At 47.0% G+C, this 71712-nt stretch overlaps 1 protein-coding gene and 1 long non-coding RNA gene across 8 annotated transcripts; one reads left to right on the forward strand and one right to left on the reverse strand.

Moving 5' to 3' along the window:
- Window positions 1–1577: 1577 nt before the first annotated feature.
- Window positions 1578–37431, reverse strand: MSI1 (musashi RNA binding protein 1). 7 transcript variants are annotated; one of them, XM_073312377.1, is made up of 15 exons: window positions 37384–37431; window positions 36384–36424; window positions 35900–35981; window positions 35697–35781; window positions 30611–30652; window positions 28695–28787; window positions 15710–15758; window positions 12217–12299; window positions 11488–11605; window positions 9581–9661; window positions 8212–8268; window positions 5087–5155; window positions 4810–4982; window positions 4065–4130; window positions 1578–2793 (listed from the first exon to the last, which is right to left on the reverse strand). In XM_073312377.1, exons 2-14 carry the CDS (start codon window positions 36418–36420, stop codon window positions 4089–4091), a joined length of 1011 nt encoding a protein of 336 aa, XP_073168478.1. In that variant the 5' UTR covers window positions 36421–36424; window positions 37384–37431; the 3' UTR covers window positions 1578–2793; window positions 4065–4088. The 7 variants fall into 7 exon arrangements, with proteins under 7 accessions (XP_073168478.1, XP_073168476.1, XP_073168475.1 ...); XM_073312375.1 differs by lacking the exon at window positions 37384–37431 and adding an exon at window positions 36895–36953 and having other exon boundaries at window positions 4810–4964; XM_073312374.1 differs by lacking the exon at window positions 37384–37431 and adding an exon at window positions 36895–36953.
- LOC140898514 (uncharacterized) lies at window positions 36620–38103 on the forward strand. Its single transcript, XR_012155004.1, has 2 exons — window positions 36620–37238; window positions 37847–38103. It is a non-coding gene; the product is annotated as an uncharacterized lncRNA (long non-coding RNA).
- The last annotated feature ends 33609 nt before the right edge of the window (window positions 38104–71712 follow it).

Consider the following 71712-nt stretch of genomic DNA (forward strand, 5'->3'; position numbering starts at 1 on the left):
ATTAAATGCAGACTCCATCAGGACTCTTGGGGTTACTTTCACCAGCAGATCTTTGAACAGTGTTTCATGAAACTATACTAGCTGCTGCTTGTTATTTGCATTCTTCTCTCAGCAACATTGTTGTGTATTAATTAGAGTGCTTTTTAGGATTCCCCAACTTTCTTGTACACTAGCAGATTTTAATATTTCCTCCCAGTGCTCTTTATTCACTAGATTTCTTCATTCTCCACAATTTGCTTTCTTGCAATCTAACTCCTGTGTTCAGCAAATCCAAAGAATACTTCCAGGCTTTCTGATTTCCTGGTGTGTTTCTCCCTTTCTGGAATCCACAGACAGCCATGCATGACCCCTGTGAGGTGGAGAAAAATCATCATCTCTGTCTTACAGATGGGAAACAGATGTTCAGAAGAGAGTTAAGGGATGTACCAGAGCTGGGAGTTGAATGCCAGGACTGTGGATCCCAGGCTTGTGTGCCAACCACAGGGCAAGATTCCCAGCATCCCCAAACCTGGGTGAAGCCTTCCCCAATTCAGAGCCACTCATACATATAACACAACTGTGAAGGACCATTTTCAAATAATTTATTAGGAATTTAAAACTGAAATCTGGAAAAAGGGTTACAGGTGTGGAGAGAACAAACATTGGAGTGTAATAACTTACTGGCTTCAAAACATAGTTTTATTTCGTTTTAAAAAATGCCCACCCTCAAACTGGAGCCCCAGCCTCTGGGCAGCAGCAGCACTGGCTGGAGAGCGAATCACAGCCCAGTGGCAATACAGTGGGGCTGGGAGGTACATGGAAGGGGGCACAGAAGCAGCTCAGCGCATGTACCAAGAGGGAAGAAAGCACTGTCTGCAGACCCAAATTTGAAGTATACAGAATAAAAATAAACCCCATACAATGCAGCTCTTCTTTAATTAGGAAATATTAAAAAAACCCAGACATAGACTCTTGTCTCAGTAACAAAAATTATTGCTTTGTGTTTTCAGTACTAACCCATTAAGTACCTCTTACTAAACAGAACTCTCCAGATGTATTGCTTGGTCAGGCACGGCCCATGCTGCTCGGTCTCAAGACTAGCCACAATGCAGCAAGGGAAGTGGAAGGGAAGAAGGGGTCCATTTGGGCCCTGTGGCCTCCCTCCAATCCTCTCACTTACTGGGGCTCATTTTGGGAGAAGAGCAGGAATGATTTTTAAAACTTAAGATGAAGCTGCATTATTTCCCTGGGGAAAGCATTGGGCTGCATCTTAATAAAAGGCTTAATCACCCCCTCCCCCCCCAACAAGGTCTTTGGTTCACTTAAATCCAGACCCAAACCTGCCCCTTAAATCCCTGCTTGAGGCAACCTCACAGCAGAGGCCACTTGTTAAGAAGGGCTTGGGCAGCCTCAGGAGAAGGGACCATATAATCAAATTACAGGACAGAGGATGAACTCCCACAGATTTCAGGACACAGAGGAAAGCAAATGGGAAGCTGTGATTCTAGAATTCATATGATCCCTGAGAAGCCCTTTACTCACCCTTCCCCCATACATTACCACCCCCAGTTAATGACTTCCCCCACCCAATGCCCTGCCCTTCAGAGAATGACCACCCCCACATCTCACCCCTGACAATGAGCCCTTCCCAATACCCTGCCCCCTAAAGGAGGATGCCCTTCCCCAGACCATCTTGACACAAGTGATACTATTTGGAGAGTCAATTCCTTTCAAAATAACAAAAACAAGCAGAGACAGTAAAGCCCTTTGCCTAGCCAAACCAGATGATGTACTTAGGGAGCCCATACATCAGGCGACTGGAAGCCGCTTTAACCCGCTCAGCAAAATAGCCGATAGCCGGTAAGTTTCATTCCCCTCTCTCCCCCCTTCATCTCAGAGGTCTTAAAATCTTACAGTAAAAGGTGTACAAAAAAGAAAGGAGTCCTGTCAGGATTCTGCTGGAGAATATTGCTCACACTGAGGTGCCAGGTTCAGGAACCTTGAGTCAGGCTGCAGCCAGGTTCACCTCGCGATATTTACATATTATACACTAGGAAAAAGCAAACCCCACGTAAAACTAAATCTAGGAAAACAAAAATACTTTCAGCTGTAAGGGTAGTGTTTTTACTTAGCAAAATATACATTTTGTTTTGTTCCATAGCGATGTCCCACCGTTTCAGATCCTTGGAGCTTCACACATTTCAAAACCTCACATTTACAAAACAGAAACAATTAAAAACAGTTTCTTTAAAAAAAAAAGAAGAAGAAATGCATCAGTTCTGCTCAGCCTTCTCTCTCTCTGCATCTCTCTTCCCTTCAGAACTGCGTTCACATCACAGACTGTCCTTTAAAAATGTTGACAACAGAGTTGAAAAAATTCAAAACAATTTCAAAGCCAAATAAAAATACTCCTCATTAAAAACTACCTAACACGATCACAAAGCCAATTCATAAAATATGTCTACTAGCTCAGGAAAGAGCAAACAATGAAAAAGAGGGTCACCCCCCAAAAAATAAAGATAAAAAAATAAAATAAAAAATAAAACTACCAGCTAATAAAATAAATAAAGAAGAATCGGGGGGTTGGGGGAGGGAGAAGCGTAAACCATCGGTGGTTAGTAAGAAAGCGAGATGATCTCCTTGGGTTCAGTCCAGTGTGGTCTGTTCAATGGGAGAGATCAGGGCAGGTCAGCAGGAGCCTGGCAGCCAGCCGGCAGTGTGCAGTTTTATTCAATAAAAAGGAAACCTTGGCTCATCCCCCAAGGCTCACCAGATCCTCCAGCCCGCTGTCCTTGGTTAGGTCACTGGGGAAATCTGCAGGAGACCAGCAGAGGTGGGGGGTACGGGGGGTAGAGGAGACAGAAACAAACAAAAGAAAAACTAACATCCTTTCAGTTTTTTGTCTTGTCTGACACAGGAACAGGGGGTGTCCAAACTTCCCACAATGCAGGATTGTGCTGGCACCTTGGTAGTGGCATGAAGATTGCACCTGATTGGCAAAGAAGCGGGGCAGAATGCAACTCCCCTATCTTTAACATGAAGGTGTGGGCTAAAGGGACAAGCCCCAGCATGCAGTGCAGCCTGACTTCTTGGATCAAGGAGTACTGCATGCCAAGATCTGCAGGCTCCCTGGGTCAAACTTCTTTAGTAAAGACGAGGCTAGTTATACGCTGCAAACTGCACTCAAGTTATCCCTGGTTGAAGAGAAGCAGCCCAGTCACACCCTTTCCCTGGAAACATCTGCCCTACTCATTTCAGTCACATTTCTCTTTTTAAACTACCAAACTTCTGCCACTTTTGAGGTGTGCACCAAGACCCTCGAACAGCTCCCCCTCACCCCGTTCTCAGGGACACAGCTGCAGCTGCGTGTATGATTTTCCCCATTCCCATCTGGATGTGGAAGCCTCTTTTCTCCCACAGACCACCTCCATGGAGAGGAAACAGCACTCCAGAGATGCAGTGCTCTCAGCAGCAGTGAGATTTGCTGAGTTAGCTGCACTCAGGGTACTGCAAAGTAAAGGGTGGGAGGGGCTTGTGTGCGAGAGCTCACATTGCCTTAGGATTTTGGCCAACTGTGCCTGTCTATTTTCTGTCTCCGTCAACTCCCCTATTTCTACCAGATCTCCATGCTATCCTCTCCATTTCCCTCACTCCACACCCTTCCAACTGTGGGCTTCCGCTTCTCCCTGCTACCACTGGGGCACAGCCACTTATTCTTCTGGCCTCAGAGACCTGGATGAGCTTCCCTTTAGAGCCCAACAGTGACGCTCTAACTGGCCAAAGAGGTTACTCAAGCAAAACACCATTTCCTGTCCCTTCCTGCCCACACTCAATGGAATGCCTCTGCAGCACTTCAAGCTTGGGGAGCAGAAGTCTGGGACAAGGAATTAGAACCTGGGTCACTGGGTGGACAGGACAGAATGCAGCCCCTCGCCTGGCCTCCTTGCTCTCATCTTCAGATGAAGCCCCTGAATGTTGGCCCAACCAATAGGAAACTTTCAGTGTAACTTAATAATAAAATCCCCTCCTGAGCCTAGCTTCACTCCTCTCACACCTTCCCAACCTCTCCTGTTCAAACATCTTACCTCCTGCCTCCTTGGTCGCTAGCTTCAATGGTACCCATTGGTAAAAGCCGTTGCAATCAAGGGACCCTACAGAGGAAGAATTCAAATCCCCCGATTAGACAAACCAAAGGAAAGATATTTGCTCTGCACTCTCCCCATCCCTGTCCAGCCTTGTGTTATTCCTGGGGACCCATGTACGTTCCACCTTTGGAAGGGAGTTCTGTGTTTCATTCTGACAGTGAGAATAGTTGTGGTCTTTCTGAACACTTACAGTGGTGAGCTCAGTCATGGCCCAGCTGCTGGGAAAGCTGTTTCCACTGCTCACGAGTCTCACCGTTGAGGTGCTAGTTCCATGAGCCCAGAGGAAGGTGGCTGTCATGGCAGGCTATGTGGCAGAGTGAGGTAACAGGCCCTTGGGTAGCTTGGGCCAGTTCTGCGGAGGGCTTTGAAGAATGGGACCAAGCCCTAGCACTTAACTTGGTATTCAATGGGGACCAGTGTAGAGCAGAGTTTGGGGTGACATGCACTCAGCAGCCTGTTCTGTAAGCTAAGTAGGCTGCTGCATTAGGAACGAATTGGGGCCTTAAGCTCAGTGTTTTTATGCCTAGGAACTGTATATTGCAGTAACCAAGCCTCGAGGTTGCCTGCAGCGGTTGTCAGTTGGGTATTCATAGTTGTAGAAATCACCATCCCAAAAGGTTTAATGATTTATACACCCCACCTCCTTCTACCCCCCAACCTCAACAGCTGGCTGTGAAACACTCACCCCTAGGCTGTGACCAAAGCCAGTACTTGGAGCTGGACTCGCAGCACTGATGTAACTGCTGACCCCTGAATCCTGATTGGCTGCTCCGTAGAGCTCTGCCATTGGCCCAGGACTGGTAGTGCCCAGAAACCCACCAGTGCGGCTCGGAGTAGAACCTAAGGGAGGAAGCAAAACTACATGGTGAAGATCCCAAAATGCAACCCCGTCCCACCCCCCTCTCATGGCCCAGTGCAAACCTCAGCCAGGTTGCTTCCCCGGGTAGGAAAGTGGCAGTTACCTGTCCCTCTCACTACAGCTGCTGCTGCCGCCGCCGCCGCCATCGGCCCATATGCAGTAAGGGGAATTGCTGGAAGAGAAGGAACAGGCCTTTCATAGCGGCACCAAGGGACGCTCCTGAGCAGGCACCTTCCCTTCCCTCCAGGGAACAGCTGCCAAAAAGGTGCATGAGCTTGGCACGTTACCTGCTACACTCAGGATGGATACGCAGGAGGAACACACAGCCCTGCATTTACAGGACAGCTTTCATTTAGAAAAGCCCTCAAGCAACTGAACTGACCAATTCCGGCATAGGAAACTTTTCGTTCAGGACTGAAACACAGTGACATCTGGGGTGACGCTGCCAAACCGCAACGCCACATGCCAACTCAGGACAGGAAGTGACTGAGAATCCCATAGCCAGGTGAACCGGCATGGGGAATTTAGGATGGCTATTGGCATTTGGCTCCAACCCTAAAGGCTAACACCCCAACTCTGGGGATTTTTGGTGGGCACAGAGGGTCAGTAGCTTGGTTTGACATCTCATCCAGAAGACAACTCCAATGCTCGGCATTCTCCAGCCATGCTGGGGCACAGCACCCTTCTCTAGCACCTTCCAACAGTAATGGTTCAATACTCACGCAACCTCCTCCACCCCAGATCTCACATGGCTGCAGACATGCAATCCTCCCTACCTTTCCAGCTCTCCTGCCAACTGCAACCCCCCGGCTGTCCACTCTAGAAGAGTGTGGAGCATGCGCCTGGCAGTGCAGAAGCCGGAAAAGGCACAATTAACACTGGAAGCCTTAACTTATATGTATCAAATGTCGTCCATATTTCTACTGCCATGGGTGCCCAGCCCTGAAGCCACAAGGCACCTACGCAGTACTGTTCTCATTTCCCCTAACATGACTGGGTCAGCATTTCATGCTCTACTGCGAAATCCACTGTGATTCTGTTTAGAGCAACGTAAAGAGGTCAGAACAAATCGATTGAGTTAAAGGGCTGAAATCCAGACTAGCTCAGGAGGGAATGTTTAGTTGCAGGCTTTGTCTGGTTTCAGGTGTACATCACACTGGGGGCTTAGATTTGCGTTAGTGGCTTATCATAGGTCTTCAGCAAACATAAGCACAGAGCGGACAGTATTTTTCTCCCAAAGATGCTGTTGTGGTGAGTAAAGGGCCGGTTTTGCTGAGAAAGAATCCAATTTCCTCTGTAGGAAAAATATTTTTGCCTTGTAGTTTATCTAGTTAGAAACCAGACTTCTGCCTTGCCCAGGAAGCTCCCCTCTCATTAGCTCTTTCATACAGGAGCAGCACCCGAGACTTTCAGAGAACCACCCTTCTTGTTTCAATTGTACTCAATACAGCCCCGGCTGATGGTTTACATTTATAGAGCCACATTCAGCCAGAAGGTTCCTGAAGCACTTCACAACCTACTGGCCTGGTCCTGCAATGTCCTCCGTTCCCCCGGATGTCTCAGCAGGAGCTGCGGGAGCACGTACCTCATGGGAGCAAGCCCAAGGCGTGCACATGAATCAGAGCACCCACCACCACAAGCTGCCCGGTGACTGTTTAACAGCCCACAGCAGCAAAGTGAGGAATACCCCCGTCTCCAGCTGAAATTCTGGAGGGAATCTAGGGACAGAGGTTGTAATTACCCAACATGGCAGCTAACCAGGACACCAGCATTAATAGTTCACTGCTGGCAAAAGTACCAGTCTCTAATGAGCTTCAGTGAGCAGGACTTCTGTTTTATGCTCCTCCAGCAGCAAGGTGCCTCTTCACACCCTGCAGGGGCACTAGTCCCACGTGGACTTAGAGGGAAGAGCACCTTTTACTGAGTTATCCACACTACTCTTGCAACACCCATTTTTTTCTGGGAAGCCCCCTATTCAAATACAGACGCAGTCCAACCCTACTCTGTTTGGGAACTATCAGAATCACAGCCACAGGTGGAATTTCAGAGGCTTATTCAACTATATATGAGGCTCCCGGGGATGGCTTTATTAACTTAATACACCCCACTTCCCTCTGAGTAATTTGTTTTACCAACCTCAGCGTTCTTTGACGTGCACACTCTAGGAGGATCAGCACTATTCTGAGCCATTGGAAAACTCCCCTTCCAATCCTCCCCAAACCCACTGCGGCTAGCAAAGCTTCCAAAGAATAAGCTCCCTGCAGAAGTCTGTATCCTCACTGCAGGAAAATCCAGTCCTTGAAAAAACAGATGGCGTCAAGGAAGTGTCAGAGTGAAAGGATGTTATGGAAGATGGGATGGTGTATAGGGAGGAGGAGGCCAGCCCACTGCTAGACATAGCTGCTTTTCTAAGACAAATACCATGCATGCTACAGAGCTTGGGAAAATGTGGCCATGGAACAAAGATCCTATGGAAAGAGCAGCACCAAGAATACATGCTACACAAACTCAGAGGTCTGAGGAGCTGGGGGAAGAAGCAGGTGTGTTTATACTTTGCGGAAATACTCAAGACTCCTGACTAGTCTTTGCAAAACTTCATCACCCCCCCTTCTATTACACCATGCTCAACCACCACCACTGATGAGTACAGCTGGGAGCTCCACCACACTCAATGTTCCTCTACCATTCTCTGCCTAGCGAGCCTGGGGCTTAGGTAGCAGTGAGCTTCACCATACCCAGTGCTGAAATATCGTTCCCTACACTAACTCCCAGGCGGGATCAAAGTAGCTGCAAGCTCTCCCAGGTCCAGTGCCCTGCACTACAGCAGCTCAGGCTGGGACTGGAGTAGTGGATTTCTTAGAATTCACATTACTAGCAACAAGGTTTTCACAAATGATTCAGAGGCTAACTGCTGGATAAGGAGCGAAAACAGAGCAGGGAACAGCAGCAGTTCAGAAGCTAGAGAATCTGGGGATTCAAGCCCACTTGCCCTCATCATGTAAGACCTGCATCTCTCATCTCCTCCAATGTGATATGCATGGTTCAGTTCCCCTCTCCACCCCTCGCCCCCAGCCCCTGTTCTTGATGTAGCTAGTGCAGATGGAAGAGGAAATGAGGAACGTTTCCAGTCTCACTGCGCCAAGCTATGGGGCAGCGACATCACTGGAATAACCCAAAGCCCCTTCTCCCCTTCCAGCTTGTGAGTTTTAGGAAATCAGCGGGACTGACCTGTGAGCTCGGGGAGGACGGGGGCACTCGGGAGAGGGGTCCGCTCTACACGGAATTCTAAAAACGAAATGTAAGACAACTTAGGAACTTGTAAAACGCCCCCGAGGGGGATCTGGTAGAGAGACAGCAGCATTGGGCCTTTCTGGATAGAACACAAGGCCAGACAGAGAGGGATGAAGTCACTGCAGCATCCAGCCTTTGACTCTTTATTTTAAATGAATTTTGAGCTGGACTGACAGCACGCGAGACTGAAAGCCTCTGCTTACCCCCAGAACAGGTACAGCCCAGGCAAGGGCAGTGGAAGCCGCCCAGACAGTGCGCCTCAGGGTTGAAAGGGGAGTTCAGTCTCTTTGGCCCAGCCAATCCTTGGCCTCGCAGCTAGGACTGCCAACAAGTGCCAGTTGAGCTGGAGGTGGCTTTGTGATATGAACACCTGGTTCGCTAGGACTGAGACCCAGCAACTGGATTCGCACAGACTACCAGACAGCAACTTTCAGTCGCCGCCAACGCAGGGGGGGTTCCGACTAGCAGCTTAGAGGTGAAAGCTGCCAGAGCCCATTGCCAATCGCCTAATGTCAGGCCTTCTACACAGTCTATTGGGGATGGGGGGCAGAGGAGGGCAGGGGACACTCAGAGTTGCCACTTGTCCCGAGAACAGCAGGGCAGTCTTTTATAGGGTGGCCCTGCATCCCACTCTTTGCTTGTGCAGGCAGGGGAGGGAGAGGAGGCCAGCAGAAAGCTCAGAGCAGCTACAGTGCATTCATCAGGGATCAGGCAGTGATGGTCACATCTGGGCTTCAAGACAAGGAATGGGACAGCTAGGGGAATTTACTAATATGCAGTGTTGTGAAGAGGGGTTTGCTGGGCCTCTAAGAGATCCAGGATACAGCTCACTGCAACTTAGACTCTCACATTTAGGAGGCCTAGGGAACTTCAGGCCCATTTAAAGCTAGCAGGGGTCAAAGTCCTGCACTCTGTTTTCAGAAAGGTGGCGACTCTGGCGGAGAGACAGATGCACACACACACACACACAGAGGCAGCAAGACCAGCAGAGCTGCAAGGCCCCTTCTGTGTAATAGCAGCCCCCACAGAGGAACCTAGCCGAGAGGGGGGCGCATGAACCTAGGACATTTCCTGTCACTGGAGTGAGAGGATAACAACAGCAGACACTCACATGGCTACAGCCTCCTTCCTAACTAGCCAGTAGGCGGTTCCCACCTATTCCAGGCCTCCGTCCCCTCCCACCTTCACAGTTTTAAAGAAAGCCCAAACTAGGGCAAGGGTAAAACAGGCAGAGATTCGGTCACATGCCACAGGCTTCCCTTAGTGTGAGGACAAACTGGATGACTGGGCAGGAAGAGGCACTTACCAGGAAACTGGTAAGTGTAGCCAGGCGCAAGGCCCGTGTAACTCCGACTGGCATAAGTGGCAGCTTGGAAACCTGGATAACCTGCCAGCAGAGAAGAGGGGATTGTTACACAAACGCACACAATGCCACTTTCCAGTCCCAGCTCTGCCTGCCTCCCCATAGCCTGAACAATGAACACACACTATGAAAGGACCAAGTAACATAGCAGTTGAACAACACACGCGTGCGCACACAGTGCATACCGTGCAGGAATTTGGGGAAGAATTTTAATGGAATTTTAATACATTGCCCCTTCGTGGTTCCAGACATTGTTACCCTGCAAAGACATGTAGATTTCCCGGTCAGAAAGCTCAAGGTCCCACAAACTAAAGCACTAGCTGGTTTTGTGAAAAGGGGATCTAGAGACAGTGGGAGCATATGGATGACTGACTGGTACTAAATCACCCATCATCTACTTTCGTAATAGAGCTGCTGACTAACATTCTGAAGTAGATACAAAAAAAACAGGTGGCTGAAAACATGCAGGCAGATAGCCTGTTCCTGGCACAGATCACTATTACAAGTCTTCCCATTTCCTGAGAAGCTGTCATAGCTAATCACCTACTTTAAACAGTCCCATGAGAAAGCCAGCAGCTGACTAAGAACTGAATGTTTGATTTGAGTTCTCCCATGACAAGTGTACATGGATTTCCCACTGACTCATTTGAGTCTGCTGGTTTAAAATTACAGTTCTACTCAAAAAACACAAAAACTAAAATCTGAAGTGGCTTTGTGGGGTTCCAGATCTATTTTATCTCAGCAACTCCAGTGAGAACGTGATGAGTGCAAATGCAAAAAAGAGGTGTTTTTCCTCTGCCTGCCAGCCCAGCCAACCCAAGCTGGGATCCAAGTGCTAGGTTGAATGTTCCTCCTCCAGCACCACCCACAGGGGCCCTGACCCAAAGGACACTTGTGTTTGTTCACCTTAACCACACCTACAGGTTGGATGGGCTCGGGTTGCTGGTGATGCTCAAGCAAGAAAGAACCAAGTTTGACTCTCAGACCCTAAAAGGAGCTAATTGGGCTGGAAGTCAGAGGGGACGATTCACACCTTTTCCTTTGTAACCTGAACACATTTGCTCTGAAGTCACAGAGAAAAGGTCCCCACAGTGCCACACACAGACACTCCTTTGTCAGAATGGCCCGTTTGATTTCCCTAAAGGAGGGAAGTCAGTGGTATACAGGCTCCACTGGATTCTCAAGAACATTTTTATCCCCCTTGAAAACAAGGAGACTGTTTATTAGGATGCTACACAGAGAACATGCTCTGCCTGTGTATCTGAAGTGATACTCTCCCCTTTGCCCAACAGAAGAAGGGTGACTAATACTACTGGGGGCTCCTGAAGCAAACATTCATTGTAAAGTCTGGCCTAGCATGGCAGGAATATACCTGGATGTGGAAAACTCTGCTTTTGGCTCAGTTGTGTTGCCAGGGCATATACAGCCCTTTTTTTGTGCCGAAGCATAGTGTATATCCTGTTCTATAGGTATTATATTGGACAGGAATTCCAATTACGCCTTAAAATTCCTCCCAACACAACTGCATTCCTGTTTTTTGTGTGACCCCACCTCTAGAACTGTGCATACGAGGTACATCTACAGTTCTTCCATGCTGCCACCAGAGGGCGATTTGTGATCATACATTGATCCCAGCCCTCCTCCTCCTAGCTTCAGTGTTGCTTTTCAAAATGGGGTCTGATGTCATAGATCCAATTTCTTCTTGAACAGCCTGAGCCACCTCCCCCATTGTCTTACACCTAGAAACGCAGTCCCAGAATAAAGCCTTCTGCCCCAAGCAGAGCCCCCTGCTGCTGCCGCCAATTATGATGTGGGGGCTAGAGAGAAGGGTTCTCTTTTGCAGCGCTTACCCAGCATGCCAATCCCAAGCATGAAGGCATCCATCCCATAAGGCATCACTCGGGACCGCCCTCTCGCAGAGCCAGTGGGGGACATCACTTCCTTTGGCTGAGCTTTTTTACATTCCACCTGCCACAAGAAAAAAAAAAAAAGTGTTGGACCTCGGCCTTGACTTGCACTGCACATTTGCTCGGAGCACATACCGTACTGCGGGCCACGGGCCAGAAGGGCTGCCTTATTGCATTGGAACCACTATGCCTGCTCTGTCCCACGCACCACTCCCCAACCCTGCCTCCCATTCTGCAGCCACTAACACTGCCTGCAGCCTCCCCCGCCCTGTTACTCTGCTAGAGAAGCAGCATTATTGAGTAGTTAAAACAGGTGACTAAAATTCTACCCATGGTTCTGTCCTTGACTGTCTCTGTGACTTTCGGCAAGACAACCTTGGAGCCTCAGTATCCTCATTTGTTAAAAGAAGATACCTGCCTCGCAGGGCTGGGGAGAAGTTTTGCTAACGCTTGTACAGCACTCGGGGTCACAAAGTTACAATTCCAAGTTATGGTTAGACTGCATTGCCTTTTGGGCTCCAAATACCAGCAGTCATTCCCCTCCTTGTTGAGTATCTCCTCCCTAGATCTGGGGCAGTGATTTCAGGGGTCCCATCTGCTTCCTACCTGCAGTCCCAGAGCCCTAGTGCTTTGCCCCATCCTTCCACTGCCGGCTTTGCAGTTCACACTCACCATTTTGTTATTGATCTCATGGAAGTGGATCTCACACACCTTCTCCACAATATCTTCACTCTCAAATGTGACGAATCCAAACCCTGAAGAAAGGGCAACACTTCCTGGTCAGGGCAGAACGCTGTGTGATCAGTACCTGCCAGTCCCACATGCCCAGGAGAGAAGGCAACCCAGAGGTTCCTGGGGTGGACCAGTTGGGTCATGGCAGTACTTCCACTCCCCTCTGGTCTCCAGTAAGTCCTGCATGCATGCAGCACTCATATGAGGAGCAGGGAAATCACTGACCTCTCCCAGATTTCCCTCTCATCTCCATTTCTGCACCTTCCCGCTTCATTAAAGCCCATGGCACTTAGATGGCTTAATGACGGATACCACAATAGAGGGTTCCAATCCAGCAGAGGTCCATATGAACAAAACTGTTTCCTGCCAATGCTGTTCAGCATGTGAAATGAGTTTGGTGGGTCCCAGTCCAGTCCCCAACAGACAGGCGCCCACATCACAAATATCACCATCCCAAATAGTGATACTCAGCACATTTCATCTTCAAAGCCCTGCCTGTACACAAATTAGTCCTTACAGCCTGTGTGTGACAGGAAAGTATCAGCATCACTATTTCTGGAGCAAAACCAAGGCATGGAAAGGTTAAGTGATTTGCTCAAGTTCACACCATCTATAAGTATCTGAGGTGGGAACAGAACTTGGAAGTTCTTGCCTCCCAGCCCTATGCTCAGAGCACATCTCTAATGGACCCCTTTGCTAACAGTCTTGGCAAAGGACTGACTGGGCTCTGGAGTCCAAACTTCCTTTTCACAGCTAGGGGTGGCCCTTTCGGGGAAGAGCTGAGGCATGGCAGTGAGGGACTTTGAGTGAGCTTGCATTGCAGCTGTGGCTAAATGGAGCTTTCAGCCTCCAGGGCTTCTGAGTCAACTTCACCAGTGCTAAAAATCACTTTTACACACACACACTTTTCCATTTTTCAGTATTTTCCAAGCTGGACTGGACTCTTTCTATGAGCTTCTCCTTTCTCTCCAGGTAGGCATTTATTTTGCCCCTATCATGATCTGATATCTGGGTGCCTTGGGAACTCAAGATAAGTACCCTACACTGAAGCCAAGAAGTTGCCAATACCAAACCAGATGACTGGTCTATCTGGTCTAGTATCCTGCCTCAGGCAGGGGCCAATACCTGATGGCTCAGAGGAAGGCAGTCCTCCCTACCCCTTCTGTAATGCTCTGCATAAGAATGGCCATACTAGGTCAGACCAGTGGCAGATGCTTCATAGGGAATGAACAGCACAGGGCAATTGCTGAGTGATCTGTCCCCAGTCATTAAATCCCAGCCTCTGGCAGTTGGAGGTTTAGGGACATGTGGAACATGGGGTTGCATCCCTAACCATCTTGGCTAATAGCCATTGATGGACCTATTCTTTATGAACATACCTAATTCTTTTTTGAACCCCATTATGTTTTTGGCTTTCACAACTTCCCCTGGCAATGAGTTCCACAGGTTGACTGCACATTGTGTGAATTATTTCCTTATGTTCATTTTAAACCTGCTGCCTATTAATTTCAGTGGGTGACCCCTGCTTCTTGCATTATGTGAAGGGGTAAATAACACTTCCTTATTCACTTTCTCCACGCCAGTCATGATTGTATAGACCTCGATCATGTCCCCCATTAATCATCTCTTCTCTAGTCTGAACAGACCCTTTCTTGTTAATCTCTCCTAGTCTGTTTTTGTTGCCCTTCACTGTATCTTTTCCAATTCTAACACATCTTTTTAAGATGGGGCATGCAGTACTCCAGGTGTGAGCATACCATGGATTTATATAGTGGCATGACTATATTTTTTGTCTTATTATTTATCCCTTTCCTAATCGTTCCTAACATTTGGTTAGCTTTTTTGACTGCCACTGCACACTGAGATGTTTTAACTAACCACAATGACTCCAAGATACCTTTCTTGCGGGGTAATAACTAATATAGATCCCATCATTTTGTATATATAGTTGGGATTACGCTTCCCAGTGTGCATTACTTTGCATTTATCGACACTGAATTTCATTGGCCATTTTGTTACCTAATCACCCAGTTTTGTGAGAACCCTTTGTAACTCTCTGCAGCCAGTTTGGGAGGTCACTATTAGTTAGTCTCTAAGGTGCCACAAATACTCCTTTTCTTTTTGCAAATACAGACTAACACAGCTGCTACTCGGAAAACTATAGGGAGTAATTCTGTATCATCTGCAAATGTTGGCACTTCACTGTTTACCTCTTTTCTAGATCATTTGTGAATATGTTGAACAGCATTGGGCCCAGCACAGAGCCTTGGGAGACCCTGCTGTTTACCTCTTTTCTAGATCATTTGTGAATATGCTGAACAGCATTGGACTCAGCACAGAGCCTTGGGAGACCCTGCTGTTTACCTCTCTCCATTGTGAAAACTGACCATCTATTACCACCCTTTGTTTCCTATCTTTTAATCAGTTACTGGTCCATGTGAGGACCCTCCCTCTTTTTTCATGACTGCTTACTTCGCTCTAGCCAATTCCTGTAGAGGGCAGAGGTGCCGGATCTGATAATTTATTATGGGCTAGCCATTTCCCCCCCCCACCATCAGGCTAGCTGGAATGGTACGTGTATAAAATCAGGCAACCAGAATCACCTAAACAGTAACAAAATGGGATGCACTGAAGGGCACCCTGGGCAGCAAGAGTGAATACGCAAGGATAGCTGGGAGAGAGAGCCACAAGCAGAAAGTGCTTCCTGTGTGAGTCTGAAGCAGACAGACACACCATGTAAGCGCTTAGTGCTGCATGTGAACATGGCCGTGGCCTAGGAAAGGGCTGCCACCATCATAGCGTAGCTGTGTCCTCAGTATGGTGCACACCATTGTGGTGTCCACCTAAGAGTCGTAGCCAGTTAGAGGGCACATGTACAAGAGAATCAGGCACCTCCAAAACTAAGGCTCAAACTCAATGCTCTCCTGCCTGATCCGAAGAGCCTGAATACCAAAGCCAGGCTCCCACTCTGTAACCAGATACCACAAATGGGATTTGATTAAAAGGTGACTTGGGAGCCCTGGGCTGAGGAAGGGGTCAGAGGCAGGCACTCTTCTGGGTCTTGCGTCAGCTTCCCCAGGGTTCGGATTGCTCAGGACAAGGTAAGACACACACAGACAACTGGAGCCACGTAGGTAGCTGGGGAGGGGAGGAGGCTGCCTCCTCTCACATATCAGCCATTCGGCAAGTTTACAGCACAGGAAACGGTCTGGACAAAAGCTCTCTGTGCTGCGAGGGACTCTGTTAAAGGATGTGGATGCGAAGGGATGGGGTGATGGAAGGTGAGATAAAGAGCAGCTGTGACCTGCATGCCCTGCTGCTGGCCACAGGATACTACCTCCGCCCCATCACCACAAACATACATCTGCTCCTGTCATTACGCAATCCCCTGCCAACTCTACACACACACACAGCGCCAGGGTGCTGCCCTCACCTCGGTGTCGATTGGTTGTCTTGTCAAACATCAGCATAGCATCATCCACCTGCAAGGAGCACAAAGGAGGAAAGGGCTCAGATCAGGTTATTACTGAGAAAGACCTCTGCCGGCCCCATGCCAGAGAGAAACAAGACACCCACCTGCCCCCAAAGCAGAACATGACACAAAAAAATCAACCATTCACTTACCCTTGGGAGGCCCCCAAGTCCCAGGGCCCTGACCCAACAAGGGAACAGGATTTCCCCCCACATTAAAGCTTTCCCACTATACTGCAGGCAGGGGCTCCCAGCATGAACCAAACAGGTCCATCTCCATCCAAAACTTAGGGTGCTGGAACAGGTTCCCACCTAGCCATGCTCCTGGGGAAGGCAGGCACTTTCCTTCCCACTGAACCAGGAAGCAGCCCTGGACAATTTGCCTACAGCTCCACAGATGGGGGGTGGGGAGAGAGAGAAAGAGAGAGACTGACTGACTGTCTCGGTGTCCGTGTGCACACACCAAAGCCTGAGGAGGGGAGAAGGAATAAGGGGCCTCATAGAGATGGAAAATGGAGGCCTCAGACAACAGAGACTCTGCTTGGGGACTCTGGGAAGCCACCCCCACCCCAGAGGAGCTTTCATCTAAGAGAGGTTTCCTACTGCTGGAGGGTGTAATTAGAGCAAATTTACTACAAGGACTGAACTAGTGCTGCCTACTGAATGGGGGGAGTGGAGGCGGACACCAACCATCCCCCTCCCCCAACCCTGGGGCCACTCACCCCCTCCACCCCCTGCCCCCACCAGTGCCTGGTGCAACTTTCCTTCCCCTGCCTGTGCTCTGCTGGGTAGTTCCTTGTAGAGAAGCAAATCTGTGCAGCTCCAAGTCTGGCCAAGCAGAGTTAAAAACGCACTCCAATCCTCTCAGCGTAAACCACCATGTAAACCTGTCCCACTGACCCATGCTCCTTGCTAAAGCACTGCCTTAATCTGATTATGAAACTGGATGTGCAAGTGCTCAAGGGAGGGGCAACAGGATCTGTACAGCAGCTAGCCAGGGCCTTCCTCCGCCTCAGTCAACGACAGCCGGGAGGGACCAATGCAGCCTACGTTGCTTGGGATAAGCTATTTCTCCCTCCCCCACTTACAATTCCCTGTTTTCCTCCTTCCAAGCCTTGCTCAGTGAAGGAGTCTGAGATGCTGCCTCCCGAGAAAGGACTTGGGGTGGAACCCATCTCCACCAACCAGCACTGTCAGATGGCCAAGCCCCAGGCTTCCTTCAAAAGAGAGCTTGCAGCTGGAATGAGATGGGAAAGGGGGTTTACCAACATCCCCCTGACAAGGGGGCTCCATCCACCTCAGCTGCCAGTGAGATAAACAGGCACCTTTCTCCCATAGGTGAGATGGGAGGATGAAAGGAGGCCATTACTAAATACCCTCCACAATGTCACATGGAAAAGGGTTGTGTGGTCACTTGGGTCCCCCGAAGAACAGGGGTCACCACCCACATCTGCCAGCTCCAAAGAGCAGAATGACATACAGAGGACTCAGCTACCATCCCACGCCACACTACAGCCAGGGAACTGGGACTTGAACTTTCCCATCTAGGCCCAAGATCCATGCGGTTAGTGAGGCCAAGACCCGAGAAACTCACTAGTGATCCAAGCTGAGTGGAAGGAGTCCGAACAGTTTAGATGGAAGATAGGACAACCAACGCTTTGTCTGACACTCCATGCTACCTGCTTCTCTCCACTGAGGCAGGTGGGAGGGGGAGTTGCCCAATGGGTGGAAATATGCTCCAGCTGCTCGCTTACACTATCTTGTCAGCCATACCCACTTTTTACAATGGTCTTTATTACTTCAGAGCTTGGAAAGGGAGGGAGCTTTCACGACTGGTGGATCCCATGGGTTAATTAAGGTTATGTGGGCCTGAGTGGGATGGAGCACAAATACCATGCCCCTCTCAGTAACACCCTGAAGTCAGCAGCTGCCCCTTTGCAGTGCTTGAACCCCAATCATAGCAGTTACCATCCCAAACTAAGCCTCATGTCCTGATGGAGCTAGCAGTAGTCCCCTAAAAATCAGCCAATCCCCTCCTTTGAAATCTAGTCCTCCAAAGTCAGATTGCCCACTCTGTACTCTAAAATAAGCCCCACCGGACTAGTAAATGTAAAGACATTTACAGTCTCAAAACAACTATCCCCTACATGAACGCTATAGCAGTGCCCCAAAACTCAGCCAACTCCTGCACCCTTTCAATATCTTGAGCCTCCCATCCAGGAACTCTAGGATCAAACAAAATCCCGTTAGGACCTGGACCATTTTATATACCAGCACAAATGCACTTTTAGAGTATCAATAGAAGTGTACACAGATAAATAACAGTTCAAAACACAGCAAAATGGATTCCTCAGACTTTCACCTCTCGAGACCCTGCGTCACATCGTTCCAACATAATAGGCTAAATAAGTTTGGTGAGCTCAGACTAGTTTGGAAATTGACTCACAGTTCAGCACAGCTGGTGAATTTCTTTTAGGAGAGGTCCAAACTAGAACACGAGCGGGTTAGAATTAAGGTGCCTCAGCAGCCCGAGAGGCTCAGGTCTGGCTCAGCCAGGGTTACAAATCGTCAGGATTGAGGTGCATTGTCAGAGCAGCGTGAGTGGTCCACGACTGTCCGCATGGGGTGGCCACTTGCAATTCCCCATCCCACTGGTCAAACTCCCTTGTAATTGCCCTGCTGTGTCACACAACAGTATCACGAGGAGTTATCAGGCTAGCATTGCCACAGTAACTCCCAGGACACTTCAATAAGCTGAGCTGGCCCTGGTTCATCCTAAGAGCCTCATGCTGTCCTGGGGACAAAGTACACTAAAACACTCCAAAACCCACACAACACAACACAAGTGGAGCTCATTGCAGGATACCCTTCGCTCCAGCAGCTCAGAGCGGACACAGTGCAAGGAGGCACTTTGCATCTCAAACACCACCCTGACAGGTTTCTCAAACTACACAACACAGGACTCAAACAGCGCCACCCTGTGGAGAGCAAAGTAGATGATGGAAGATAAACAAGAACAAAGAAACTTCCAGTAGAAGAGCAGAAAGAGCAAGAATTCAACCACAGAGCAAAAAACTAAGCAATCCAAACAATACGGCAGAACTGCAGGGAAACCTGGGAAGTGCCTAACTGTGAGCTCAGCTGCCGCTGCCTGCTGTCACTAGGCAAGGCCAGGGGGTTCAGACAGGGGGCTCACTCTGCCAGGGAGACGCCCCTAGGAATGCCAAGCATGGGTGCTTTACAGACATGAACCAATAAAGCCCACAGCCTCCCTGTGAGGTGGGTCAGGGTTATTTGTCCCATTTCACAGATGGTGAAACTGAGGCACAGAGCAGCAAAGTGACTTGTCCAAGATCAGTGGCAGGAACGGAAGCCAGGGGATGCGGAGCTTGCAGCTCCTGGAGAGCAGAAGGCCAGGCTCCCCTTCAGCCCTCAGCACATTCCCAGCGGCTCAGGCCTTTCCGAGCACCGCACCGGGTGCACATTCAACTCGCAAACTGCTAATGTGTGTCCTCAACAGGCTTCTGTGTCCATGGAAACCCAGGGCAGGGGAGGCGGGATTAGTGGGGCCGGCTGGCCCCAGCAGCCAAGTTCATGTGGCCAAGCACTAAGTGTGAGTGGCAGCCCTTGGCGGGCGGCTATTGTTGTGGCTGGCTGTTGGGTGCCTCTCTGGGCAGAGCCCCCGCTGGGATCCCTGCCACTCCCTGGCCCATTCTCCTGAGCCTTTCTTCTCCGGTCCGCGCTGGCTTTGCCAACGCCGAGTTAGGCCTGAACAAAAGAGGCTGCTGGGGACAGCTTCTCTTGGGGCCTGATTACCATGGTAACCCTGGCCCCTCCAATCCCAGCTGCTGGATCAGATTAGTGCGAGCTCTAATGCTCTTCGGCAAAGCGCTCAGCACAGACACAAAGACACCCTGCTGCGGCGAGTCTCACCAGGAGCTGGCCTCGCAGGCCTGTGTGAGAGAGGGCCGCCCGCACCCCCCCGCCCCGGACACACACACAAAACGGCCTTTCAGTGCCACCTCGCTCCCCCTGCAGTGCCACCTGGGCGCACAGCGCTGGTGCAACGCTACACCTCATACCACGGCATACCCAGCACAGCAGCCCCCATCTATGACCAGACCCCACGACCGGCCTCCAAATGCCCCAGCCCCCCAGATGGGGGGCTGCCCAACACCCCCACCCACCCATATTCCAACATAAGCTTGCCCAAAGAGGGAAGTAGCAATGAGCCACCCCCCTCTCTTCTCATCAAAGGGGAGGGATGCACAAATCTCCCCCAATCTCACAAAAATAAGTGGAGGAGGAGGAGGAGGAAGGGGAGCACAGAACCTCCCCAGAGCTCCCCCCCCCAACGGGGTCATTTAGAGGACAGAGCCACCCCGATTTCTGCCAATTTCACAGAGAGAGTGTTGGGCTGAACAGGAGCAGAGTTACCCCAGATTTCCCTCGCTCATGCACACAACCAGCAAAACTAAAACAAACAAGCACAGCCCAAAGAGGGCTTTGCTGCCTTATTTTCTGTAAAACAAAATCCTGTTGAAATTCAAACCCCCTCCGCCCCAACAAAAGGCATTGCAGTGCACAAATGAGGCTGCGAATGTATTCTACTCCCTTCACAAAAACTACCCATTATAAAAATATTATAGTTAAGAATTTCAAGTCTGGCAGCAAATTCCCAGTTAAGGCTCCAACACCAACTTGAATCCTGTCCCTGCCCCCACTCCATACACAGGCCAGAGACCACACCCCCACCACCCTATTGCCATATAAACTCTCCCCACCCTCTTGTGCATCTGCATTAGGATAAATTATTTCATTCTGTAATCCTGCCCATGGACCACATGGCTGGGCGGGACCCATCTTGGGCAGGGGTCTCAACTCCCTATTGAGGAGATGTGAGAAAGGGTTGGAGAGGGGGGTGTTTCAGTGTACACATGGGGGAGAGAAAGGATCTCCACTCTGTATGCTGAGGATAGGTAGGGATGTGAAGAGGGGACTGGGGACAGGGTGGTGTGGGGGATGGCACAGAATACGTTGGCCACGAAGAAAGGGACAGAGTTAAAAGTGGTTTGCAATGGGTATGTGGGGATTCTTTGGTCTGTGCACTGAGAGGTGTGAAGACAGAGAAACATTTTGAGCTTGTACTGAGAAAGGGAGAGGTTGCCCAGTGGGAACAGGAATGCAGGGTGTGATCTCCACCCCACGTCGGGAAGGTGGGCAGGGATACTGGAACATGATGAAAATTAACTTCAGAATGTTCTGATTTTTTAAAATAGCATTTACAGTTCCAACAATATAGTTGCAATGCACTTGTAATGGGGAGTGGACAGAACATACAATAGTAACTGGGCATTAACAAAAGTTTTGCTGGGTGAATTGTCTTGTTTCTCCCTCTTACATAAATAGTTGTTTTAATTGTTGAAACACAGCAGATGAGTGTTTAGCTTAGTGGTCAAGGCTGTAGCTGTCCAACATCTGAGGTTAGAAGTTCAAGGCCTATGTTTCTTCTATAGCTATGAGAGAATGTCTTCCTCCTTGTTCAACCACTAGGCTCAGCCTTGTCCGGGGAAGGAAAAGGTTAACTTATCAACTCCAAATGGATTGCCTCCACAGAGCTCAGCCACAGGAATCACATGGCAATGGGACTTTTTGAGCACTACTTGGTAGTTAGGGGGCGTACGCATGTTCCCCGAGTCCCACATTCTATAGACAGAGGGTATAATGATCCCCCTTCATTAGCAGCCCCCCAGCTCCTTCAGAAACCTTATCTGGAGTTGGGCACCAAATCGATGGGGAGGAGGGAGGAACAATGTGGCTCTGTGGAGGAAATACATTCAGGGACAGGGGCATCATTAGGCATATGTAACATACGCGGCTGCGTAGGGCACCCGAAAAATCTGGGGCCACAGGTACTGACTTCTCATCTTGCTGGGAGGGTGCTTAGTCCTTCATGGCATTGCTACTGCCGAGTCCTACTTTAGGCAGTTTTACTAGCAGTGTCCTCCCTGAGGAAACGGGCTAAGGAGCTCTGTTAGCTGACCAGGAATTGAAGCTCTTCCCTCCCAAAGTCGGCCTTTGATCTTGCTGCAGTACTGAGAGCAACCTACAGATTTCACAGATGGACAAGTGGCACTGAAGCTGCCCTCAGTAGGCCCTGAGACGTTTAGGCAGAGGGATGTTAACCAGTTCACTAGACTGAATGTACAGTATTATCCATGTAGATAGCCTTTGAGCAGATAGGCCTTGGCCTCCAGGTTTTCCCTCAAAAGGCCACAAACAGTCTAACCTTTTCAATTACTTAGTAAACTGAGTTTAAAAAAGAACTGATGGGACTAATACAGTCCTGGGGCTTTGGGGAGGGATGGGCAGACTGATTCAGAGGAAAATCCAGTAAAGTTTTGGAGTGACCTTCTGCAGGTGGACATCTTGATGAAAGTTGCAAATAAGAACTTTGAAGGCAGAAGTGGAGAAGGCTTCCCCATGAACAGCAGATCAGCTGACCCGTGTTCATTTGAAGAGATACTACCGTATCTTTTTAGAAAATAGTAAAAGGAGTGATGGCTGCTAAGAATGAGACCTTCAGGAAGAGACGGAACAGGAAATAGTAAATCATGATGAACTGGAAACCTAACAGCCATGCTATCAGGCGAAATGACATGAAGTCCTGGTGTCCTAACCAACCAAACTGCTGGGACAACACAGCTTGATTTAGGGGAGGAGTAAATGGTTGCTTGATCCATGCCCGGGGACAGAAACTCCCAAAAGTAGATGTGTTGTGCCCATGCCAGTCCTAAGACCACCACCCTGGCTCGGTCCTGCTGAAACTTTCTCACGGCTCTGGGGATGACAAAAGTGAGAACAGGAGTCCCTTTCCCCCAATGTAAATGAAAGGGGGCTGATAGACATGCCTGTGCCTGCCTGCTCTTGAGCAGATCCTTGGACACCTGGCAAATATCAGATGAACCACCAAGAGTCTGAATGACCATTCATACTGATCTGCGCTTTTCTGACTTAGGTCATTGGCTGTAGCATCTTTGGTGCCATGCTTGCCAGATGCAGAGTAAAGGGAATCCCTTTGTTCCAGATGTAGCATTGCCACAAGACAAGTTGCCTGCTGACACAATGGAGGTGATCAAATTCCCCCCCCCCCATCTGTTCAGGATGTAAATTGCAACCATGTTGTGAATAAAAATTTGCATCAGTTGCCCTTTGATCTGTGGAAGAAAGGATTTGAAAGCAAGTCTGACGAGCCTCTGCTGTAGTAAGTTTATGTAGAGTTTTGATCCCTGAAGTGGACTGTGGACAATTAAGGATCCTAATTGTGCTCTCCCAACCTAGGGCAAAGGAAATCATGCCTATCATGAGCAGGGGAGAAGGACATTATTTTTAAGACATTCTCCAGCAGTGTCCACTAGAGTTTTTGATTACGGGAGTGGGGAACACTCATTTCCCAGCTGTGAACTACTAGTTTGTACAGGATTCAACTACCCTTGCAAGGGTCACTTCCCTGGCCTTCTAATGGACGTGCATGTGCGTGTAACACAAAGGTGCAGGCAGTTATCTGGCCCAACACCTAAAGATAAAATCTCACAGGGTCTTCTAGCCTGGACCTGGCTAGGTTCGCTGCCTGGATGAGATCTCAAAACCTGCCCTGTGATGGACAAGCTAGAACCCTTGTAGAATTTAAGGTGGCCACTATGAAGGTGAAAACCCAGGCTGGACCAAGGTAGATTTTTCCTTGTTTACCCTCAGACTGGGAGATATATAGAGGGAACACAAGATATGGGCCACCTCACTGAAAGACCGAGCTCTCATAAGCAAGTCATCTAGCTATGGATACCCCTGCAGGCGCAAGCAACATAGACAAGTCACAGCCACCTCCATGGATCTGGTGAACACTCTGGGGGCTATAACCAGCCTGAAGGGTTGAGTACCTTGTACTAATTGGTAATTGTCTACCACAAACCTCTGAGGTACTTCCTGTACTTTTTCCTTACCAAAATGTGAAAGTAATCATTGTGAAGGTCAAGGGCCTCAAACCAGCCTGGAGGGTTAGGAGTCAGGATTAATCTCTCAGGAGAAAACCTTGCAGAATTGGATTTTCCTTATGTAATTGCTCAGTCATTCCAATTTCTAGAATTGGGTGCAGACCGCCATTCCTTCTTGAGAAAAGGAAACAACACTTCTATGGTTCTAGTTTAACAGGGCCAAGAGCTCATCCTCATCAGAAGGCTCCCTGAAAAAGAAAGGGGGCTTGAGCTTTCTCATTGTCATGAATGGGAAGAAGTACCCCCATACAGTGAGCTTTAGGGCTCAGCAAGCCAAACAAATTACTCAGATGCCTTTAAAAATAAAAAAGGGAGTTGTTCCCAAGGACTGAGGTAAAAGAGGAAGAAGTTGAGGATCTGGGTCCTCCAAAGTTGCTCTGGGGTTCTCTGGGGCACACTCACACTTGCTGAACTAGATGCAGCACCAGCTCCGGCTGAGGTGGAAGATATTTTCCTCCTCTGATGGTTTCTTTTTTTAAATTTCACTTTAAAAAAGACCGTCTAGCCCTATTGCTGGTAGTCTGATTCCAGGAAGGACTGTTGAAATTGTCCCTTGTGAAATCTAAACTATTTCCTGCAAATAAAAGCTGACTCAAGCCCAGAGACATCTCCATGGACTTTGTGACCTTAATCCTTTCCAGAACCTCTGTCCCAGAGCAGAAAGATTGGTTCCTTTAAAAGGCAGGTCCATGACCTTGACTTGCATCTTGGTGGAGAGGAGAGTTTTGGAGCCAAGAGCGTTTCTTAAGGGACCCAAGCATGTTCAAAGTCCTAGTATAGTGCTGTCTGAGACATCAACGGACGCTTTGGGAGTATGCTTAGACACCTGGCCTTCCTTAAACAATACCACACATCCCTGTATCTTCTCATAAAGAGAGCTGGTCAACATTTTTCATTCACAGCATTTTAAAAATAAAAAACAAAAATGGCCTCTCTTTGAAAGGAAAAGCTTTTTTAATACTGATTTTTAATCTTCCAGTTTTTTGTAAAAAACCCCCAAACATTTGAAGTTTCGGGGGGTTGTTTTTACCCTTTCCCTCCATTTTCCCCTTAATTCTTGAGCAATGGCTAGTATTTTCCCTATGTGCACTTTTTCATTTTTTCTTTTCCAAAGGTCAGAGAAGTTTACAAAAACAAAAACAAAACATTCATATACTTGTTCTCCGTGGCAACAATTTTTTTTTTTCAAAGATTTGAAATTAAAAAAAAAATTGTGATCAAAATGGAAAGTGGCTCCATTTCAAACCCAGCAACACAAATTTCAAATTTGCTCATTAAATTGTTTTTCCATTTTTCTGCTCACAAATGTGCTGAACTCAAGATCCTGCCTTTGATTAGGCAGGAAACTTATATCTGGCAATAGCTACCTTGGCAGCTGGCAGTTCATAGATTTTAAGACCAGGGAAACCACTGTGATAATCTAGCCTGACTTTCTGCATAACACAGGCCATAGGATTTCACCTAGTAATTCCTGCATCATGCCCATGTCTTCTGGCTGAATTAGAGCACATCTTTTAGACTGACACTCCATCTTGATTTGAAGATTTAAAGTGACAGAGAATCTACCACATTCCTAGGCTTGTTGTGTCAGGCTTGTCTAGCAGTTAACCTTCCACCTTAACACATTCAGTTGTTTGAGCCTCTGGTCCCCAGAAGTAGATGACAACTTCCCAGCTTTAAATATTTCACTTGCAGCTGAAATCACAATTGAGCTTGGGGTAGGATTCTGGAAAAACAATCCAAATCTTTCCCTGGGAACTGGTAGAAGGATCTAGGAGTCTGACAAATCAAGGCGCAGAGCCCAGATGGTGCCTGCCAAATCCTGGGAGGCTCTGGGGTCACACAGAGGAGGGAAAGGAGTAGTCATGGCAGTCTCATCAGTTGAGAAGGTACCACGGGCACCTTAGAGGATAGTCCTCACCAGTTCCTGCCTCTCAGAGTACCAATGTCCTGTGGATCAGCAGTGCTACTGGATGTGGAGTCAGAGAGAGGTCAGGTAGTCCCTAAGGAGACTGCCTTCTTTGGAGGAGACTTCCTGCAGAAGAGGAGATCTAGGTCTCCTCAATTCCTTACATTAAAGAAATCACAGATGCGGGAGGACCACAGGGCCAGACACAACAAGGGGTAGATACCCCTAAGGAGGAGATCCTGGGTAACTCTTTAACTGGGCTCTCCAAAGTGACAAGGTTCCAAAGATGTCGCTGTATTAAAATGAGGCTCCCTATGAGGAAGAACCATAGCTGACTGGTACAGAACAGTCTTTTCATAGACCTGGATATCATACCATACTGAACTCAGATCTCATGGGAGCAGAGAGCCCCCCAGACCGGAGGGTGACACAGACTTGCCTCAGAACCACAACACCAAGGAGTCATCCACACATGGCTGGAGGAAGACCATTTTGGAGAGAGCCTCTCCGGAAATGATCCCACTGGGGAGAAGCAGCTGGGGCTTGGCACGGAGAATGGGGACATCCCTCGCACCGGAGCTCTGAGGGTGTATATTTCTGTTGGAGTGGCCAGGTGAATCAAAATGATGCTCCGAAGCAGAGGATCATTCCAATCAACCCAGATCTAAGAGGTCCTTCCTTGTGAGAAACTCCTACGATCCAAGCAGGCAAATTACATCAGAGTTAACCTAGATCTAACTGCAGGATGCTTTCTGGAGCACTCCTCCTTTTTGCTATGAGGCTTACTGAACTCTCCTTCCAGGCCTGTCTAAGGAACCTGGAGCCTTAGCTGGGGGAACCAATCTGAGCAGTTCCTTGTGGGGCATCTTTTAATTTTGGACATTCTCTTTCTGCCTGTGTTCTCTCTCTTGGCTTCCACTCTAAGGGAGATTTCAAAGACACATTACACAGCCCTAGACACTCCTCCACAGAAGGTCTCCTAGAATACTGCACCTCCAAAGCCTATGGTAGCAAAAAGTTCTGCTGTTTTCTTTTTGGGTCCTTTTAGAAGGGCCCCTTACAAGCCATCACAGCATTTCCCCCAGGCATGAAAGGCACTTTTCGTGCTTTTATGGAGTAGGAAACATAGGACAAGAGGAGCATTATTTAAAGCCAGTCTTTTTGGTAGCATTCTCTCTCTTGGGCAAACCCTGACAAAACAGTCAAGAAATTAGAAAGGAGAAGTATGCATTCCTAAAACTAATTATAAAAGTACAAATGCTGTGTGTCTTACATGACTGAAGGGAGAGGTTGGTTCTGTGACACTGTTTGGAAAGCAGAGGGACGGTTACTAGATGCAGGGTATTTGTGCTCTATGGAACTTAAGGCTAAGAGAGGAGCGTGCCCCTGACTTTCCACTACCGATCAAAACAGTTCTGTGGCCATTGAGCAGACTCATGACTCCTGCAATTGCGCTCTGGAGACATTACCACGGAACAGGACATACGGATACAGCACATTTACTTTCTGTGGTAGAAGACAGAAAAAATGTAAAGAAGTGACTAACGTGTATATTGATTCCCAGAGCACTGAACACTTCCCCTTTCTCCCAAGATTGATTGGAAGCATTAAGCAGCTGCAAGTTACTGTGATGTATATTTTGTTCATCCCAGGATACACGTATCAATCATTCTACAAGACAAAACACAGATACCAGACAACACCACTCCAAGTAGAACCACCTAACTTTATAGGTGACAAAGAATTCCTGAAAGCTACATTGATATGACACAGCCAATTGGTGAGGATACTCTTTTCCAACCCATTTTCTTCTCTCCAAACGTTAAGGCATTCACACACCATAAAACCATCTTATGCCCTCCTCTGGGCTGCTGCTGGTGCCCTCTTTCAGAAGAGACACAGATACTGAAGTCCTCATCTGTCATGGTCAGCATTTCATGGCACTTTCTGCAAAAATTAGGGTGCTAATCACGGTGTCCTAGCAAGATTCCAACATAGATAATTACATTCTACCTCCCTAAAATCCCCAAGAAGTTCTAATTGGCTATGGTGTCCTTCAAGTCCTGTCCTAAACAACTGTGCAATGGTTTTGTGCACTGATAATTAAACAGTTACTGTGCTCCACCCCAGAAGCGGTGGCATATCAGCAGTAGACCAAAGCAATCCCTATCTGTAATAACTTGCATTATTTCTTAAGTGCATAAAGTGCTTTAAGGATCCATTAAGGTGAAAGTGGTAACATTATACAGCACCTATTACACCACAAAATGCTCACCCTTCCCAGTGCATAACAGGCTAAGATCTTTATCACTTCAAATTCTACCCCACTTGTTTTCCAGCATGTGACAGGCACATGTGCTCATTGAGGACTGACTGAATTGGAGTTAGAGGAGCCCATCTGATTTTGAATGATCAGCTGACATAAAACAGCTATCATAAAATGCAGAACCACCTGGAGCTTTGGGCAGCTTGCTTGCCAGATTTTCTTCCAGCTTCCTAAAAATGTCACTTCTGGCCCAAGACTCAGCAAGAGAAGTTTCAGCCCAAAAGATTTCTTTTTAACCGAAAGTTACAAAGGGGTCAGCCATGAGGCTGAGAATCAAAAACGAGCCACAGCTACACAGTTTGGTTCTTGATCAGAACATCTCCTTAGTTCAGGTGTGTTCAGATCTAGGGTTTGAATGGCTTTCAAACACCTTAACCATGAGACTATGGGACTCCAAAGCCTCAGAGGCATCTCCGGAGAGATTCAGGGGAGGGGGCAGAGCACGCAGTCTCCCCTCTTTCAGGTTCCATCTTCTCCATGAGCAAGCAAGGGGCTTCTGTTCAAAATCATTACAGGCCAGGCACATCTGGCCACAACCCCCTGCATGAAAATTCCAGCCACCCAAACCTTCTGCTGACCTGTGGTTTACCTGATCACCAGGAAGCACCCCTTCCTGCCCAGCAAAGAGATAACCTGATCCATCTTCACCCATCAGACTTACCTTCCCAAACTGCTCAAAATACTGTTTCACATCCTCCACGGTAGTGTTCACAGAGAGACCCCCCACAAATATCTTCTTCGTCCGCGTTACCATCTGGGAAAGGGAAGGACAGGGATTCATAGGAGAAACAGAGTTAGCAGAGAACAAGATCAGCTCACAAATGAGGTTTTGGAGACAGAAGAGCATGTAGCGCACTGTATTCCACTGGGAGACTGCCCGCACCAGTGGAACAGAGTCCCCTAACGAAACACTGTATCTACTGAAGGACATGTTTCAGGCCCCAGAAATTTCATACTGTGAAACTCCATCACTCAAGTGCAATCTCAGACTCACCCAAGCATGCGCCATATTGCTGTCTCCTACCCTTTCCCTCCCTAACCCCCAGCATGCCCAAGCTCACTAACTGCCCGTGGGACTTGCCAGGGCATGGCCACTAATCTCCCATCTAACCCCCTGGGGACGGGTACAGCATATTAAAGTCTTTCCCCCACTAATCGTTCAGTCACCCACTTTCACAAACCTCCTCGCAAACACACAGAGTGCTGCCATCTCCTTCCCTACCCTCCTGTCACTCACATGGGGCACTGCTGTCACCCTGCCAATCCCCAGCTCACCCTCCCACCCTGCAGTTTCCCTGAAATGGGAAAGCAGAGCATGGCTGTGATGCTGCGATGTGAAGCCATCAGGTTTAAGGAGCCAGAGGAAATGTCCAGTTAAGCTTTCTTGTGCATTTGGGAGGAGGCAAAGGAAGAAACCCTCCCCTTTCTCTTCCCCCAGCCACAGCAGACTGAGGAGGAATAACTGAGGGGGGCGATGGCTGCTAGGATGAAGCACACTGGTGTCCTTTGAACTGATGCTCCAGCTGCATCCTCCCCTCAGCCCCTTGGCCACACCCCTGCTCCAGCAGGAACACATGGTCCTAATAACCCCAAGGAGCATGGGGCTAATCCGCAGCAATTCCAGGCTTGGAGAGCAGCCTGTTCTAACACTAAAGCACCTTCTGTCACCAAACTGCTTAATGGAATTAACCCAATTCCTACCATGTGCTTCCTGGCTCGTTACTCAGGATACCTGTTCACTAATTGTTCTCTGCTTCTGATCCCTTGTGCTTTCCTCCCCACATCATTCTCTTCTTCCACTCTGCAATTCTCTCCCTCATCAGCCCATTCTCCCCCTGCAGTACTTGGGGTGAGATTGTAGGCTCTCGTCCTCCAGCCCAGTTAAGTGAGACCCCCCCCCAAATCTGCATTCTACTTTGAAGGCAAATTGCCAATTTGCTCTTCACTCTGCAGTTAAAAGTTTCTCATTGAGCATCTAGTAGAACCTCCACAGCTGCTGGCTTCCATCTAGCGCCCACCTTCCTGGTGCAGGTCAAGCCCAATGTCCTTCTCTCTCTGGCCTTTCTAGTGCTGGTGTGCACCCTGACTTTCCACAAAATGAAGTTCTTTCTCCCACACCTCTCCCCAGTCCATCCTACATGTCTCCTGCCACAGATTGGAACTACTTCATGTTTCTTGCAGGCCCTCAGGTTCCAGATACAGGCTACCAAAGAGCAGAAGGTGCTGTGTTCTTGAGCAGACTTCTGCATTTCATCAGCTCCACTCATGAAGCACACTCTAACCGTAGTGGAGTAGAGCTTGGGCTATTCCAACCCCACACTGACAATCACAAGAGCATCCCAAAGCTCCCTAGTGAGCTAGACCATGCACAACAGAATGCAAGTCTGGAGGTGGAGCACCAAAGGTCATCATTAAGGTAGGAACTAAGCCTGAGTATCAATCATCAAAGCCTTAAGGACCAGTGCTGGCAGGTGCACCAAGATGTCCTTCCAGCATCCTCTGGACAAAGGCACAAAGAGGATTTAAGTTCCTTGAGTTGCACCTTTTCAATTTGTAAAGGCTGCACATGCTACCTACCTTGGGCTGTGCTCGGCGGGGGAATGCTACTTTTGGGTCGATCTGAAAGAGACATGGGAGAGAGAGAGCAGGTGAACATATAATACATGAAATGTAGGCAATTAAAGTAGGCTCTCCACAAACTTTGCTCAAGTGATAGTTTGCCAGACCCAAGGAAGACACCTAATGAGCATAAAGTAGACTGCAGACAACTTTATCTTCTAATAGAGGTGTGATCCCTGGAGACTACAGTTCCCAGCATGCAATGTTCCATCTGAATGTGAGCAGCAGCCATTCAGCACAAGATGGAACACCACAGGCTGGGATTAGCAGTCTCTGTTAGCCAGTCCTCTGTGTTCAGACTCCACCTTGACCACCCTGTACCAACAATGTCATATTAAAGTACTTTATTCTCCCCTTCACTCTGGCTAAGGGTACAGAGCTCACCTGGTTAATAGTGAAGCAGGAAATAGTCTGCACATAAAAAGCTAAGAACTTCAGCCCCAAAAGCATGGATTCACATGAGAAGGGAAGATGTGAACTAAACTGAAGAGTCCCAAGGACAGAAAGTTGCAATACAGACTCCTGTCATCAAATCACACAGTATACTGCTGCCCCTTCTGCAGGTTGTATGCTGGGCAATAAAAAGAATCAGTTCCAATCATCCTACTGTGCTAGATACGCCTATCTGTTTGGTGTATTACTAAACCTGCTGTCCACTAGAGTGCCTTTATCTCAGCACCAATATTCAGATGGTGCACATTCTGCTGGGGTCAGCAATGGATGAACGCATGGCTGCACTATTCTTACCACCACCACAACTTAAACTAGGAAAATACTAATGCACTGAAAACGAAACACCCACTATAATGCACACACAGCAACTCTTGTGATGTCACCTTTACATTAGAAATGATCCAAATCTACAAATGACCTTAGAGAGCCCTGTACTAAAGGAGAGTCTGTTCAGCCCACAGCTGGAAAGTCTGTAGCTAGGAGAGGAGCTGAGAAGTTTGTCCCATTAGCCCAGCAGCTCAAACAGCCCGCAAGGAAACTGCACCTCTCCAGCTCCTCTCACTGCTATTGTTCTACTTTCCAGCCTGGCTTTTCTCCCTTCGTTCATCCTTTCAATTGTCAGACAGAACCCAAAGCTCAGTACCTCTTCAGATCACTCCCCTCTGCCTTCCCACCTCCATCCTGATTCACAACCTAGAACATAAATAAACTCAGCGTATAAGTAAACAGAGGCAAAAGTGAAGAACATAAATAAACCTCCCCTTATGACCGCCAAACACAGCAACATACCCTCTTGGTGCCTCATAGGGACATCTGAGCACCTTTCCTTCTCCTCCCCCTTCCTCCCAATCCAATCCTCTGGCTTTCTGGCAAGTGCAGAAATCCTCAGTGAATTCTGAGGACAGAGGACGGCAGGAGACCAAGAGGCCGATGGCAGATAATAAGCAAAAACAATAATCTACTGTCTTTTAGTTCTCAGCCAGTGTCATTCAGCTCCTGCCAAGAAGATGCTTTCATACACAGCAAAGTTAAGCCCAGGCCTCATTTTTTCATTACCCTGAGCGTGATAAACTGGGTAGAGATAACGTATCCACCTGGCTAGAGGGGGCAGGCAGTAATTTCACAAATTCTTCTGCACAACTATCTACTGTTGCTGGTAAACTGAGGCCTAACCAACCAACTGCAGACACGTAACTGAAGGTGCACAGAGGAGAGAGCGTTCAATACAAGACTCAAGGTACTAAAAGGGGGCTATTCCTCAAGTACAGGAATTTTCATAATTAAAGGAGAAGTGGTGGTAATCACTTCCTGTATCCCTGGTATTAAAGTCAATAATCTGGTTGAGTTTTACTTCACTGTCAGTCATAGATGTGATAAAGATTTGTACACAAGGAATTCAGAGTTCCTCAGATAACGTCCTAAAAAATGTAACCAGTATCTGATAGTGGTTAGGGGTGTTATTTAAATACTTGTCACTTTCATTTCAAGTTACTAACCTTTAGGGACAAATTGTGCCCATGGTTATATCCATGGAATCCCACCGACCTCAAGTGTAAACAAGGGCACAACTGGGCCCTTCATTACCACTTTTCAGGCCACGTAACACTGTTTAATTCCCATGTAAGCTCATATAACGACATTTAACTTGCTGACATCATTATCTGTGTTATCTATATCCATTAGCTGGGATCTGAAGCGATTCAAAAAAGCACAATTGTCATATCTCTAGTGCAAGCTTTGTTACATTTGTTAATAGTGAATCTGAACATGCCTACAGTACCCCTTTCACACACACACAAATAAAAACAGCAAAAGCAAAAAAAACCCAAGCAAGAAAACCTCTAACACATCAATGTTTCTAGGGCACATAGAGAAACTGAAGGCAGCAGTCGTCTACAGCTTTACAAAGGCACGCAAATCTTTTACCTTGAGACGGCAAAGCCAACTCTCATATCAAGCATTTCCATAAATAACCCCTGTAGGCTGCTATCTAGCTTACAAACAAAGAGAAGTCTGAAAGGCACAAGGTTTCCTCCAGAGAATCAGGCCAACAACATTAATTACAATAGAAAGAATCAGAAAACAATGAAGCAACAAGTTGGGCAGACATTATCTACCAAGTGCTGTTTACCGGGAGACACCAAAAACAGAGAATGGGGTGTAGTTTCAGGACGCTGGGCCTTTTCCCACAAAGTTTTATAAAAGCCTAAGTTAGGATTCAGATGAGTTGGTGACATTTAGTCCATGACTAACAGCAGAGACTTTCAACTAAAGAGGGGGAAAAAAACAAAACAAAAAACCCCACACACATCTAAGGCTCCAAACAGGACTACAAAATCAGCATGTTTTAGGGGAATTGAGAGCCACTGAACTGCACATATAGATCAGTCTTAGATCCTAATCCAGCAATTACCAGGCAACATACCCCAAAACATTCAGCCCAGATTTAAACTTTAAAAAAAGAGAGAAAAAAAGAAAAAAAAATCCAAGTTCCTGACAAAGAAAGGACTTTAGAGAAACTGCCACCATTCTTCCTGCTTCCTCAGCATACAATCAACAAGCCAGATGCATCAGAGAATTTCAATGGCTGGCCAGCCCCACATGTTCTTTACGCCACAAGTCCCTTCTCTTTTCCTTCAGCACACTTACCCATTCCACATCCCCTCCCTTTCCTGGGCCCACCCAGTGGATTGCAGAATTGCTTTAAGACCAGAAGCAACATTAGTTTAGACAGGTAGGAATGGAGACCATAGATTGCATCTCACTTCTGTCCCAGAAATGCTCTTGGGATTGCTGCCACCATCAACATCCATCACTCACCTTTTCAAGAGTGAGCTAGGCCAGTCCCACAGATTCACCATCAGACCCCATGTTTATACGGACTATAAAATAAAACAAGCCTGCCCCCACCCCAAAACATTTAATCAGAATCCTCCCCCAAAGCTAAACTAACTTTACACCACTCTCACAAGAGGATGAGGTTTTTAAGACTCCTGGCAATCTGCACACTGCAGAGGCGGCTGGAATAGGTTTAACCAGGAGCTCCCACGGGGAGGAAGGTCCTGTATACATCAAAGGGAACGATCCATGCAGTTAAACAGGAACAGACATAAATCTTACCGCAGCTCATGCTGTAAGCCTCAAGAAAGGGTCTCTCTCTCTCTCCCGCTCTCTCTATTCAACTCAGATAAAGAATTTGATGCCTGAACTGCCTCACTAGACTTCAAGTTACACATGTGGACTTTTAATTAGTTCATGGCTGGAACTGGAACTTATTTTTTTCCCCATGTGCCCCCACCACTTGTATCCCCACCCCTGGGTCAATATTAAGCAAAAGAGGAATTTGACAACACAAAAGTCACTAAAACTACTCAGACAAAAGATCTCTAACACCCACTCCCCAAACACAGATCCTACATATCTCCCTGATGCCAAGGGCTTGCAGTGCAGGAACTGACAGTCTATGCTGAGAAACCCAATGATTCTTTAAAAAACTATCTACAAGTTCACAAAGTGGCTAGAACAGCTTGTAATTGCAAGAATGGATGTACCACCCTGGGGGATGAAGGCACCACTGATATCCCAAAGAGCAGAAGATGGCCCACAGAGGCACCTTCTGAGCACACTAGGAGACAATAAACTTCAGGAATTCATGGCCATTGCAAATTTGTATCCTGGGGAAGCCATAAGAGAGCATGAGGCAACAACTCCTCAACACAAAGGGATATGGGTCTATAACAGGGGTTCTCAAACTGGGGGTCATGACCTATTAGGGAGTTGCAAGGTAATTACATGGGGGGTTGCAAGCTGTCAGCCTCCACCCCAAAACCCTGCTTCACCTCCAGCATTTATAATAGTATTAAATATTTTAAAAAATGCGTTTTTGATTTATAAAGAGGGTTGCACTCAGAGGCTTGCTGTGTGAAGGGGGTCACCAATACAAAAGTTTGAGAACCACTGGTCTATAGCATCACCAGAGAGAACAGGCCTAGCTCTTTGTAAGGGTCAAGCGCCCATCATGGAGGGAAGGAGTACTTGTGGCACCTTAGAGACTAACCAATTTATTTGAGCATAAGCTTTCGTGAGCTACAGCCGAAAGCTTATGCTCAAATAAACTGGTTAGTCTCTAAGGTGCCACAAGTCCTCCTTTTCTTTTTACATGAGAGCGTGAGGCTCTGCATGTCCTCCCCACTTAGGGGGCAGTTGCTCCCATAGACACTGTTAGTTTCACATGGACACGCTTTTTCTTGTGCAGTCCTGAATGTATTCAGTCTTTTCAACTCACAAAGTGCCACCATCAGTTTCTCGAAAGGGATTCTTGCAATCAGTAGGCAGAATGAAAAATCATAACCTGGGATTCATAATCAATATTCAAACATTCACAAACCAATCTATACTTGGTCATCCACAGCTCAGAAGAGCAGCCAGTTAGCAAACCATCACCAGGATGCAGAAGGGCAGGATAATTCTTTATCAATAATCAATAGTCTATAACCCCTCATTGGGAATCAAACACCACAATCAATCAGTGTTCTAAGCACTGAGGCTCAGTTGACAAATGAACCCCCTTAGATGGGAGAAGAAACCTCACCGTCTTGGAGTCCAGTTCATGTCTGGATTGGGCCAGAACCTTGTCCACACCGGCCTGGTCCATGAACGTGACGAACCCGAACCCCCTGCACCCCAAATCCCAGGCAGGAGATGGGGGGAGGAGCAAAGAAGAGAGAAAGTTGGTTAAAGTCGGGCCCCAGCTCTGGCGAGGAGCAAAGGAGGAGCAGGGGCTGGTCTTCTCACCTGGATCTCTTTGTCAGCGGGTCCCGCATCACCAGACACTCCTTCACCTCCCCGAACTGGCTGAAGTATTCCCGCAAGCCCTCTGCAACCAAAACACAAGGCCATGGGCCCCTGCCTAGCGCCGGCCCCTCGGGGCTCCCTCCCTCCCCACCGCACCGCGCCGCGCCGCCCCGCCCGGCCCACGGAGAAAGCGCCCCAGGCCCGGAGCCGACCCCTGGTGGCGAAGAGCGACGCGCCCCCCACACGCGCGTTCGGGGGCGGCCGCGGCTCCCCCCCCTTCCCCGGGAAGAGGCATCCAGGGAGCCCTACAGAGCGGATTCCCCCCCCGGAATAACAGCCCGGGCCGGGCGGAGCAGAGCCCCGACCCCGCTCCGCCCGGGGAGTTGGGAAAGTTTGGGTGGCAGGTGCCCGGTCCGGAGCTCGGCCGGGGCCCGCGGGGGAGTGGGAGCGCCGCGGGGAGCGGCCCCTGCCCGGCGGGCCTCACCTTGCGTGGTTTGCCAGCTCAGTCCCCCGATGAACATTTTGCTGCGGGAGACACAAAAAGAGCCGTGAATGGAGCGCGGCGGGCCGGGGGGCGGCCGGCGGGCCGGGGCGGGCCGCCCGGCGGCGGGAGGGGAGCAGCGCGGGGGCAGCAGGCGGGGCGGGCTGCCCGGCTCCAGCGGGGGAGCGGACCCGGCGCGCCGCGGATGCGGGACGAGCTGCCCAGGCTGGGCGGGGGGGGGGACCCTGCGCGGCCCCCGGGGGGGCGGGGCGGGCTGCCGGGTGCCGGGGTCAGCGTGGCCTTGTGCCCGGCTCGGGGCGGGGGGGCTCGGGTCCGGACTCCGGCGGCGGCCGGCGGCAGGGCGAGCTCGCAGGGATCGGCCATGTTGGCAGCGGCCGCCGCCACCGCCGAGCCTGTCCGGGCCACGAGCTCGCGGGGAGCTGGCTGGAGCCGGCGGGAGAGGCGCGCTGCCGGCCCCGGCTCCCGCCCCCCGCCGCGCCGGGCGGAGCGGTACCAGGGATCGTGCGGGGAGTCCGGGGAGGCGAGGCCGGGCTGGCTGGCTTCTGTCTCCATTCGGACCTCTTCTCCCTGCGAGGCGCAGAGCCGCACTCCCGGGGCAGATGAGCGCTGGAAAAGGGGCCGGACGGACAGGCCATGCTGCCCCCTCCCCCGACCCCTCTCAGCCAGGCGGGGAGGGAGGGAGGAGGGCCCGGCGGGGACAACCTGCCCGGCTCCTCCCACCCCCGGCGGGCGGGCAGCCGGCGTGCGCATAAAACCCGGCCGGCTGCTGCCTGCCTGGCCGCCTGCACCGGGGGGACGGCAGCGAGCGGGGCTCGGGCAGAGCCGCGCCCAGGCCAGGCAAGTACAGCGGAGTCGACCCGTCCGCGGCTGGTACCGCCCAGGAGAAGAGCAGGGACGGGAGCCGCGGTGTGCGCGCCCCACCTGGCCCCCGTCTCCAGCCCAGGGGGAGGGAGCCTGTAGCCGGCGCCCGGAGGATTCTCACCTGGCTCGCCATGGAGGGGCTGCTGGGGCTCACGCAGCGTGGTGCGCGCAGCTAGAAACAAAGGGGGCCTGGAGCTGGCCCCGGGAAGCTTGTGCTGCTGAGTCGCGTCTGGCTTTGGCGTGCTACCGTGCGGGTCTCCGCTGCTCTGGGGGACCGGGCAGCGCGTCCTAGAGCGGTGGAGCGGAGCTATTTCTGCCAAGAAAGCCGCGTAACAAGCTCCCAAGTGCTGGCTGCAGTTGGGGCTGTTCAAACGTGCGGGCTTAAAACGGGGCTGGAGCGGCCTAACTTTAGGCACTCACGTTTGAAAACATGGCACCGTGCGGCACAAAAGGCAAGCGCGCTGTGAAAGCCCCCGAGAGGCTGCTGTGGAGAGCCCTGCAGCCCCGCTGGCTCAGATGCGTGTCCGGGTTTAGCTTTGTTAGTCTGCCTAAAACTTGGCTTTGCGCTTCTTTCACTTACCCAGAATGGAGGCCAAATGCCCCCGTGAGCTTGAGTGGGGCAGGAATGTGAGCCATGCTCCTCTCCAGGGCTGCCTTCCACACCTGGGACATCACCTCCAGCCTGATCCACCAGGGCACAGAGGAGAAGTTTGGTCTGAGAGGGTTAAATCAAGTTGACAACAATAACAGGTATCCCAGACCTGAAGAAAAGCCCCCTGTAAGCTCAAAAGCTGGTTTCTTGCACCTACAGAAGTTGATCCAATAAAAGATATTTCCTCAACTACCTTGTCTCTTTAATATCATGGGACTAACACTGCATACAGTAACATGTGACACAAACATAGCCTGAAGCAGGATCTGCGAGTTGTGGCATGTACCATATTTAAACAAGACTGCTTCTCTTCTCCCTCTCTCTCCCCCCCCCCCCCCCGCTGTGGTACTCTTGCATAGCCCCAGTATCACACAAGCATTAGCTAAACCAGGGATTCTCAACGTTTTTCTTACCCCTCCTTCACCCCCCCAACAAGCAATTAAAAACTCCACAGCCCATCTCTGCCACAACAACTGTTTTTCTGCATATAAAAGCTAGGAGGGAGCAAGCAGGGCAATTGCACAGGGCCCCACACCACAGGGGGCCTGCAAAGCTAACTTGTTTAGGATTCAGCCTCAGGTGGCCAGGCTCAGGGCCCTGGGCTTCAGTGCCGTGTGGTGTGGGTTTGGCTTTCTACCATGGGCCTCAGCAAGTGTAATGCTAGCTCAGCTTGGCAGACCCTCTGAAACCTGCTCGTGGCCCCCAGGGGGCCCCAGACCACTGGTTAAGAACCTCTGCACTAAAGGATACCTTATATTGACTCCTCTCAATCCATGGGTAGCATTATCCCCATTTTACAGATAAGGGAATGAGGCACAGATGTGAAGTGACTACCAAGGCCATAGTCAGGTTCAGGCAGAGCTGGTGCATGAACTCAGGAATTCCTCACAGCGGCCTTTGCACAGTCCCTTGACCACACAGTCTCCTTAGTACATGCTTAGTAAGATTGATTAGGGATCTAACCCCCTTTCAATCGCCAGAATGGAGACAGACTAGTGTAACTTTTTCCCCCTCAACATATTTTTTCTGTCTAGATTCATGGAACTTGTGCCCGTCACTGTAGTACTTGTATCCTGATACTTTACTCACCTCTTATCCCTGTCCAACCAGATCCTGAGCGATCACCTCCCTTTGAGAGAGAGAGAGAGAGAGAGAGAGAGCACCTTCACCAGCTCCTATCGCTACCAAGCGACCGTGATTACAGTAGAATCATTTTTTTAATTAGGTGCAGTGGGCCAAGACTGCAACAGCAGGGCTACCTACTACAATGGATCATCAGCTCAACTCCCGTTGATGACAGTGAGTGTTGTATAAAAACTGAGCGTAAAATACAACCGTAGTTTCCTTTTGCAGCTGCCTTTCTCAGAGGCACTGGAGCCTTGTTTCAGCTGCTGTGACAGTAGCCCAAATCACAGTGCAATTTTACATGGATTAAATTGGCATTTCTATCCATGTAAAACTGATCGGCCCATAGGGCACCAGCCTGACACTTATGCCATGTTCCAAATCTTCCTTACTACCAAACTAGTCTGTCCTGCATGTGTCCATGTACAGATACTTGGGGAAGCCAAGGGAGTGCACCCTCTAGTTCAACCCCAAACCGTACCAATGAAGTGCTAGTGTTGGGAGTTGGGAGTAGCTGAACTGCTAGATTATCCACCACGGACCTACAGTCAAAGAACACTTCTTACCTCTTCACAGGCACAGCTCTGTGCATGTCACTTGGAAATGGAACATTCACTCAGATTACATAACGGACATTGGGCCAAAATGCCCAATATATCTGCTATGTCATGCAATATGCAAGTTAAACATTTATTATACTCATTCTTCTCTCCAGCTTATCCAGAATGGGCTTCCCTTTTATTTTCTGATTCCCCATTGTGCCATGCTGCCTGGTTAGGAATGGTAAGATAGATATCAAGAAACTCCCATTCATCCTTGACCTTTTATCAGTTTTATTTCCCAGTCTCCCATCCCCTACAGTAATCTCAATACTGTACCTCAGCTGCAACCAGGAGAATAGACAAGCACTTTTTTCCCCACACACTAAGATTGCTGGGGCAGGCACTATTTCTTACTGCATGTTTGTATAGCACCTAGCACAATATGGCTCAGATCCTGAGTGGGGCCTGTGGGTACAACCACAATACAAATACAAAAGTGTAATTGCTAATATTGCTGCTAGGCCTGGTACAGGTTGCTGCAGTGACCAGGCCTATCCATTACCCTTGGATATTTTTCAGTGCCCATCCTCTTAAATCTGGTGACATGTCCGCAAAATCTGCAGAACTGGGCAAAAATCTCAGCAGAAGTTGCCAGCAGTTTCTTTGGCTATACATTGACCCTAATCATTATGTACAGTAATGTTAAAAAGCAAAGACTTTGTAACCATTTCTTGGGAAATCAGTTACATAGTATGAGCTCAAGCTGCTAAGTATCCTAAACTCCCATGGGTGTCAATGGGAGGTGAATGTGCACACTACCTCACAGGATGAGCTGCTTCTATACAACAACACAATAATTCCAAACTGTGTTCCACACACACAAATAGCAAAATCCTCTGGTTTGTCATCAATGTATATCTGCAAATTACCATTCTTTCCATCCATTAGAATATCTTTTTATTTAAGAGATGGCTAGATAAAGGATGCCACACTGGAAGACCCAGACAGCGTTAAATATTACATTGTGTTATTGTTGTGTTACTCATGTTTTACTCCCTCTTCCCCATCAAAATAATGTGGGAGAAGGGAAAGAGGGTATTTGATTAATGTGACAGTTAATGTCACTGTCAGAGAAGGAGTGAGTGCTTAGGAGAACATAATGGCCATAATGGGTTTGACCAATGGTCCATCTAGCCCAGTATCCTGTCTTCTGACAGTGGCCAATGCCAGGTGCTTCAGAGGAAATGACCAGAACAGGCAATCATCAAGTGATCCACTCCCAACTTCTGGCAAGGGCTAGGGACACCCAGAGTATAGGGTTGCATTCCTACCTATCTTGGCTAATAGCCATTTATGGACCTTTCCTTTATGAACTCTGAAGCACAGGCAGATAGATATTTGAGTTATTCACAAAGGGACGCAGGACCCAGAAATTGAAGGATGAGGGAGGAATAGAGTAGCAGAGACTTTTTTCCTCCTCCATCATTGCAGGAAGCTGAGAGAGACAGCGTTTTGGAGATCCATCTCTTCACAGGAGGTGAGAGGCTCCAGCAGAGGGGTAAAGGGAAGAGCCCTTGCTTTAAATTTCATTTGGCCAGTTAATAAAAAAGCTTGAATGTGAATCCAAATAATTTTTGTAATATTTGTTTTAAGATAGTGAACATGTAAACCTGGAAAATATTAACCGCGGCTTTTTAGCCAGCCTGGGGGCAATACCAGTCTGCTGACAGTGGCTTCCAGTTATGCTCACGCCTGCTTTGGAAATGATGCTTGCTCTCTGGAGAGAATGATGGTAGACACTCCCTGCTGGCCAGTATATGAGGCATACAACTGGTGTCTGTCTCAAAGGAAACTGCTTGGCCATTCTCCTACATGGTGAAAACTGACTTGAGGCAAGTGGTTTAGGTATGTAAAGGCAAAATTAATTAACTAGAATGAAGGGATGAAAAGGAGCCCTAGGCTCTCAAACACTACAGTTATGGGGGCCCTATAAGCACCTAGATAAATAGAATTTGGACTTGGTTCATGTTTGGGCATCAACAACAGTAAAACAGAACAGCTGAAAAAGCAAAAAACTTTCCTCTGTTGCAATACAACCCATTAAATAGGGTTAGATTATTATAAAATAGGTTATATGCTGTAGAGCATTTGAAAAAAGAGGAAGAGAATGCACAAAAGGAATAGGGATTTGGATGCAAGACTGAAAGAGTGGGAGAGGAGAAATGCAATGATGAATAAGAAAGAATGGGACAAAGAAGGAATATGAAAGCTTAAAGGGGCCATGACTAGTAAGTAAAGTGTGGATGAAAGAATCATGGCAACAGGAAAAGGGGGAGAATACATCAAATGATGCAAGAAAGCAAGAGTGGACAGGACTGGGGCCCTGGCACCACAAGGGAAAGAAGGTCTGATGTGGGAGGGAAAGCAAGAGCTTTATGATTTCGGTAACAAAAAAGGGGAGTTTGTACTGAGCAGACTAGTAACGAGTAGGGAGTTCAAGGTAAGAGAACAAAGAGGAAGGGAATTTTAAAGGACACAAAGGGAGTTTTGTGTAAGGGGACTGCAGTGCACCATCTGCTGTCCTGGAGGTGAAATAGAAGATGGCCCGAGAATAGTTCAGAAAGACCTTTCCATCATTCATCCAACTCACAGACTCATGTAATTATTATCTGGCACCCAGTCTATATGATGAAAAACTCTTCAAGTGTAGCTCTGACTAATAGAATCATAGAATATCAGAGTTGGAAGGGACTCAGGAGATCTAGTCCAATCCCCTGCTCAAAGCAGGACCAATCCCCAGTTTTTGTTTGCTCCAGATCCCTAAATGGCCCCCTCAAGGATTGAACTCACAACCCTGGGTTTAACAGGCCAATGCTCAAACCACTGAGCTATCCCTCCCCCTACATGATGTAAATGGAGGAAACTGTAAATATAAAGCCTAGGCTAACTGATTTGTTTCACAAAAAGAAAAGGAGTACTTGTGGCACCTTAGAGACTAACCAATTTATTTGAGCATAAGCTTTCGTGATGAAGTGAGCTGTAGCTCACAAAAGCTCATGCTCAGATAAATTGGTTAGTCTCTAAGGTGCCACAAGTCCTCCTTTTCTTTTTGTGAATACAGACTAACACGGCTGTTACTCTGAAACCTGATTTGTTTCACACATCTGAGTATTTACGGGTCTGAAGGATGGGCAGGTGCTACCAAGTTGCTATTGTACTTTAACGTCTGCCATAGACCCATACGGGCTTTGTTCTTCTCCCTTTTCCAAAATGCAGTGGGCACAGGATTCTCTTTTCCATAGGTAAGGATAGAGGTACTTATCTTTGAGCTGAGAACATTTTTCTGCACTGACTCCATATTCTCCACTTTCCATTACACCAGATTTTTAGTAAAACAAGACAAACACTAACATGTTTACAGTAAGAGCAAATTAAAACAATTAAAACAGGTCTCGGCTCCTCCTCTCAAAAAGCTACCTGAACTCATCCTCACTGTCCATACTCTATCCTCTCTAAGCCCTGGTCTATACTAGGACTTTAGGTCGAATTTAGCAGCATTAAATCAATGTAAACCTGCACCCGTCCACACGATGAAGCCCTTTATTTCGACTTAAAGGGCTCTTAAAATCGATTTCCTTACTCCACCCCTGACAAGTGGATTAGCGCTTAAATCGGCCTTGCTGGCCCGAATTTGGGGTACTGTGGACACAATTCGACGGTATTGGCCTCCGGGAGCTATCCCAGAGCGCTCCACTGTGACCGCTCTGGACAGCACTCTCAACTCAGATGCACGATTGTTTGCCGTTGCTCTGTCGCAGGGAGGGGCGACTGAGGACACGGCTTACAGGGTTGGCTTCAGGGAGCTAAAATCAACAAAGGGGGTGGCTTTACATCAAGGAGTATTTCAGACAGGACTTCACGGAGGGTTCCAATAAGAAATGGTGCACCTAAGTTATTGTTCTTATTGGAACAAGGAGGTTAGCCTGGCCTCTGATTGATACATGGCTAGATTTACCTCGCTGCACCTTCTCTGTGAGTGACTGCAGTGTGACCTAGAGGAATGAGTCCCCTAGACAGGGGAGGGGGGGAAGCAAATGAGTACAAAACAAGTCTGGTCTATTTCTTGTTTTGATCCACTCCATCTATCTTTTACATCTTTGGCTGGCAGCAGACGGTGCAGAAGGACTGCATGCCATCCACATCTCATGGCTGCTTGGCAGAAGATGGTACAGTACGACTGCTAGCCATCCTTATCTCTTGCCTGCCCGGCAGAAGATGGTACAGTACGACTGCTAGCAATCCATATCGCCTGCCTGCTCACCATAAGACGGTTCAATAGGACTGACTGCAGGACTAAAGAGAATGACCTGGTCAAGTCACTCCAAAGTTAGTCCCTGCGCCCATGTCTGTCCAGGCGCTCCCAGCCAACGTGGCCAGGAGCACCTCGGACACGACGAGGACGGCTACCAGTCGTATTGCACCGTCTGCTGCCAGAAGGCAAGGGGTTGCTGCTACTGTGTAGCAATGCAGTACCATGTCTGCCAGCACCTAGGAGACATACGGTGACGTTACCTGAGCAGGCTCCATGCTTGCCGTGGTATGGCGTCTGCACAGGTAATTCAGGAAAAAAGGCGCAAAACGATTGTCTGCCCTTCCTTTCACGGAGGGAGGGAGGGAGGGAAGGGAGGCCTGACGATATGTACCCAGAACCACCCGCGACAATGTTTTAGCCCCATCAGGCATTGGGATCTCAACCGAGAATTCCAATGGGCAGCGGAGACTGCGGGAACTGTGGGATAGCTACCCACAGTGCAACGCTCCGGAAGTCGACTCTAGCCTCGGTACTGTGGAAGCGCTCCGCCGAGTTAATGCACTTAGAGCATTTTCTGTGGGGACACACACACTCGAATATATAAAACCGATTTCTAAAAAAACGACTTCTATAAATTCGACCCTATTCCGTAGTGTAGACATACCCTAAGTAACATTGGCACAGATCTTTATCATAGCTGCTGGTTCTTGTACTACCTTTATTCCTAGCTTGTTATCCCCAGTAACTTTCACCCAGTCCCTCAGTCCAGCACCCAGTATATAGGGGGAACATCTTCCAGTCCTTCTCCCCTGTCACCAGACTGCTCAGTGCCCTCTGGTAGGGGCACTGCTTCCAATCTCTCTCCCCTCGCCTTCACTAGGCAGATCAGAATTGGGGGTTGGGGGGGTGAAATCAAACCTATTTTACCCCATTACGGGCCTCCCCTCCTCTACTTTGAAGCCTGATTAGCTGAATTTGGCAGTCAGTGAAAGATTGCCGCCAATAAGCAGACCCTAGTTCCAGGATCAGCTTCAGAGTTCTAAAAAGTGACAATTGGAATACTACTTGTTACATCAGAGACCGAGAGTTTCATTGCCCAATCCCTATGCTGGAGAGTATCTCTCTCTCAGCCTCTGCTACCTTCAGCTCATGCTACTTTGTAGATCTTCTGCAATGGCCTGAGGGGCTTTTTAAAGCTGATGCCACCCTATCTCTCTACGGTTGCCTGCATCCTGTGGATAATGCCCTAGCCAGGCATTACAGAATGGATAGTACAGGTGCCCCAATGGGGGCGAGGGAACATCATTTTCATGTTCCTTGCTGATGCCCCTGCCATCACCACTCAAAGCAGTTGCACAGCTCACATTTTCACTCTCCACGGTTTTCTGTACCTACAGGCCTACACCTTTTTAGGAGCACAAGTGTGAATAAGTATTTGGAGTAAGGATCTGAGTAAGACAGAAGGGGATTTGGGAGGAGTAGAGGCGTCAAAGTGAGGGCTTGGTTGGGGAGAAAGAGAGTTTGGGGTGTGTAACAGAGATGGGAAGGCTAGAGAGAAGGACAGAGAGAAAAGGGGAAGAGAAATGCATCAGGGCAGGGAATAGTGAGAGGCTGTAGTTTGGGTCTGAGATACAAGAAGAACCTGTAGAAGTGGAGATAGGAATAGAGAAAGCATGTGCGGGAAATGGTAGAAAGAGAAGGCATGTGGCGAGGTGGGTAAACAGAGAGATTTGGAGACAGAAGGGGGATTCGTAATGTGCAATCAGACAGGAAGTTGGTTGCAGTTTGGGACATAGCTCTTATTCCTAATTAGAAGACTATACAATATGGGCTTGATTCTCTATTGTCCTGCGCCTTGCCCACCACATTAGAATGGCAGTGTTTTACACTCACTTTGCACTGATGTACATGACTACACCAAGTGAAGGGCAATGGAGAATTGGGCCCAAAGAGCTATCCTGTACTTTGGATAGTCTCTGCTTAGTGCTCAGCAGAAGCATACGCTCACAGGAACTGGGTCCCATTACAATGGTTGGGAAGAGCATGAATATATGCCTCGCAGAGCAGTTCAGCAGGTTTAGATTCATATGAGCTGTTCCCGACCCTCTCCCCCACAGCACTGAGTGATCACGCACAGGGACAGACAAAACAAGAACAGTCATAATCCACTGTATAAATCCATGGTACACTCACACCTTGAATACTGCATGCAGTTCTGGTCACCTCATCTCAAAAACGATATATTAGGATTGGAAAAGGTGCAGAGAAGGGCAATGAAAATGATGAGGGATATAGAACAGCTTCCATATGAAGAGAGATTAAAAAGACTGGAACTGTTCTGCTTAGAAAAAAGATGATTAAGAGGATATATAATAGAGGCCTATAAAACCATGAACAAAAGTACTTCTTCAAACAATGCACAGTCAACCTGTGGAACTCATTGCTATGGGATGCTATGATGGCCAAAAGTACAATTAGAGAAGTTAATGGAGGATAGGTCTATTAATGGCTATTAGCCAAGATGGTCAGGGATGCAACCCCATGCTCTAGGTGTCCCTAAATCTCCGACTGCCAAAAAGATGGGACTGTACAACAGGGGATGGACCACTCAATCATTGCCCTGTTCTGTTCATTCCCTCTGAAGCATCTGGCACCAAGCACTGCTGGAAGACAGGATTCTAGCTTAGATGGACCATTGGTCTGACCCAGCATGGCCATTCTTATGTTCTTACTTGCAGGACTAGAGTACATCTGGCGCAGTGCTCAAACATACTCTGAGTGAGCAGAAGCTGTTTTTCTGTCCCTCTCAAAAGCATTCACTCTTGCTCATGATATAGTCAATGCCCCACCTGTGTTATAACACAATCTGTGATTTAAAACTTCCACTCACTTTCTAATCGTCAATAAATGGACATTTGCGCCACAAATCCCACCCTAGCCACCCTTTATAGCATTCCCATGCTGAGGATGGTGTTAAAGCAACCTGGGTTACACTGAGATTTTAAGTAATAAGATTTTGGAAAATCTGTTGGCCATTTGAGGAAAGGGTGAATAGAAAAAGAGCATCTTCTTGTACGCTGAAACTCCTGTAACAGGGCCGGTTAAAACCAAATCCAGTGCCCAGGACATAAATACATCTCACAAATCTTCTTAAGCAGCTCAGACTGTCCTGGTTCCTCAGGGCTTTGCCAAGGTATTTTGTTTGTATCTGTTACGTGACTTATATCAGGTATTGTATCCTAATCAAGACAGACACCAGTGTCTTCCCAGGCAAAACACCATCTTCAGACTGTAGGAACAGCTTTGTAGGCTGTGCAATCACTCACTGTCTGAGCTTCCTTCCCTTTGTAGGGGGAAGGGAGAGAGAAGTTCCATGAGAATATATGGAGTGCAAAGACCCAGGTGATTTTTGGGTTCAAATGGCCTTGATTTAGGTTTCTATAGCTGCAAGTCTGAAAGTCCTGGAGATAGACATATAGTACCCGTTCTGTATTCTCCGCTCTGCATGGTGGCAACAGTATAATTTTCCTCACCCCCATGTCTGCCACACCACTTATTGTGATTCTTTTGTCAGAAGTTGAAGAATATTTTCCTAATCATTTTATCAAGCAAGTCACAGTGACCAAGTTCATCTAAGGGACATTGTACTGAAAAAAGAACTGCCATCCTTCTCTAGCTATGCAACTGGAGCAGGTGTCTATGACCAGGAATATCATCTCTTAAAGAAGAACCTTTTCCAGGGGTCCAACACACTATACACATCATTCACTCATACTTTTTGTGGATCCCTTTCAGGCTAGGGAATGTGAAATAGGCAGGTTGTTGCTGTGCCTTTAAATGCTTCACACAGCTTGGACAACCTTAGAATATAAGAACTGCCATACTGGGGTCAGACCAATGGTCCATCTAGCCCAGTATTCTGTCTTCTGACAGTGGCCATTGCCAGGTGCTTCAGAGGGATAAATAGAACAGTGATTTATCCCTTGTCATCCAGTCCCAGCTTCTGACAATCAGTGGCTAAGGACACCCAGAGCATGGAGTTGCATCCATGACCATTTTGGCTAATAGCCATTGATGTACCTATCCTCCATGAACTGATTTAATTCTTTTCTGAACCTCGTTATAGTTTTGGCCTTCACAACATCCCCTGGCAATGAGTTCCACAGGTTGACTGTGCATTTTGTGAAGAAGTACTTCCTTGTGTTTGACTTAAACCTGTTGTCTATTAATTTCATTTGGTGACTCCCCAGTTCTTGTGTTATGCAGAGTAAATAACACTTCCTTATTTACTTTCTCCACACCAGTCATGATTTTATAGACCTCAATCATATCCCCCCTCAGTCATCTCTTTTCCAAGCTGAAAAGACCCAGTCTTTTTAATCTCTCCTCATATGGGAGCTTTTCCAGACCCTTAATCATTTTTGTTGTCCTTTTCTGTACCTTTTTCAATTCTAATATATCCTTTTTGAGATGAGGTGACCAGAACTCATGCAGTATTCAAGGTGTGGGCATATTATGGATTTATATAGTGGCATTGTGATAATTTTCTGTTTTATTATCTATCCTTTTCCTAATAGGAAAATCTTGATTTAAAAAATAATAGTATTTTGAGTTTGGAACTAACATGGGATCAGTAAATCATCTTGACCTTGAGCCATGTTGGCTCACCTATGACCGAAGGACAAGCGATCTGATATCTCACTGAAGAAGAGGTCTGATTCTGCACTGCTTATGATCCAGTTTGGAATATTTTTCTTCTCCTCCTATTTGTCCATTCTTGCCCTTGTAGCCCTTGCTCACTCTTCCCAACCCTTTTATATTTATCTCTCTGCTCTCTTGCTTGCTAGGGACTTTCCTCTAGGCTGGTTTTGCTACATTTGGGTCCTTATTCCATTTTTTCCAGGATACGGCCTTCCCACCTACGACATGCCCATGCAATCCTTTCCATAGCTGCTGAAGTAGACTAGCAGATTCACTGCTTCTTTTCTTAACAGGTATAAAAAAGAATTCCCTTGTGGCACAAAGTATTTCCCAAAGCCACGAGCTAGCTGGCAGTCACAGCACTATCAAGGCCAACCATCACCATCTTCCAAATTAGCTGTCCAAAGCCATTTCCCACAAGGAAAATCTGTTATGAAAATAAGTAGGAATATGGGGACATGCTCCCCCAAAACCCCAGGAATGCAGGAGAGCCAAGGGAGATATTCTTAGAATGAAGGGGCACTGTAAAATACCCTAATGATCTACTTCTCTTTAAAATATGAAAAAGAAAAAAATCAATATAAAATCCACAATTAAAAGTTTTTCAGACAGATGTAATAAGAGACAGGGGATGATTGTGGTAAATCCCTCAGCTTTTTGGGAAAAGTAAAGTCCCAAAGGTGTCACACACATCTGTCATCTAATATATTAGACAATGAAGGGCCTGATTCTGATCTCCCACTAGTTCAACACTGGAGCCACTCCACTGACTTCAGAGGAGTAGCTCCTGAATTAGACTGATGTTAGTGGAGTCATGCTCGGGCTTGAAACATTTTGTCTCATTTGACTTGTAATCTGACTACATAGTTGTAATGCCCTAGTTTAGGATGGTTTCTTTTTTTTTTCTATATGTTATTTAAAGTTTTAGGCCTTTCTTTAGCACCTTCCATCTGAGGATCACAAAGTGCTTTCCAAATATGAGTCAAGCTTTAAAAACACCCTCTGAGTTTTTATCATTATTCACTTTTAAGAGATGGGGAACCTGAAGCAGTAAAGGCCCATTTTTCAAAAGTTGCTACTGATTTGGGAGCCCCAACCTGAGATACCGTAGGCCTGATTTTCAGATGCACCGAACACCCACAGCTTCACATGAAGTCAATGGGGGCTGCAGGTGCTCACCATCTCTGAAAGTCAGGCCTAAGGTGTCTTACATTGGGCCTGGGAAACCAGTGGTTACTTTTTAAAATTTTGGCTTAAGTGACTTGCCCATGGTCACACAGCAAGTCTGAAGTGAAGACAGAAATAGAGCCCAGCTAATCTGTCTCCCACCTTGTGCTTTAGCTGCAAAAGCATCCCTCTTCATCCCTGCTCAGTTTCCCTCCCCAAAAAGTCAACAGCAATATTTTTACAACACAGATATTCACCATAGCGTCCATGTTTTTGTTTCGAATCCAAGAAAACCCCTCTGGTCCCTGAAACAAGCTGAGAGGGGGGTGGGGGGAGAAGAGAGTTGTTAATGGGGAAAGGAGCTTTTAAGTCAGGAGAATTCTTGAAATGGGAGATCACCCTTACACACTCCAATTAGTTCTACAAACTGCATTCAGGATGGTTGATCATTATGGAGTCCTGAAAGCTATGCAGTCTGCCAGGCAAATCCATTCCTGGATGCTGGGGATAGCAAAGGGCTGTGGCAGTGGATTTAGGAGTGCAGAAGTAGTTTGCTGCAGAACAGAGGGAAATCAGTAAGTCTGTTCAGTCTTTTGGACAGTGTTATTTTTTGTGCTCATGTCACTTTAAGGACAGGAATGCTGGAAACAGAGGTATTTGATATCTTTGCTGGCTAATTACAGTGCAAGATCCCGGTGTCCTGACAATGCCCTTGTCCCTGACCTGGAGGGGCCTCCCTGTCTCAGGGTCAGATGTAATTTAGTCTTAGGTCAGACTTGAGACTCTCCTTCCAGACTGACTGCACTTTGTTTTGAAGTGGAAACCATTTTCCGGTTTGAAATGGATTGAGACCATCAAACTCATTTTACTGATGAGAAACAGGACACAAATGCAGAGAACCAGAGGTGAAGGTCAGTGTGTTCATCAGAATGAAGAGTATTCAGCTGTGTCACCCAGGAGGTGATTGTTCTGCTCATCAGGCTATATGAGCTCAGACTTAGCATTTCCTGTTTCCATCAGTTATTATGCATGTTTACTACAGTAGGTTCTAGGGACCAACCAAGAAAGGGACCCCATTGTGGTAGGCATTCTACAAATAGAGTGGTAGTCAGTCCCTGCTCTGAAGAGCTTTCAGTCTAGTAACTAGACAGTGGGAAGCTTAAAAAGGAGGGATGGTCATGTGGTAAAGCACAAGGCAGGGGGTCCTTAGATCTGAGCGCTATTCTTAGCCCTGCCACTGAATTGCTGACTTTGGGTAAGCTATTTCACCTCTCTGTGGCACAATTCCTCCATCTGTAAAACAGGGATAAATTCTTCCCAACCTCACAGCAAGGCTGTGCATAAAGTGCTTTGAGATCCTCAGACAGTAAGTGCTAGACAAGAGTAACACAATTAGGAAAGAAAAGTGCTTTCTGCAACTGTCTCTGAACCACCAGCATTAACTACCACCCAGCAATGGAAAGATTTTTTTTAATCCAATCAGTCCAGTTCCCATCCTCCTGCAGGTTTCTGTCCATATCAGTTGGCAAAATATGCTCTGGCGATAGCTGAGCTTGCCTGGAGTCCTCTGGTCAGAATTTGGGGGGCACGGGTATCAAAACTCAACCTAATTCATGCTGTTTGCATCATCATGTTCTGTTGGTATTGGAGAGATTATGACATTGCGACAGAAATGTTCAGTGTCACAATGTTGCCCAGAATTAACCTAGCACTTAAAAAATCATCCTGTACACCAAATATGTTAGTTCCTGAAAATCAGGTATGTTATGCACATTTCTATTGTCCCCTCTTTTCCATTTGCATGCCACCATGGGATTGAATTTGCCTATGTAACACTTATATCCATACATGAGGGAGTTACGTGTTTTGGGGTACGTAAATCATTGTATGGAAAGGTGTGCAAAGCTATGCTTATCCAAACAGAGGTCAGGATGCAGAAGTATTTTGATAGCAAGAGTAATGGGTACCCAACTCCATTTAAGTCGGGGGAAAGAAACACAGGCACAGAAGCAAACATAAAATTTGGTGATGTCTCTACCAGCAAAAACATCTTCATCTCTAAGTGGGTAGCAGCTGGGCTTAGCATTGCCATATGCCATGCCATGGTTATATATATATATGAATAAAGGGATGATTACAGTTTACCTCTTGCTTCAGAAGAAGGTGAGCTCTTCACCCTACTCTTCCATGGGTAGGAGGAGAGAATTTGCTAGTCCCTGCAGGTCGCCATTGTTGCAGAAATGTTATGAGGATTGACACATTTCTGTCGCAATGTCATAATCTCTCCAATATCAATAGAACGTGATGATGCAAACAGCATGAATTTATAGCATGAGGATTATCTGTTGTGATAAATTTGTGACCAAAATAGAGATTCTCCATTCAAATGGGAGGGATAAGATACAGGGCTCATCAGCTCACCTAAGCACGCATAGGACCTACCAGTCTTAGTAACTAATAACACTCTCTTGTTCTCTAGGTGTTCTCTCATCACATTCTCCAAGTTCAAATTCTTACATTTCTTCCTCTGTCTCTGCCTTCTTCCTCAAAGACATTTTTTAAGTTTATGGAAGGGGTAATCAGCAGTAATGGTATCTCACAGACAGTTGGCGGAGTCCTGCCAGAGGCTGGAAGAGATGTCACAGAGAAGCAGGACGCAGCCAGGATTGTCAGAGGTTTGCTGAGGTGGAGGTTGCTCTGGTCAAAGGTAGAGAGGGAACGAGCTGGTATTACACATAAGAACATAAACATAAGAATGGCCACACTGGGTCAGACCAAAGGTCCATCCAGCCCAGTATCCTGTCTACCAACAGGGGCCAATACCAGGTGCCCCAGAGGGAGTGAACCTAACAGGTAATGATCAAGTGATCTCTCTCCTGCCATCCATTTCCATCCACTGACAAACAGGCTAGGGACACCATTCCTTACCCATCCTGGCTAATAGCCATTAATGGCCTTAACCTCCATTAATTTATCCAGTTCTCTTTTAAACCCTGTTATAGTCCTACCCTTCACAACCTCCTCAGGCAAGGAGTTTTACATGTCCTATGCTGCATAGAAACCCACAAAACCTGCGGTCAGCTGGTTCATCTCATGTCCCTTATAAATATAGGGGCCTTGTAGTGGGAAACCAAAGCTGTCTGCTCAAGGTCTTGGGTTATCTGCTTCCAGAGACACCAGACCTAATGGGTGTCATGACATTGAAAATCCTTTTAGAATGGGCTTTACATCAAGATCTTTTTCTCTTACAAGATACTAAATGGCATGATAAGTTTTGATGTGCCTTGTGGCAATGTATTTGCTGGCCCCACGCTGGAGAGCTTAACAGACCCTGCCTGAGTCTTCAATAATTCTTAATGATCTCCCACAAAGCCAACATTGGTCTTTACTTAGGCAAACTGGATTGTAGTTCCCAGAAATAGAGGGCCAGATTCTGTAATCCTTTATAGCACATTTGCCCTAGAGTAATTCCATTAACTTTAGAGTTAGTCCTCATTTACACTAGAGAGTAAATAAAGAATCAGGCCCAGAGAACTTCTAGATACCAAGGTGAAATTTTTGGGACACACAGTGGCCAGTCTCCATTGAAGCTATTGAATGCACCATTGTGTGCATTCCATCAGTGCAAGTTCTGATAGATGGTGCTTATAATTGCTTCTATAATACTCTCAGGAAGACTGCAATAAAAATCAGTTCCATAGCTGCAGATAAATGTATAGCTCGTGTCGATTGGCACGGCACTAGAGTACCTGAACAATATAAAGAGACAGGAAATTCCCAAGTACTCAATAACCTGACCACGTCAAGCACAAAACAGGGATTCTGTCTTCCTCTGTGTTTGTAAAGTAGCTAATACATTTTGAGAGTTTCCAGAACCTGATATCTAACAATCATTAGTATTTTGGTTACTAGTCCACCATTAACCTTCTGTGGGTCTCCTTCCAAGTTCATCCCCATGAATAAAATCACCAGTCAGTTTCATAGAATGGTAGGTCATAACTCCATCTAAATGTATACCACTGGATCTGAAGCAGCAGAAGTTGTGTGAAGGCAAGGGCCAAAGAGCAGGTTTGACCATAGTCAGTGACTTGGCCCTTTTTGCCATACAAAGTACTAAAATGGCAGGAACAGATCACGTTCATGCTGAATTTGAGAAGTGTAGGACCTCATGAGTAGGATGTGGTGAGTAAGCTTTTCAGTCATGAAATATCAACTCCAAAGCCATGCCACACTGGGAGTATAACTGCCCTGCCCAATCAGGGGAAAGATGTCAATCTACAGTACATCCCAGTTATTAAACTATATATCATTTAAGTCCCCAGTTAGACTTTCTGGATGAGTAATTCTGCCTTCTCACCTAAGGGCTTATCTACACAAGGGTATTCAGAAAAGTATATCCAAATTAACTGAAGGTGTAAATTGAAAGTGGATTATTTAAGCCCCATGAAACCCGTGGATATTCAGAATTAAAGTGGGCTTAAATCAGTTTATCTTATTCATAATTAACTTATTCTAGAGCCAGTTGGCTTCTGGCCATGATCTAGCCCTACCAAATAAATTCTCACATCCAGAGTGACTGACAAGTGAAATGCAAATCTGCTGTGGTTTTTACTGATGTAACAAAGCTGATTTATATTGCCACCTTTCACCTATGCTTCACTGATATATCCAGTAGTTAGTACACTGGGACACAACTTAAAACACACTGATTTGCTTAGCATCTACCTAAATGGTAACCCAACTATACGTGGACACAGATTGCATTTGTCTGGTAGCACAGTCTGCATCTTTGCACACCCTGAGCTCATCCCCACCTTTTTTTTTTTTTTAACCCTGATCGCTTTCTCTCGCAATGGAGACTCAAAACTCATCTAATGAAGTTCATTAGCAGCTGCTTTCATCCCATACTGAAGTACAATGAAAATTTGACTTCAGAACGAAGGTATCCCTGGCATGCAATACATCTGGGAGTCCTTCTGGATGCTTCACTGTTAGCGGACACTCAAATAGTGATGTTTGTTAAAACACATTCTTCTGTGAAAGGTTGGCTAGGAAACTGCACCCCATCCTGTCGGACTCAGATTTGGTCACAGGGATATTAGCCATTGTTCACCTCCACACTTGATAACTGCAATGCATTGCACCTAGGGATGGAAATGCCAACCCTGAAAAAGCTCTAATTGGTTTAGGGTACAGTAGCCCAGCTACCATACAACCCAGGTCCCTAACAGCACATCACCCCAGTGCTCTGCTCAGAGCACTGGCTCCCCAATTAATCTCAAGACAGCTTCAAAGTTTGGACCCTAATCTTCAAAGCTCTTCATGGGAATGGCTCAAGCCACCCAAGAGACCGCTCAGTCATTTTGCCCGATGACAGGTACGTCCTTCAGATACTATAGATGTGTCAACTACAAGGATGAGACTCATGAGCATTGGAAATAGGGCTTTCTTGGCTGCTGGCCCCAGCACTGGAACTCACTCCCATAAGCAATAAGAATGTGCCTGTGCTTTGACACCTTAATAATTAAATGTACAACTCACTTCAACTTAGCTTTCCCACAATAGCAAAAAAAATAGGGAAACCCTCCTCCCCGACAACTGGGAGCTGGAAGGTGGGGGACAGAGATCCTTGTTACCATAACTCGTAGAACTTTGTAAGGTGCTTAGATAACAGTAGTCTGTAAGGGACAGATGGAAATATTGAATAGATAATGTTTCACATGAGGGAGAATAGCCTGATAACCAACTCTGATTGGGGCATTATGTTCTTACAGAAGATGGGCCAAAGATAGATCTGTGGTTGCAAAATTTTGTGGTGACATTTTAAAATCTGTGACATGAGATAAATTAAATATAACATGAAAAATACTTCATGTCACAGACAAATCACCTCATTAGAGCCTCTGTTATTATTTTCCAGGGGTGGCACTAGAAAGAAGTTATCCTCTGCTTCCCTGATAATGTAATTTATATGCTGGGTGGACCAGAATAAAATTTAAACTCCCTTATACCTTGTCTTCACTGAGACTTCTCCCTGACTCCAGCCGTTGGTGTAGTTACACTGACACTGCAACCCCCAGTGTAGGTGAGGAAAACCGATTTACACTGGTAGAACTTATCCTGGTGCGCTACATAAGGGATTTTGCACGGATGTAACTTCAGTTGGTTGAAATCTGGGCTAATTCTTATGGTAGACATGGTCTTAGTCTCCCCACTGCCTGTGGGAGTTGAAGCTGGGTCTCCTGCATGGCAGTGTGTAGCAGTAGGTCACCACCCCACCCAGCAGAACTTTTTTTTTTTGCCTGCAGGTATCAGTTACCACGGCCCCTAGAACTTACAAACATGGAGTTGTCTTCCTGTCCTCTGCTCCTCAGATTGTTGCCACAAGACCAAGTTTGCACAGTGAAAGGGGGAGAGTAAAGCTCAGGGCTGGGCTACATTCAGGCAGGCAGTCTTGGCCTGGGAACCCAGTGAGGAACAAGGAAGGAGGGGATGCTGGAATGGAAGTGATTTGAATTAGAACAAACTGGCTGCTGAATAGAAGCTTTTATTCCAGCCTGGAGAAGGCTTTGTTAGTCAAGCACATGTGATGCACAAAAGCCTCTCCTTGAATTCATTGAGTTTTAATTGGTTCTCAGGTGGGGGAGGAGATGGGTGTTAGGAATTAGGGATTCCTTAAAGAGACAATATCATTAAAACTTCACCCCTAAGATTTAGGAGTCTGGACCAATTCATTATTTTATTTTATGTTAAGTAAGAGGATCAGAAAAATTGAGAATGAGGAGTGGAGGAAGATCAGTAATGGAGACAGATCAGAGTGTTAGGAGGGTGAGGGGCAGAAGAAAGATTAAAAAGAGAGACAGAGAGAGAGGAAGGGAGAGATCCAGGAGAATGAAGGGAGGTCACACAGAGGGAACACAGAAGAATGTGAAAGGGATTGGGGGAAAGGGAGAATGATGCTGTCTGGGGCAGTGCTTCCCTTCCTTGCCACTGTGACACAGAAGGATCCTGTTGGTCACATTTCCTCCTTTACTGAATGCTTTAAGATAGGGGTGGGCAAACTTTTTGGCCTGAGGGCCACATCTGGGTATAAAAATTGCATGGCGGCCCACGAATGCTCATGAAATTGGGGGTTGGGAGAGGGCGAGGGCTCCAGCTGGGGGTAGGGGCTCTGGGTTGGGGCAGAAATGAGGAGTTCACGGTGTGGGAGGAGGCTGCAGGCCAGGGCTGAGGGCTTTGGCTGGGAATGTAGGCTCTGGGGTGGGGCTAGGGATGAGGGGCTTGGGATGCAGGAGGGTGCTCCAGGCTGGGACCCAGGGGTTCGGAGGGCAGGAGGGGGATCAGGGCTGGGGCAGGGGAGCAGGGGGATGTGAGGGCTCCAGCTGGGAGTACAGGCTCTGGGGTGGGGTTGGGGATGAGGGGTTTGGGGTGCAGGAGGGTGCTCCGGGCTGGGATCGAGGGATTTGGAGGGCAGGAGGGGGATCAGGGCTGGGGCAGGGGCATGGGGCTCAGGGGTGCAGGCTCCAGACAGCGTTTACCTCAGGCAGTTCCCGGAAGCAACCAATTGTCCCTCATCCGGCTCCTACATGGAGGCGCAGGCAGGCAGCTCTGCACGCTGCTCCGTCCACAGGTGCTGCCCGTGTGGCTCCCATTGGCCGTGATTCATGGCCAGTGGGAGCTGCGTGGGCAGCGCTTGGGGCGGGGGCAGCGTGCAGAGAGCCCCCTGGCTGCCCCTACACATAGGAGCTGGAGGGGGGACATGCCGCTGCTTCTGGGAGCCGCGCAGCAAGCCCTCAACCCCACTCCCCCTCTGGAGCACCAGAGCGGGGCAAGCCCCCAACCCCACATCCCAGCGGAAGCTCGAGGACTGGATTAAAAGGCCTGAAAGGCATGACGCGGCCCGCAGCCTGTAGTTTGCCCACCCCTGCTTTAAATCATCCTTACTTCTAGATCCTCTTCCTCACAATCTATGATTCTGTGCTCCAAAGCAAAATAATGAATCACTGCAGCAGTGTGAGGAAGAAATTGCTGGGACAAGGGGGGAAGGTGGATAATGCCAGAGAGGTGATAGGAAGAGGAGAACAGAATGTAATCCAGAATTCCTGTTCTGAATAACCTAGTAAAAGCTGAATCCAGGTTTGGCCAGGCCCTGTATAAAACACATGGGTTTTTCAGGAACATTTCAGTAGTGGTATAGCACATTTTCAGTGGAAAAGTTCTACCATCAGGGAAGGTGATTGGGTACTTGTCAGTGGAAGAGGAAAGGTTAGATCAAAGTGCTTGCCTGTGGAGGCAAGGGGGAAACAGGGTGGCCAGCAAAGGCTGGGCTCCAAGTTTAAGTTCAACATGTAATATGGAGGTGCAGAACACGGACTAGCAAATCGGGGAGACTGTAGGTGTACGAGGTTGTTGATAGAGTCAAAAGCATTGGGCCCTGAGCAGCCACACACCCGGTACATGCAAAAGGACAGCCTTGATCCTTATAAATGATTACCATTATTTCAACACATTTTGAAGGAATGAGTGAGGGATATTAGATACTGACATAGGAATCCTAGGTGGTGTAAAGCTTGAATGGCCAAGGTTAGACAGGGGAAAGGATTTCTCACAATGTCATCTTTTGTGCTATTCAGTTCCCCCTTTAAGACAGGAGTTTGTATTTGCCACACTGTAGAAAAATCTCGTTCACCTTTTGTCATGTGAGTTTCAGGCTAATTCAGCTGGGTCTTTTCAAACCAAACTGGTTCATCAGGAATGGACAGACACATTGACCATGAACAGGGCAACCTAGGAGCTTGTCCCTGAAGTCCGTCCTGCTTGTCCATAGTCCTTGTTGTGGTCACTGGTTTCCCTGTGAATATCCACAGCAACTTTGGTAGACAGCAGGGAAAAATCAGACTGTTTGTTACAATACACTGCATCTGAGACAAGAGATGCTGCAGCTTCTGCAGCTCCCATCCTAAAATGATTATCTTTCCAATGCATCCGATGAAGTGAGCTGTAGCTCACGAAAGCTCATGCTCAAATAAATTGGTTAGTCTCTAAGGTGCCACAAGTACTCCTTTTCTTTTTCCAAAAACAGACTCCTCAGAGGCCACGAAGAGGCTCTAACACAGTGAGGATAAGTAGTCGATTTTCCTGCCAAGTTATTCTCTATCATTTCCCTAGTCCTGTTTCAGGGAGTGCAAGCCCTTTTTCTTGCTACCTCCACCCTACACCCCTCATTTACCAGTATTAGTCTTTCCTGCAGTCATTTTTTTCTCTTTCAGGCATGTTCAATATTTCCTTTTTTATTACCACAATGTTGGAATATCAACCTTTACCCCCACACACTGCTTATGAATAACCTCCCTGCCGCATCTGGTAAAATCCAGTGGGAGATGGGCACCTAGCTGCCACTTGTACCTCTGAAAATCTTCCTCTTATGCTTGAAAATGTTGCTGTTATCTTATGGCCTTTGTAGAGGCACTCAGCACATGGGATCCTCTTACAGCAGTTTCCATAGAAAGCACCATTTCCACAGCCTTTTGGTATGCGAGATCAGGCTCCAACCACAGGCACTTCTGAACTGCCTGGCTACATAGACCACAGACCTGCCAGTCACAAAGAATATAGTTTATCCCAGCATCAGATTCACAGTGTTCAAAAGGCCTCTTCAGAGCTGCCATGAATTGGGAAACTGATTCTCCTTTTTCATGGTGTCTTAGAGAACACGAATGATCATTAATGGCTTTGGAGCGAAGTGTGACTGATGCATCTGCACAATCTATGCATTTCGTTTTGTTCCTGGTCTGCCTGGTTGCACCAGAGTATATAACAGGCAGAAGTTTTACCTTCCATTACCCCTTGGAGAGAGGGTACAAACTAGTATTAGATAGGGCAATTTTGTCTACTAAATATTCCCCATGTTCAGGATAAGAAACAGCGCCTCAATATAACCAAAATGGCCGAAGTGACCGTTCGTAGCTCTAATTATGGTAATTAAAAAAAATACGAAGCAACATCTTCAGCGGTGCCCCAGCAACACTTACCCACTGTCAGCAATCCCTTTTCACTCTGGCTCTGTTCAGCTGCACCCAGTCAGGGTTTCCTCCCTGACGGCTACTGACAGTTTTCCCTTTTTCTTTCAGTAGGTATCTTTCCCCTGAACACACACAAGCCTCTTTTTAAATTACAGCTCATAATGGCCACACTTCTTTCCCATCTACATGGAGAGCTTTTCCCTCCAGGGAGCTATTTTCTCTCAATCCAGGATCTAGGAAATTTGGAGAGCATACACAATCCAACAAATTCAACTGGTTTCACCTACCAAATCCTCCCAAACCTACAAAGTGCATCTTCCTTGCCACTAGTAACGAATAGGTGCTTACATAAAGAAAAGCTGCCTCAGGTCAAATTAATCCTTAATAATATAACTCTGCTGAATTCATTGATTACACACCAGGGATGACCTTGGCCAAACTGCTGGTCAGCAACAAAATATTATATTGTGTTTTCTTCTATGGAAAAAAAGATGTATGATGGCTCCTGCCATAGTTCTAACAACTCAAACTATTGTGTAGTTCTTTGCAAAGCCACTCAGAACACCAATGTGTACAGCAGAACCTCAGAGTAACAAACCACCCGAGTTACGAACTGACTGGTCAACTACACACCTCATTTGGAACCAGAAGTTAGCAATCAGGCAGCAGAGACACAAAATAAAAATTAAAAAAGCAAATACAGTACAGTACCTAAACGTAAACTACCTAAAAAATAAAGGAAAAAATAAAAAAACATTTGACAAGGTAAGGAAACTGTTGCTTGTTTCGTTTAAATTAAGATGGTTAAAAGCAGCATTTTTCTTCTGCACAGTAAAGTTTCAAAGGCAATGTTTTGTTGTAAACTTTTGGAAGAACCACCATACCGTTTTGTTCAGAGTTAGGAACATTTCAGAGTTACGAACAACCTCCATTCCCGAGGTGTTCATAACTCTGAGATTCTATTGTAATACAATCAAACCAACCTTCCTGGAAATAATTTTATTTGTGCTAGAGTGAATAAAGGCCCTGCAAGGTCTTCAGGAGCAATCATACTTGTTCTTAGGACCACAACAGCAACTTACGTGGAGCCCTTGGGCTACGGGCAATTAGCAGAAAATTAAACTGTTTACAGATTCCTGCATCTTTTAACACAAAAATGGCAGGTTCCAGCATACACTGTTCTGTCAAAATCCATGCAGTTACTTGTCTCTTAAAACTATGACACCAGGGAACTCTAAGAGTTGCATTTTGGTCCGCTCCTGAGCTACAGTGCCCCATCAGGATGAGGACAGACTTAGCAGAACTGGAAGAGGGAGGGGGCTTCATCCTACATAGACAGAATGAGGCTAGGATGACTAATGACAGAAACCAATGCTGCAGAAGCTTTCCAGCCCAGTGCTCTCAGTTATGGGTGTCTACGTGAGACAAGTTTCAGAGTAGCAGCCGTGTTAGTCCATATTCGCAAAAAGAAAAGGAGTACTAGTGGCACCTTAGAGACTAGGTGCCACTAGTACTCCTTTTCTTTATGTGAGACAGTTTATGTGAGATCTGTTGGTGTACTTCTTCCCTGAACTTGGTCTGATGCAGGGCCCCCAATTACTCGTCACTGGACTTTGCCTTGGAAGATCTTTATAAATGAATTTCATTGTTGACCAACAGTACACAAATTACCACTGTGAACTTCAGAAAAGTGCTTTGCCATTGGTTTGGCTCTATCATTTTGTCTAGTGCATGTTATGATTTGTTTGAATGATGTCACTCCGTTTTTGGGGTACCCTTTCTTCCCACATGTTTTGATTGGTAAGTAGGAACGGTGCAGTGTCTCTTTAAGAAGGTCATTTTCACTGTCCTGGTGGTATAATTAGCCTGCTAAAGAAAGAGCAGAGACTGGAAATTGGATTGAACAAGCCAGGCTTTAGCCCCAGGATGAAGCCGGATCTACAAGGATTGTTATGCTAATCATCTGAGATCAGCAGTTCCAGTGTCCTTCAAACTCCCAGGTAGTTACAGGCGGAGGATACCTTACTGATCCAAAGCAAAATGTAACTTTTCTGCACTTCTATAGCACCTTTCTCATGAAAATATCAAAGTATATGACAAACATTTAGCTTCTCATTACTTATGGAAGATGAGTATGTCCCATTCTACAGATGGGGAAACTGAAAGCACTCAGAAGTTGCCCAAGGTCAAACAGAAACAGAACTCAGGAAATCTCAATTTCAGCCTCCTGCTCTAACCCCTTAGGCCACACATTAAATTTATTTATACAGTTCCTTTGATCCAAGGTACTGGGAAACAGTTAACAGAAGGGAAAAAACAACAGAAGGTTATATAATGACACTATAGCCAATGGATCTATGCCAATTTACAAGAGGTGAGGATCTTGCCCGTACAGATGACACACGGTGAGTCAGTACGCATTTTGCAAAGAATTGCTTGTTAACTGCTATTTTGTTTACATGAAACATTGTTAAGAGCAATAGGCTAGATTCATCTCTGGATTAACTCTATTGAAGTCAGTGGAGTTATACCAGGGAGGAATTTGGCTCAATGTCGTAGCCAGCTCAGACCCAATTTGTACCTATTCGGCACCAATCCACATTGGGGGTGGTGAGGAGTTTCACTGCCCTGCAGTGGGACACACTGGGACACACAATGTGCCCCCTGGAACTCCCCAGAAGAGGCATACATTGTGCTCCACAATTAGCCAGCTCTGCTAGCTGGTTCAGAGAAGGGCATGGACCCACCTCATACCTGCCCCTTTTGGGTTTCTAACCCCTCGTGGGAAGTAGCAAATCTCTGCACTCAAGTCAAGAGAGTAGACGGCTACAATTTTGCCTTGCCCCTGCACAAGGGGTCCAAGGTGAGGGAAAGGAAGGCTGGGGAAGGCGGGAGAGGGCTATCCACATCCTCTCACCTTTACGCATCTGTGCAAAAGTCAGACAAAGGCTGGCTCTCAGTATGAGCATCACTCATTACTTGAAGGCTGGTGGTAACTACTGTTGCCCTCACCGTTTCCAGGATGTTTGCTTTGATAGGCATTCCATATGCTCAGAGTGTGTGTGTGTGTGAACGAACTCTTTCTGTAGTGGTTACTAGTCCTGCTGCTGTTCCCATTGTCAGATGCAGCCCACAAAAGTGTTTGGAGAGGCCCCTATGACACAGGGCCAAATTTGTCACTATCCTAAGCTGGTGCAACTCTATTGAAGAGGATGGAGTTGTATCAGCTAACCCTGGTGAATTTGGCAGGGGTGGCTGTTAGTTTGCTGAAGTGGTGTGTTTATGGCATTAGTGAGAAAGGGCTGCCTATAAATTGCTCCCAGCCACAAACTGGCTGTTTACTCTTTCCTGTTTTGTTCACTGTCTCCTCAATCCACAGAGGAGCAAGGCTAGTTCACCTCACCACTTTATTGGTTTCTCGCAAGCATGCCAGCCTGGAAATGTGCTGCCTCTCTCCCTTCTAACCACTGGAAATTTAGGCTAGGAGTCCATCCCTCCATCCTTTACTATCCACTCCTTTTAACACAGAGAATCAGGCCAGAAATTGCTACTTTTCTTCCTCTGTTGCCTCTTCCTAAGGTATAAATTGCTTCTTTCCCTCATTCCTCCACCTGGATCTCTGCATTACCTCCCTTGTTCTTTCACACATTTTTTCACAGTGCCCCTCCATTGCCTGAAAGTGGGGGGATGGGTGGGAGGGCACTGTCTGGCTCTGTATCCAGAGCACCGGATGGCATGGTTTTGGAGAGGCCTGGCTTAGTGAAGTTATTCAAGCCAACCGCAGCCTGGCAACCAGGCGGTGACAATGGGAGTGCAGGAGGCGGAATGTTTCCACATGCCTGATCAATGGGAGTGAGTGAGACAGCAGAGCAAACAGAAGCTGGGAAAGAGACACAAAGAGAAAGCAGCCTTTTCTCTGCTCAGTTCCTTTCATTTATCACAGCTCTTTGTGAAGCTGATAACAGCGGAGGCCCTTGGGAGGCTAGTTTTAGGGAGTTTGGTTTTTCTAATTAAATAAAATGCTGTATCCTTTTTCTTCACTTGTCACCTTCCAGCTCACCAGAAATGTAAAAGCCCCATCTGTGCTAAAGCCTCTAACTTAGTGTGCTCCTGTGAGCCCCAAAGTGTTCTGCCTTCCTGGAAAGGCAGCTTTTCCTTCAGCGCAATTCCCTTCACAAACAAAGCAAGGATATGCTGAGGCAACTTCTAAACTAAACATGGCAATCATTCTCAACAGCAACTCCCTCCTCTAACATGGCTACGACCCAGGGGCAGTAGTGTCTAACAAGCAAATACAAACCATGACATTCCAGGCCACTTGCTTTCAAGAATAAGAAACTCACAGTAGAGGGCGCAAAAAAAAAAAGAAAAGAAAAAAGAAAAAGTGGCAACAGCAGCCGTTAGAAACATGCTTTTTACAGCCTTCAGAGGGCAACTCCCTATGGGAAATTGGCAGCCTTCGGCAGAGAATTACAAGGTAGTTGTTACCTAAAGAGACTGGACAGTTTCTCATGGGTATAATGTTCCATTACTCATCCCAGTCAGGACTTAACCTAGGACAGGCTGCAGCATATGGGGCAGCAACTCTTGTGTGCTGCCCCCTGCAGCCTCTGGAAGCTTCTCCCAAGGAGAGGTTTCTGTCTGGAGGAATGCAAGAGCTACGTTTGTTAGGTTGCACAGTAATAACTAGTAGCTGGTTCCAGCAGTTTTTTGTAACCAGTGGTGGGAGTTTGATGTTTTTCTTCTCACTGCAAGAGCTGATAGCAACAGGCTACATCTACACAAGAAATTTACTAAAAGTTTCTTCCAGGTTGTAAATCAGCTTCAGCTGAATGACCCAGGATTTTAGGGGCGGAATTTCCCTGGTGTAGATGTGGTCATAGAAAGAGGGACCAAAAGAGTGGGTGTTTTGAATTAAATCTCTCAAAAGGAAAGAACGAACTGTTGATTTCTATAGCACTTGGATGTACAAAGAACTTCTGGCTGCTGGGGATCAGGAAGCGGAAACTCCTCAGCTTTTTCAGTCTGCTGGACAACATGCAGGCATCCATCCCAGCAGCAGCTTCCTCTCCAGATGGCCATTGCTGGAACAACCCAGACGCCAGCATCTTGACATCATGCATCCAGGAAGAGGATTAGTAACCTTACCTGCACCTTCAGTAAGGAGGCGACACTTAATTGTAAACAGCAAAAGATCTGGAGACTCAATAGCCCCTTTGAGTCACAATTAGACTCAAGACTGTGACCTAAATACTGGGAAGGGGAAGACCCGGCAACAAGTGACAGAGTAGGACCCCAGTGAAAGACTGAAACTTGATTCTAATCACTTCTGTAAGAGTGTTTTAACAATGAGAAGGAAAATTTCTGGTCAAGATTTTAAAAAACAGATGCCTAAAGTTTACGCTTCTATATCCACATTTAGGCACCTAAACATGTGGCCTTACTTTCAGAAAAGTGCAGGTTTCCCCAACTCCCACACAAAATAAAATAATTAACAGGAGGCAGGAAGATCTATGGCTTAAGTCACAGTAGTGAGTCTCAGCAGGCCTTGTTTCTACTCCCAGCTCTGGCACTGAATCATGGTGTGACCTGAGACAGTTCACCCTCTCTGTACTTTTCCAGTCTGTAAAATGGGGATAATATTTACCCCCACTTTAAGATCTTTGCATGAGAAAAGTTATGGAAGTGCCAAGTGTTAGTCATTATTTCACTGGAAAACTTGGTATTTCTGTAGCACTTTTCCTCCACAGATCTCAGAGTGGTTCACAATGTTAAGCCTCACCCCTCTGAGATAAAAGCTACCTATCACCATTTTACAGATTGGAAAACTGAAGCACCAAACAGCTCTGTGACTTATTGCCACCTGGGACATTTAAAACCAGACTAAAAAACCACCAGGAGATATACTGGAGAGAGCAATCCTATAGCTGTAGGGACATGGACTGGGTATTGTAACAGAGATAATCTAAGAGGATCTTAGAGCTTCAAACAAAGATTCAGGGCCACTCCAGGCACTTCTTTGAAGTTCCATTCCCAAGACAAATCGAAGTGTGGTTCTGAGAGATCTTCCATTCCCTCTAAGTCCAGCCCGCTCCTTCGAAATTTCAGGCACCTACTCCTTGGCCTACTTCATAATCAAAGAGAATCCCTTGTTCCACTGCCACCTAGCCTTTCTGAATAGGACAGTCATGGGGTCAGCAGCCTACAAAATCAGAATGGAACTGGATCATTTCCCCAATCCATAAAATAGGGATAATAATGGTTCCCAGCCTCACAGCAGTGTTGTAAGGTTATATGAATTAATGTTGTGAGATGCTCATTTTCTATGGTGATGGGCATCATAGAAAGCCTATAAATAAAATAAATGAATAAGAACTGGGGAAGGGGTTAATATTGCTGCCCATCACCTAGTATCTGACTATCTTCCAAGTAAAATTAATAGCAATAGTGAAGTCCTCAGTAGACTTCAAGGAGTCCCTGGCGCTTCTCTTCCTTTTTGAAGTAAAAATCTCTCTTTAGGGTAGGATTGTTTGGTTTTGAGTTTTGATTTACTTTTATTTTAAAATTTGGTTTATTCGTTTCGAGGTTTTGTTGTTTTGGGGGGAGGGTAGTTGGCTGCGGGTTTTTGAGTAGAAGGTGTGTCAGTGTTACGTTACTCTTATGGTGAAAAGGCCTTTTCAAAGAGCATTTTGTAAAGGGGGTCAGACTCTGGACTCACCTAATTTCCTCTGGAAGTTTGTTCCATATCTAGATCCCCTCAATCAAGAATACTTTGTCTCCAGCTCTCACATACTTCATCCTGGTTTGTGTGATCTCTGGATGTATTTTCTCCAGTACCAACAATCCCCAGGATGATCAGAAAAATCAGTTGAGATCGAGCACAAATACTATTCCTGGGTCCAAATTTGACTAGACAGTTTTGGAACTTGGAGTTCCTAGACCTGGCAGCAGAACTGCAAGTGCTTCTTTCTTTTCCAGACTTTCGATAGCAAGATCAAATCCTTCATCCAGATCCAAAGCCTCTACAACTAACAGCATGGATCATACAGCTAAAAGGGTCTTGGGAGATAAAATCTTTTCACAGGAAGTCCAAGAGATACTTTTTGAGTCAAGGCCTTTGACTAAAAAGTCCTATGCAGCAAAATGGGAGATTTTTTTTGTCCTAACAGCACAGAGAAACACACTGCCAATGTCAGCACATGCCTTAGACATTCGGCACAACTTTGTTACTCAAGAAATCGGGACATCCTTTACACTCCCATAACAGTTCTTCTGCCTGCCACAGCTCAAGCACAAGTAGCCTCTGTATTTGTACATTCTACAGTCAAGAGGTTTTTAAAGGGATTGTCTAATGTTTTTCCACCTGTACATGAGGCAGTGCCTTTGTGGGACCTCAGTTTAGTATTAACCAAATAGATGGATTCTCTCTTTGGGCCCACAGGAGACTGTTCCCTTTGTTATCAATTCTTGAAGCCTGCTTTCTAGTAGCAATCAGTCTTCAGCTAGAAGAGTCAGGGAATTCCAGGATGTTGTTTTTGTCCTCTTCCTGAAGCATAAGGTAGTGTACTACATCCTCTTGCCAGTTCACCCTACAGTGGTCACTGATTTCCACTGGAGTCAGTTTGCATCTCTTTTCAGCAAACCACGCTGACAACCAGGGAAGGTCAAGTTACATACTTTAGGGATCCAGAAGACTGTTAGTTATTCCATTAACAGGACAAACCTGATGACTATTTGTGGCTTATAATGACAAGGTCAGAGGAAAGGCTGTTTCCGCTCAACAACTGTCAAAGCGGATTAAAACCTGCATTCAAACTTGCTTTGAACTAGCAGGTACTCCGTTCTCTGATGGTATCAGAACACATTCAACTAAGTCTCAGGCAGCCTCTAGGGCATGTCTCCATAATGCTTCTATTGTGAAAATAAGTCCATATCTTTATGAAGCATCACTCTGTTGATTTGACCTCAAGGTCTCATGGTCAGTTCAGGAGAGCAGTCCTGCAATTACTGTTTAATTAGTCTTTCTCAAACGCAACTCTGTTGAGAGTTGTTACTGTTTGTCAACCTCTCAAAGGCTTGGGGGTTTTGTTTTTCTGGGGGGAGGGAACTTTATCATCAGTATTTGAAGGAGAAAGAAAAGTTACTAACATGTAACTGGAGTTCTAGGAATTGTACCAATTACTTGCCTCCTTTTGTTGTTGTTTCACGAAGGAGATCCAGTAACTCTTCTCCACTAAGTTTCACAATATTCTCTTAGCCCAGCAAGACTGATAAACCATTGCTAAAGGAGAGTAGTAGCACAAACATACAAATAATATTCACGAAGTCCATGCAATACAAGTCTAAATACTCTACATGTGTTTGCAAGATCTGACACAGTCTAAGAAGAGACCACCTGGAACACTAAATCCAATTCTCTGCTGTCACAGATTACTACATCACATCATCCCCTCCATAAATTTACCAAGCTCCATATTAAAACTAGTTAAGTTTCCTGCCTCTGTTTGGGAAATTGTTCCAGAACCACACTCTTCTAATGGTTGGAAGCCTTCTCATTTCCAGCTTAAGTTTACTCATGGCCAGTTTGTAGCCATTTTTTCTTGTGCCAGCATTATCCTCTGACTTCAATTGCTCTTCTCCCTTTCTGGTGTTTGCCCCTTCAGATGTATTTATAGGGAGCAAACCCCCCTCCACAGCCTTCTGAATGCAAGTGTAAATAAGCCAAGCTCTGTTAGTCTCCTCTTAGAGAATAGGCTAGCATTCCCCAGTGATCCTAGTAGCCCTTCTCTGCATCTGTTCCAGCATGAATTCATCTCACTTGAACTTGGTTGACAGGAATTGTACACAATATTCCATATGAGGTCTTACCAGTGCCTTCTACAATGGCATTTTCCCAGGATTCTTCACACATATGAACATTAAAATAAAAACTTCTTTGATGATCAAGGCCATGGATTCCAGTTTGAATACTATTTCTCCTCCCCAATGCATCTCTCCCTTTCTTTGGGCGTACTAAAAAGGAATGGTGCAACATAAGCAAGTGTGTTAAATATTTTCCACACAAATCAGGGCCCTGGTGACTGCTAGTTTTTGGGGCTCAGTGCATAGTTACACTAGGTGGCTGAACTGTAAAATGTGATCTTCACCATGGCTGCAACCATCCTCTGCTTGCTAAGCAAGTTCTGACATGATAGCATTTGGACTTCACTGTCCCAATCATGAAAGAGGTTCTAACCAGTACAGGGCAGAGGGAAGAAACCAGAAGACCATGAACGTGAACTTTAATATCTTAATAGACGTAGCTATAATATATTGATTTTAGTAAGGCTTTTGACACAGTCCCACGTGACACACTCATAAGCACATTAGAGAAATGTGGTCTCGATTAAATTCTTATAAGGTGGGTGCACAACTAGTTTAAAAACCATACTCAAAAAGCAGTTATCAGTGCTTCACTGTCAAACTGGGAGGACGTATTTAGTGCAGTCCCACAGGACTCAGTCCTGGGTCTGGTACTATTCAATATTTTCATTAATGACTCGGATAATGGAGTAGAGAGTATGTTTACAAAATCTGCAGATGACACAAAGCTAGGAGGGGTTGCAAGCACTTTGGAGGACAGGATTAAAATTCAAAACAACCGTGACAAATTAGAGAATTGATCTGAGTTCAACAAGATGAAATTCAATAAAGATAAGTGCAAAGTATTTCACTTAAGAAGGAAAAAAATCAAATACACAACTACAAAATGGGGAATAACGGACGAGGTGGTAATACTGCTAAAGAGGATCTAGGAGATAGTGGCTCATAAGTTGAATGAGTCAGCACTGATGCAATTGTGAAAAAGGCTACTATTCTGGGATGCTTTAATAGGAGTGTCATATGTAAAATATGGGAGGTAATTGTCCCACTGTACTTTGCACTGGTGAGGCCTCCGATGGAATACTACGTCCAGTTCTGGGCAACACATTTTAGGAAAGATGTGGACAAACTGGAGCGAGTCCAGAGGATAACCTGACCTATGAGGAAAGGCTAAAAAAACTGGTCATGTTTAGTCTTGAGAAAAGACGACTGAGGTGGGACCCGATAAGTCTTCAAATATATTAAGGGCTGTTATAAAGGACAGTGATGAATTGTTCCCCATGTCTACTGAAAGTAGGACAAGAAGTAATGGGCTTAATCTGCAGCAAGGGAGATTTAGGATAAATATTAGGAAAAACATTAACTACAAGGGTAGTTCAGCTCTGGAATTAAGCTTCCAAGGAAGGTTGTGGAATCTCCATCATTGGAGATTTTTAAAAATAGGTTAGACAAACACTTGTCAGGAATGGTCTAGTTTATTTGGTCCTGCCACAGCACAAGGCTAGGATGACCAGGTGTCTGGTTTTCAATTGGTGTTGGATCCTGGCGGTTCCAATCAGCACCACTGACCGGGCTGTTGACTGTCCGGTTGGCAGTGCCGCACAGCGGGCCTGGCAGGCTCCCTGCTAGCCTCTATGCCGTGCAGCTCCCAGGAAGCAGCCGACATGTCCCCCCTCTGACTCCTACACATAGGGGCAGCTAGGGGACTCCACACGCTGCCCTCGCAGCTCCCACTGGCTGGGAATCATGGCCAATGGGAGCTGCGGGGGTGGTACCTGCGGACAGGGCAGCGCGCAGAGCCACCTGGCTGTGCCTCCACATAGGAGCCGGAGAGGGGACATGCTGTTGCTTCCAGGAGCTACTTGAGGTAAGCACCGTCTGGAGCCTGCACCCCTGCCCCCTTCCCAAGCCCTCTGCCCCAGCCCTGATCCCCCTCACGCCCTCTGAACCCCTCAATCCCAGCCCAGAGCACCCTCCTGCACCCCAAATCCCTCATCCCCAGAGCCCACACCCCCAGCTGCAGCCCTCACCGCACCTTGCCAGTGTAGACAAGCCCTGAGGGTTTTGATCCAAGTGACCTTTTAGTAACCTCAGGACAAAGTTTTCCAGATTTATTCACTGGGAGAAATACTTCTTTCCTTTCAAACCTTATCAGAGAAGTATTGAGCTGAAGAGAATGAGTTCAGCTTTCCTTTGATTAATTATTAGAAAGTGGCTTTGATGAGAATTTGTTTGTGATGGCAGGTAGAGGATCCTGCTTTTGTTAAGGTGTACGCACAGCAGAAAACCTTTAAAAATTGAAGACAGCCATGAGAAAGCTGGAGGAATGAAGCAAGAATCCAGAGCAACCAGCATCTTTGCGGGGAACAAACTAAAGTGTGTGGAGCTGAATTGCCAGGAAAAAACACCCCCCCAACCCAAATAGGACAGTTGAGACTGACATGAAGAAGTCCCATTCTCCTCCTGAAGCTAGTGTCTCAGGACTCTACTGCCCTGGGTCAAACCCTGCTTTCTAACTTTTCCTCTTTCACTCAGAAGCGTCTCCCCACTCTAGGCTATCCTGGTCCAGAAAGCAGGTAGAATCCACAAGGTGCTTAGTCCCACTTCCCCTCTCCTACTTGCTCCTGGGATGCTCTTTGTGCTGCGTATCCTGAGAAGTGACGTGCAGAACCTAGTCCTTAGTCCTTGTATCCTGAGTTCTCTACTGAATCCCTCCATGAAGCAGAAGTAGTTTCTGCAGCTCTTATGTGTCATGCGCTTTCCTTGTGAATGCCAAAATGCACAAAAACCCACAACTGAGGACAAGGCACAAAACAGAATCATACATGAGAGATGGAAATCTTTGTTAGGTCATCTTGTCCATCCCCTAACCTGAGGAAACAAAAGCTCAGCATCCAAAATTATCACAGCACCAGTAGTGTTAAATAAATCACTCAGTCAAAAAACAGTTTGTTCCAGGTCCACAATAGACCACAGCCAAAGCAGAAGAGTAAAACTGTGTTGAGCTGGGATGCCAAGGGAAGTCACAACTGGGTTCTATCTACTGGGGAATTACTCTTACAATCAA

This window comes from Lepidochelys kempii, chromosome 15 (genome assembly GCF_965140265.1).
Source record: "Lepidochelys kempii isolate rLepKem1 chromosome 15, rLepKem1.hap2, whole genome shotgun sequence".
NCBI classification, from domain to species: Eukaryota; Metazoa; Chordata; order Testudines; family Cheloniidae; genus Lepidochelys; species Lepidochelys kempii.

What these genes read in the sequence shown, in the direction of transcription:
- MSI1 (XM_073312374.1), bottom strand. Translation starts at nt 36,953, where the DNA reads ATGGAGACAGAAGCCAGCCAGCCCGGCCTCGCCTCCCCGGACTCCCCG. An exon ending in CCGCTGACAAAGAGATCCAG is followed by an intron (nt 35,782 to 35,899) that starts GTGAGAAGACCA and finishes TTTGGGGTGCAG; the next exon opens with GGGGTTCGGGTTCGTCACGT. An exon ending in GCTTGGGATTGGCATGCTGG is followed by an intron (nt 9,662 to 11,487) that starts GTAAGCGCTGCA and finishes CTCTGCTGGCAG; the next exon opens with GTTATCCAGGTTTCCAAGCT.